This window comes from Cheilinus undulatus, linkage group 1 (genome assembly GCF_018320785.1).
Source record: "Cheilinus undulatus linkage group 1, ASM1832078v1, whole genome shotgun sequence".
NCBI classification, from domain to species: domain Eukaryota; kingdom Metazoa; phylum Chordata; class Actinopteri; order Labriformes; family Labridae; genus Cheilinus; species Cheilinus undulatus.
In genome coordinates, this window is record NC_054865.1 from 6,581,122 (window position 1) to 6,642,069 (window position 60,948).

At 39.2% G+C, this 60,948-nt stretch overlaps 1 protein-coding gene across 1 annotated transcript; it reads right to left on the reverse strand.

The window, feature by feature from the left end:
* Positions 1-56,178: 56,178 nt before the first annotated feature.
* On the reverse strand, positions 56,179-57,108 carry LOC121513531 (forkhead box protein B1-like). Its single transcript, XM_041793339.1, has one exon. It carries the CDS (start codon positions 57,106-57,108, stop codon positions 56,179-56,181), a length of 930 nt encoding a protein of 309 aa, XP_041649273.1.
* Between the last annotated feature and the right edge of the window lie 3,840 nt (positions 57,109-60,948).

A 60,948-nucleotide genomic window follows, 5' to 3' on the forward strand; every position in this document is an offset into this window, starting at 1 on the left:
CTAGCTCGCCCAATAGACTATAAAGTCCGTGTTCATGCTGTCTCCAGGATTTTCTCCACAGTCTTCTCTTTTTTTTTTTTGTTCATGATTTTTCCGTTTAAAATAGTCCCAAGAACACCATCCTTCCCTCTTCTTGTATGTCCTCTTCCATGTTGCGTGCTGTGTTTTCGGGTTGTTGCTATGTTTCTTCCTCGTCGTTTTTGTTAGATCATGTGTGATCACGCGAAATTTCTGGCTTGGAGGATGAGATTCTAAATCGGTGGTGGGACAGAATCATGATGTGTGTGGTGTGCCGTGTTTAGATTATCGGAGCACACCACACACAGTACGATTCAAACTGTTCAGTGCCTAAATTTTTATCTTCATGTGTGGGGTATCTAACAGATAAAAAATCTCTTAAGATTTAGAAAATCCTTATGTGTGTACCCCGCTTTAAGCGGCCTGTTGAAAACTCCTGAAGGCACAAAGTATAGAAAGCTTTTGTCAAGTCATCACGACTGGCTTAAGCTAGTCCTTGATTCTTTCTTGTCACTGTAAAGTTGCTGTAATGTGCTTGTCTTGCTTTGTCGAAGGATCTTATCTGGAATCTGGAAAGTGTTGTCTAGCAACTACAGGCAAGTCAATATACTGTATAGGCCATTGAGGTGAGCATGACCAAACACAGCATGCTGCTACAGTGATGCACAAGAAGGCCAAGGGTGCCAGCAATACTGGTGCATTTTTTGTGATATTAAAATAAAACAGAAAATGGCAAAAATTGCAACCAAACACACCTGATGCAGGTGAGCTCAGAGCTGATTAAAAGAAAAAGTTTAGGTGTGGAAAGTGACCCAACATACAAGGACTTTTCTCTAGTATGTGAAAGGACCGAAGATTCACTGAAACTATTAAGAACAGAAGGGAATAAAAGATTTGAGGTTCTGTCCAAGTTCTGTGGCTTACATGTCAATATGAATAAAGGCAACACTTCACTTTCTGATGTAGGGGTCAACCTTCATATTAGAAGTTAAAAATAATACAATCTAGGAAATTTTTCTCTGCATTTTAACACAGTGGGGCTAATTTTGAAGGGTTAAGGTGGGAGTGGTGACTTTTAACTCAGGGCATTCTCTACCTCTGCATCTATCACTTAGATGAGTGATCACACTGCTCCATTATTGCTATAAGACACCTTACTTTGCCAAAGAAGTTCAATGTAAGGGGGCAGTCTGTCTTGAGTATGAGAAGTAGTGGTGAGAGCATTGATCCTTAAGTATTGATATATCGAGACTTACAATGTACTCTTTTGGTACTGATCACTCTAACAAAGTATCAACACCAAATGAGTACTTTAAAATATGTCTTGCTTCTACTTCTTCCTGAGTGCTTTCCTGTCTCTCTCCTCCAGACTGTGGCTGTTTTCGAATTGGTCACTGCATACTCCTGCCAAACGCAGTATGCAGTATGTATTGCACACTGCTTACTGCGTTCGATAGAAGTATGCAGTATGACTGCCAGTCGGACGTTATTGTGTAGTATGCTTGACCAGTTTAGCTGGTTTCCGGTATACAAGAGTACGTCATACCCTGGTCAATTGCAAACGACGCTACAGTGTTTTCCATACATTTACGTACAGAAAAAATCTGGGAATTGTTTTTATTTGATTTTTCAGGATTTCTATAGCCATTGTTTTTAGCTTGGCATGTATAGTGCAGTGAAAGGACATGCTTGATAGCACTTTTCCGGTCGTTACGAGCCTTAACGGCAAAACAAAAACAACAGTGACCTTAATACAACTTATTTTGCTATAGTACATGTTATAAAAGTAAATAAAAGGTAATGGCACTTTTTGTAACTGTCAGCCGCTGCGGTGAAAGTTTCACCACTCTCCGCCATTACGAACTCTGACCCGGCGCTTTGCATTGTGGGCAGCAGTAGGCGAAACAGACTGGACCAATGCATCCTGGAAGTTTTCCCAGATCAGTACGTCATCCGGGTATTTTTGGCATACTGCAACTTTTGCATTTGTTCGCATACTGCATACTGCATACTACATTTTGGGCAAATCAGTACGCACTGCTAGTATAGTAGAATTCGAAAACGGCCTGTGTTGACTTCACTGCTTGCCTGGGTCACATGACTTTGGAGACCAGTCAGACATGTATGCCCTACTGTACCATGTGACTTTGGGGACCAATCATACACAAGTAACAAATCTCAGCGGCTCCACTCGTGTATAAACTCGGCCATCTTTTTACTCAGTGTGGCCTACAAGCCAATTTCCAAATAATAACAAAAAAGTACTCTGAGGCTACGTGCCACAGAATATTTGAGGATCAAATTGTAGAAACATAAAAATATTAATATTTTTATTCTCAAATTTATTCTATTTGAATTAAAACATAGAAAAATGGGGCATTTTTCACTGTCTAGATATTTGAATTTTATTTTTAATTGTGCTCCAAGTTTTTATTTTCATCTATTTAACTTTAATCTGCTCGCAAAAACATTTTCATTTAATTGAAGTTTTTTAATTCATTTAAATTCGAATTTAATTTATTAAGTTGAATTTAATGGATGTAAATACATTTTTGAATGACCTGGATATATCATTTTATTTGCCTGGGATGTGTACCTTTTAAAAGACTGATAGTCAAAATTTTATTCTTTCTTCAAAGGTAACAGTATCAGTAAAATTACATTAAAAAGTATTGGTAACTTATTGAATTTTTAAAAATTGGTATCGCCCATCCCTTATGAGAAATGCTTGATGTTTGAGTAAAAAACATTTCAATACCTCAAATGTATTTTTTTCAGAGTTATATAAACTCAGTAAAAGTGTTATTTCAATAATTTTGATGTGCACAGTGGTGGAATAAATGGTTCAGTATTAAAATAGTTTACACTTTACATTTAAAAATGTGTAGAGTTAACACTCAAAAGAGTGAAGACATTAAACATTTTTATAGTGTTAGATTTAACAGTGTTAATTTAGCTCTGGTGCACAACCAAGAACAGCTCAACAGGCCCAGAACTTTGCAAGGAAATTTAGAGAAGGTTCAGTGACATATTACTGACAACTTAACATGAAAAAAAAGTTGAATTGGATTCCTTTAAAACAACTGCTGTTCTTGGTTAGCCACTGGTGGAAACAGATTCTTCCTACTTCACCATAAGGTCTGCCCCTTGTATCAACAGCAGAGCCCGCAGGAATGATTATTGTAGCTTTTATTTACTGTGCAGGTAAACATTCTGAGGAAATGCAGCAACCACCAAAGTTAAGGAGTAAAATATAAAATAATGAGAGAACTGTCAATTTAACTGCAACAATCTGACATTTATTAGACAGGCCAACACTCCTTCGGTCACTCTCCTCCTGTGACGCTCCCACTCATTCTGATCTGTCATCAAAGGACTGAACTGATAAAACTGAATTAATAAGCCAATAATGAGGCTGTAATAAAAGCACTCTTAATAATAATGTGCTACCAAGGGCACAGGAGAAGTAAATAAAAGATGTCCGTCAGTAGTTGATTGGTCTGGTGTCTGGTAAAGTAAATAATGCACTGTCAGATTTATCACTTTATAATCCTCACGTACAGCATGGATCTGGAGACAGTGAAACATTTATCGAAAAGGCTCTAAACTAAAAATGGGTCAGGAAAAACACAGCTGTCTTCTGCCAAATGTCGAAAGTTTTAATGAGCCAAGAAACAGTCCCATGTTTGACTTGTTATCTCGAGCATATGGCGGCGGGAAGGCGTGGCCCCGCAGTCCCCCAATACTAACGTCCCCCAGTCCCGCAGCCCCCCGGGGTGTCAGTTTTGAGAGCTCTGCCACTACAAAGACAGCAGGACTGCCAGTCACATGTGAACCACTCTGTTAAACTGGGATCAAGTCCACGCATGTAAACAAGGGAAGCTGCCAACATGGAGGACGGAGAGAGACTTCAGATCTTTACAATACAACGTTGATGTCAGAGGATGACCATGATTTTTTACCAGCGTCTCAAACAAAGGAGGGCAAAACTTTTCTCCTGACAACAGCATTGGGAAACATCAAGATTTAGTCCTACCGTAAAGAAAACAGCCTACAGTGAGGTTATCATGACAACAATTTTAATACGATGCCAGTAAAAACCACAACTACAACTGTTATGATACTACAGCAACAAAGCTAGATGTCATAGACATACAATTATGGGTATTTTTTGGTTTTTAATTAATGCAATAAGAGCAAACAATCAAGCATATATATATATATATTTTTTTTTTTTACAATTACTTGAAATTTTTTATCAAAATATATCGAAGTGTGCAAAGTTTTGTGACTTTACCTCATAGTTTCCATAACCTATTGCAGGACTTCCTCAGACTCATACATAACCACTTTAGGAAAGCCACTGGACTACTGAGACACTCAAGACAGCTAAACACTGTCAAAAAGCCAAAACATTCTCCAAGACATCCAAGACAGAGTTTCTGCTAGACATATTTGTCACCGACCAAAGTCACCAGCAATCCTCAAGAATTCACAGCTAACGGACATTTGCTTTAGATAGCTATATGTGACCAATAACCTGCATTTAACAGAAATAAAACATACAACATAAACACTGTGATACACAAGATTTGGAGTAGCACTATGTACATCTATGTTTAACACATAAACAACAGCACTTCTGTTTAGCTCTGTTTACGCTAAGTTAGTGTTAAGTTAGCCCGTGTTAGCTGCTACTGTAAATTTGCAGCTCACAACAGCCAAATACCAATACCTCCACTGAAAACACCAACAAATCATCAAAATCAATAACTAGCCAGTGTTAGACACCACATTAAAACTCTGCATTACAATGGAAATTTGAGTCTTTTCTACCAGAAATTGTCCCATATTAGTCCTCATATTCTGATGATCTCAACTGTAACCTCAGCTAAAAGAGTAAAATCCTATCATTGTGGTTTCTTTGGAGTAGTCCCAAAGAAAGACAAAAGTGTCCACTATGTATAGTTTAGACCACTGGTTTTCAAAGTGTGAGGCGGGCCCCCTGGCGGGTGCCCAAGGACCTCAGGGGAGGCACGGAACCATAAACCAGAAGGTGATTTGCCACAGTAACTTCTGCTGTCTGTGGGTCAAAATGGACAGATACACATTTACTACAGAAACTGTACTGTAGAGTCGACTATTAAAGTTTGAATTTTCCTGCGTTAGTCCTGATGATGCTCAGCCACAGCGTTTGATTTGCAAAGATGAACAAACTGAGGACAGCATAAGGCTATGTAAACTCTACGGCATACAGAGATAAAGCACTAAGTCTAGTGACCATAACCAATGGAAGTTTTTGATAGGTAGAAAAGGAATTTTGGATACTGAAGGTAACAGGCATTTAGTGCCATAAAACCAAATCAAATCCAAATAAAACCATGATAATACTTATGAATGGTTCATGCAAAAGTCTCTTGATAAGAAAAGAACTGTGTGGGCCAATTTTCTTTAGATTTGAATAATAAAAACTTATAATTTTGATGTTAATTTTTGACATCTAAGTATCACTTTTTGTTTGTGTCAGTCCTGGGAGTCGTCAGCTCATCTACGATACAAATAAGGGGGGCTTATAGGAACATAGTTTGGGAACCACTGTCCTAGAGGATGTGTTCTCTTCATCATTATACATTGCCTTGTTTTGAGCCTGACTCTTTACTTTGTTCTTGCAAGAGGAGACCCATCTTGCCACAGATTTTTAAGAGTTACTGCAACTCTGTCATACTGTAAAATCTTTTACACTTTTAAAGTGTAGTTTAACTATGTGGACCAATACAGACACTTAGAATATTAAATTAATACTGAGTTTAACTGTCAATTTTGCTATTGTAAGTATTTTACTTTACTAAGGGTTAGGGTTTACAGAAGTGGGGCTTTAGCTAAACAACATGGTTTGAGATCTATTCTCTTGTTGTTATTGCCAATAAGGTAAGAATATATTTTACTGTACAACTCCACAGGAGCTACTCAGAACTTAATGTGAACTTTAAATTAAATGCTTTAAGTTCTACTTGACTGGATTTTCAAACCAGTTCTTTTGCTTCTACTTCAGTAAATATTCACCAGGGTAACTGTATTATTACTTGAGTACAACAGTCGTCTATTTTTCCAGCTCTGGCCTTTCTGTATGACATAATTCTGTGTTGAATACAGTTCCATTTCTTCAGAGGTTTGGTCACAGGTGGATTTACCCACTCAGCAAAGTCCACTACAACTCTCTGCTTGGCCCAGGCCCATCTTTGTCCCAGCTGCTGCATCGATGTTAATGCTGCTCAACTATCTACAGTTCCCGTTGTTGCAGATTTCTTATTTTCTTCATCAATGATTGACTCAAAATTCTTCCATACTGCAAAATTCTCTGCGTAGTTTTCAGTACCTCTGAAGTTCCTCAAAGATAAGCTTTGTGCTAATGTAGATAAACAACCCCAGCACCGAACAGGAAATGGGTTAGAAAAATGACTTTGAGTTAAAATTCAATATTGCCTTGTGTCTTGTTTGAGCTGAAAAGAGTGTCTTAGCTTTGAGAGTACAGCTGTGCTTTTGCAGCTGTTTGGATTTTTTATTTTGTAAGTATGTACTCAGTAAGAGTCCTTTTACAATCCCCTTTAATCTTTTAATGTCTTACATTTTAAATCATATTTTAGCCATTCAAACACTTTTGAAAGGTGCATGCTAAGTCAATTTAGGAAATAAAAACTGAGTCCATTCCTTTAAAGTTGGCACTCAGAACCCACTGTAGCACTGCATGGCTTAATCTCCACATTCTCCACAGACATCATGACAACAGTTAAATACTCAGACACATGCTTCTCATGCAAACACTCTGCAAACAACAGGCTGTGGCTGTTAGCAGTCATATTTGTGCAAATCTAGTAAAGTTATCATAATGTCCAGTAATGCACACTTAAGATGAAACCCAGATCTCAAGGTACATCCTATTTGTATCCATGCAAACAGCCTCTTGGGCACATCCAACAGTATGTTTGATTGAGGCATAATTGCACAGTTGCGGTAATAACATGGTAAAACAAATTCAGCACACCTAGACTCTTTTTAAAATTTATTTTTGGGCTTTTTATGCCTTTATTGACTGAGGAGAACAGTGGACAGAGTAGGGATAAGAGAGCTGGGGAGGGACATGTGGGAGGGTGCCACAGGCTGGATTCAAACCCAGGCGGGCCGCGTACATGGGATGCGCCTTAAACCACTAGGCCATCTGCACCCCAGAACACCTAGACTTGACACCAGTATGCCTCAGCAAACCATTTGGAAACCAGTGACCTAAAGGTGTTTATGGAATTCCATTAGAACATGAAGGCACCCAATTCCTCCACAAAGACCCAGAAAACCTGGCTAGAGACCTGAAGACCCTGCCACAACACCCTTCACCCCACATAATCACTATATCCTTTATTTTTGAAGCTCCAAAATAGTCAGAAATTAACATTTCTGCTGTATAAAAACTGCATATTTTATGTGGGATGTTAGAAGCTAAAGTTTTACATTATTTTTTACAAAGTTTTGTTTCCCATCAGAATCTGCTGTATAAAAGCGTATCTGCTCATTCTCCACAGGAGCATCAACAAGACAGAACAAAACTGAGAGATGTAAATGGAAGATTAAACAGACGGTCTATAATCTAGCCACTGTGGAGAGAAACAATGCAGCTGACTCCCCAGAGACCGCCGCCTAATCCCACCAAACGCTTAAACTCCCCATTAAATATTTAATGAGCACAAAGAGGGAACCAACTGTGTAAAGTGAATTAAGCAGACACTGAAGCAGGCTCACACACCGCTGCAGTGTCCACGCTCCTGAAAAGATGCTGCTGATGATGGGGAGGAGAGGGGTGGGGCGTCCCAGGAGACGACCAGGAGCATTAAGAAGTGGTATATGGTTGGAAACAAAATGAGTCACACAAATATTGATGTAGTTTTTGTCTTTTTACCACTGAAATTGTTTTTAAAGGACAGTCATGAGAATAGTGTCACTATTCTCGGCAGTGGACAAAGTTCCCCCTCCTCTGTGTGGCCAGGGAAGGAAAGCTAAATTTAGTTTGACTTATTCGCCAATGCCACCTACGGGAATTATTTAGAGAGAGAAAAACTTTAATTCAAAACAAGAAAAGGTCACACAGACCAGAAACACTTGAACAGGGACATGGTCCAAAAATAAATATTTTTATTTTACAATATTACTAAAACACGACAGAGCTTAGATAAACCACTAACATGCAAAACCATTACAAGTCCCTAATGGCTTGCTTAGTTAGCCACTAATATAAACACAAGCAGCAGAGCTATACTTGGTTTTAGGGAGGGCTGTGGTCAAATTCTTAGACATAAATTTACTATCATGCAGCAAACTCTGCATTGTTCACCCTTGGGATGAGCTGTTTGCATTGACGCTGGTTAACCCACCAGCCACAACACTGGATATACTGAAGACAGAAGTATGGAGAATGACAAGAGGATGAAGAGGAGGAGAAACACTTGCAGAGCAGAGTGGGGCTAAGACAACAGAAAAAGAGCCTTAAACCATCTTTCTGCTCTCTTGTTATGGGCTACAGGAAACACAATGGACAAAATGAGGCCTCTAGCAAACAAGATGGGAGAGCAAACAGGAGTCAGAGGGAGAATCCTGATCCCTGAGTGCAGTGTTGCGATGTTCCTCACCACAACATGACCATCCCCAGCAGACACTGAACTGTTAGTAACTACCCAGGGAGATCTCACGTGTCATCCTTGTGGCTATTTAAGTTGTTCCATCATACACATCTCTGCTATGGACCTCTATGAAAAGGCAGCCTGAGACCCCAAAGAAGATAATCAGAGGAGGCCTACGGTGCATTCAGCAAGTATTCAAACCCGCTTCACTTTTTTAGTTTATGTTATGCTGCAGCCTGATGCTGTAGTTGAAAAAAAAAAAAACATTTTTATTCTCATGGATCTACTCTCAGTGCCCCACAATGACAGACCTGGGGAGAGCTAGAAAAAATCTCTGCTACACTGAAGAAAACACAGCGGCCTCCATGATTCTCAAATGAAGTTTGGCACAACCAGGACTCTTCCAATACTGGTTGACTGAACAATCTGGGAAGAAGGGCCTGAGAGTGGACCAAGAGCCCAATGGTCACTTTGACAGAGATCCTGTGTGGAGATGGGATAGTCCCAGAAGGACAACCATCACTGCAGCCCTTCACTGATCTGGGCTTCATGGCAGAGAGGCTGAATGGAAGCATCTTCTCAGTGCAAAACACACAAAGGCCCAAATGGCTTTCATTTGATGTTTTTGCAAACTCCAAGTCAGCTTTCATGGGTTTTGCAAGGTTGTCCCTTTGGAACCCTGTCCCATCTCCATACAGGATCTCTGGAGCTCAGCAAGTGTGACCGTTGGATTCTGAGTTATCTCTCTTACTAAGGCCCTCCTTCAGGTTCACACAACAATGAAAAGTTTCTGTAGCACAGTGTGTGGAGTTTAATTGTGGAACAGACTGAGTGTTGACTTCAAACATAATTCTGTTTTTAAGGAGATACAAAGAAATGATTCTCGTGAGGGACCATGATGAGTAATCTTCACCAGATGTTTGCTGGCCATGTGCATTATCATGTTGCATCTTATATCTGTAGATACAGTTGGTATGTATGAACATAAATGCATTTCTTGTATATTTTTATCTGTTATTTTCACAAGTAATCTACTGTAGGAAGTACTGTATGTGGGACAATAGTTTCAAAATTTTTAATCTGAAATTCAGAAAAATCTTGATTTCAGTGAGAAAGTAGTTGATAGAAATTAAGTGGAAATTAAAGAGATATGATTAAATGAGTTAATACTTCTTCCTTTTGCTCATGTACACTGAGACGCCTAAATGTTTGCTTCTCTTGTTCTATGTTTTTTCTTTAAGAGGGTTTATGTTTTTTTACATGCTTGAACAGTCATTTGCTCTGTTTGACACCCAGCTCTAGGAAGAGTCCTGAGAGCAAAACAACTCAGCCCTATTGAGCAGTTGCACCGCATGCTGAAAATAATGTGCATACCTGCTATAAGTTCTATGTTTTAATTTCTGTACTGTGTTTAAGAACAACTGAGGATAAATTTCCCTCCAGGGTTAATGAAGTATTTCTGATTCTGGCTGTGATTCTGAACTATGTCAATGATTGTCTCAACTATGCTAACAGTAATTGAAGTAATTTTTTCAGCATGGCTTCTCTGCTCTTTCTGCACAGATCCTCTGCCACCTTTAACATCCTTAAAGTAAAGAGGTTTTGGTGTGGTGATTATCTTGTTGTCTGCCTCACTCATCCTTTATCCTGTGTTTTATGTTTCTATTTCCATCATTGTCTTGAAGCTAACTACCTTAAACTACATATTCTTTGCAGCATGAGATGGTGCATTGCCATGCATGAAGATAATTTAGCTACGGAAGGTATGGTTCTTCTTTTTGTACAATGGAAGAAAGTGGTCAGTCAGAAACTATATTCTTTGCCGAGGTCATTTTCACACCTTCAGGGACCCTAAAGGGGCCTACCAGCTCTCTCCTCATGATTCCGGCCCAAAACATGACCCCACCCCCTCCTTGCAGACTTGGCAGCCTTGTTGGGACATTGTGGCAATCCACCAACCATCCACTACTCCTTCATCTGGACCATCCAGGGTTGCATGGCACTTATCAGTAAACAAGACTGTTTGAAGCTTGGCTTCAGGGGTGGCTGAATAGTAGGTTTATGCACGACTGCAAGCCTCTGGAGGATCCTACACCTTGAGATTCGTGGGTTTTCAGAGACACCAGCAGCTTCAAATACCTGTTTGCTGCTTTGTAATGGCATTTTAGCAGCTGCTCTCTTAATCTGATGAATTTGACTGGCAGAAACCTTCCTCATTAAGCCTTTATCTGCACGAACCCATCTGTCCTCTGTATCAGCCACAAATTTCTTCACAGTGAATAGAAATCCTGAAAGCTTTTCTGAAAAATCTATTGTTTTTATTCCCTGTCAAAAGCATTGCACTATTAGAGGCTTCTCAGCAGCAGAGAGATCCTTTCCATTCCCCATATTGCTGAAGCCTGTGGCCCCCTTAATAATGTGTAATGTCCTTAAGTAGCTTTCCTTTAATTGGGCTCACCTGGCAAACTAATTATCACAGGTGTCTGAGATTGATTTCAGTGATCCAAAGAGCCCTGAGACACAATACATCCATCAGTTTAATTGAAAAACAAAAAATTGAACTTTTATGACACTAAAATCCAGTTTGCATAATAATTTGGAATGAGGTGTAGATGGTTAGGTTAGGGCTGGATTGTGATATGCCCACTGGTCCAACTCATGTTTAAAAAACACAATCTGCTTCTGATGACTCAAACTCTGTAAAAACTGAATTTTATGAATGATAAAGAATCAGCAGCAGCCCAAATGAAGAGCAACCTCTCTGTCCCGCGGAGGTGGAGCAGAGGCAGGGGCTGACATGTTTTGATGTTACAGCACTTACCTCTGTACGGGCTGCTTTAAATCCTCTGTGGCTTCACATGGTCCATCTTACTTTGAGGCGTTCAGCGGCGACGCGTGCTTCCCCGTGTCACACGCTGCATGCTTTATAGCCGACAGTAAAACATTTTAGTGCCACAGAAATTGGGCTGTTATTAAAATAGCGGGCTCGTATCTGTCATAAGGAGACGTGCGGTTATCTTTTTGTGACGCCGAGACATATTTTATCATAATCTGCCGAGGCCGAGCGGGGCCTTGTACACATCATTGGCTTTTCCTGCTCGGTTAGATTGTGAAGGTCAGAGTTCCTGCAGCCTTTTATGGCTGTTTAACTTTAAAGACTGATTGTGAGGCTACAGCCGAGCCGATTTATTTTCAGCGCCGTCAGTCAGTCGGCCACCAACCGAAGCGCGACAGAGTGTCATGTCTGGGAGAAGAAGGGGAAGTCAAAGGAGAAAAAAAAAACAGATTTTAATAAGATTTCACTGGAATCAGTCAGTCAATCCTCAACAAGCCACCTGCATCATCAGTGATTCAGGCTGTGGTTAACCTCACATCTTCCTCCTTATTCTCTTTTAGTAGCAACTGATCAAGCAGACAAACAACAAGACATGAAGAGTAGAGTACTGATATTTTTTTCATCAAACAATGATAGCTTAACTTTAAGGCAAAGTTTCTTCAGCTCCTGTCCTGTATTTTCACCACCTTGGTCTCTTTCTTGTTGTTGAAACATGATCTCTGATCTTAACTGAGCCAAGTGAGGCCTGCAGGTCTTTAGATGTTGTCCTGGGTTCTTTTGTGACTTCCTGGATGAGTCATCAATGCGCTCTTAATAATAAGTCTCATCCAGTGGCACAAACCACAGGTCATTGGTGGGTAAAGGGGAAATATGGAGTGAAATAAAGAACATTTTTGAGGTGGAAAAAACCTGCAAAATTTTATAGGACATAGGGGTGTAACAGTTTTGAAGTCATGGTTAGTTACGCTTTCGATATGGTAATTAAAGTGAATAAATAACAGAACTTATTGTATTTTAAAATTGTATAAAATTGTATTAAAATAAATAGGCTAAATAAATTTCATTTCTATCATTAATATACTACAATCTCCTTCCAATAGTCTTCAATTAATACAAATATCAATAAATACGTTTTTGAACTACTAGGTTATTTAGATTGATATATTGACATATTTATACCCATTCTTTAAACACTAAAATTTCCCAGTCAACTTGAACGCATCATCATTCAACCAGAAGTTAGCATGTTAATGTATGCTAATTAGCGTCTATCCTGCTGATTTCAAGATGGACTTCAGCACTGGATTACTTTTTAACCAGTTGAACCTGCTGCAAAATTTGGGAGAACTTCTTACAACCCATCTTGGCTGATAAAGAGTTTAGAGCCGTGTGAAATCTGAGGATAATTTTACCTATGACACAGCTGCAGACATGATGGAGTCCTCTCTCCCCCTCCTCCAAGGCTGACAGTTGAAGGTACATTTTGAATAAATTTAATTCACAAAACCAGAGCACCATTGTTATGATAAAAAGATCTTAAATCATTGGAAATTCATAACCGGCTGGTGAGACATTTTGTTGTTCCTCCTTGTTACAGTGACGTTCTTGTTTGAGTGGAGCCTTTTCAAATGCTTTGATCCACTGAACAACATGCTGTCAGCAACACACCTGCTGAATAATGTCAGCGCTACTGTTGTTGTCTTTGAGAACTGTTGTATTTTACCTGGAAACAAAGTGTTCCTAAACAGGAAACTTTTATCTGGGAGTATTCAGGCTGTTGCTGTCATTTGCTGTGGTTGTGTGGTTGCCAGGACAGTGTGACTGTGAGTTGTTCTCTGGTTTTCCGTCTGTGTATGAGCTTTGTTCCACATGTATCCGTTCGGTACACGTCTGCACCGTACCGGGAGGCCTGTACCGAATGGATACAATACGAACACACAACCTTTACACCCCTAGACATCACACATCTTATCTAGAAAACATAAACCCTTTAATTTTCAAATGCATATGCCCATGTCATTAGGCTAAAAAGTGAAGAATAATTTGAAGTGAGCACCAGATCAACCTCAGAAACACAAAGTAACTTGCTTATACTCTCATGTTGAACTCATTGGTATTGTGTGATTTACTGAATGGACTCGTAGTTCTCCTGTGATCTTGTGATCTCTCATCTTCAGCTGGTCAGGGCTTCAGAAATGGATCCAGAGGGCAAAGTCGTGGGCTGTTAGTTGGAGCAAACAACAGCATGCACACAACGGGCTTCAGGAAATGTAACTCAGATTCCAATGCACATGAGTGGATGTATGGTGGATAAAAATATTAACGGTCAAAATGTCCAGCTGAAAATATGTCAATTACCAGATAAGTAAATACTGAGTATTATATACATATATATATATATATATATATATATATATTATTGTGAAGATATGTTGCAAGAATCCTTTATTATAAACTCAAAGTAAACGTACCATACCTACAGTACTTTCTGTGCAGTGATGGGGTTGCTTATCAACTCAGGCAGCAAGTTGGCTACATGGCTAATTAAGATGTGAATATTAATGAGATCGACACAGATGACATCAAACCAAGTCTGTCTCTGACGGAGTTTAGAGCTACTGAAACTATGTGAGGAAATCTTTACCAGAACACTCTTGAAAAACAGATTTTTAATCTCATTGTGTTTTTGCTGGTTAAATAAAGGTTCAATAAAAATCGGCAGTATCAAAGGATTTTGAGTTAGTCATCACTTTAAGAAATTAAGAAACTGAAACAAAGGGAACTTTAGACATCTTAGTGGCATAAACACCAATGCAGAAGCTGGGAGAGAAAGGCCCACGTGGTGCAGAGTTGTAGTGGACTTTGATGAGTGGGTAAATCTACCTGTGACAAGTTCTCTGATAATGTGAATCTGAAATATAAAAACTGCAATTTTCAACAAACATATAATAAGCAAAAAAGACAGCAGTTATTTGATGCCGCTTTTGAGCTGAGTTCATTATCCCCGCCAGAGACAAAAAAGTAAGAAGCCTGAAGACTTATTTTACCTTCATTTAGCTAGCTGTGTAGTAGGATATCTGCAGGTCTTTTGTGATATCGATCATATCCACACCAGGAGGTAAAAACAATTTTTCATCAGGGGCAGGTATCATACTAAATGTATCTAGAAATTTTCTGAAGATTCCTGTATTCACTTCCTGCCCCTCATCTGACTTTTGTGCATCATTGTGATAATGTGACTGCAAACAAGCTACTGTGACATGCATAAAAAAATGTCATTACGGCAGGCCAATGGAATTAACACACAAAAACACTGTCACAAGAATGAATGTTTCAACAACCTACTTAGTTTTTAGTATTCACAGGAATAACTTTAAAGGCTGAGAAGTAAATTTAAAAAACCTGCAGACCTTTGCTGTTTCTGGCATTTAGAAAAGGTCAGCAATAACAGACACAGAAACAGATATGAGAGCTCTGCAGGTCTGACCCTGAACACAGAAAGAGGACATTTTCATTGTGTGATAACACTCGACAGCTTTTACTCTCATGCTTGAAATTTGTTTGGAAGTCCTTGAGGGTTAAAAAGAAAAAAACTGGTGCAGAGAAAAGACCTGTGGCTGCAAACACTCTCACCCTCCAAAAAAGCCAAGAAGAAGAATTACCCAGGCATGGGGGACATGGAGTGTGAGCGTGTGTGGTCCCTTCAGTCGCCAGGCGATGTGGTGGGGAAGCTGTCAGCCGGCTGGACGGCGGCTGAATCCCGGCGAGCGGAGCGGGAGGAGGAGGAGGGGCGAGGCATTCTTCAGCACTGACACTCCCATTGAGTCCCGGGGCAGCCGTGAAATAAAAGCTGCGAGGAGGCTGAAAGACAGAAAAAGACGGCTCCGGTAGTTTATTTTGTGGAAACAAAACGTGAGTCCCACTTGTGGAAGAAAGTGATTGAACCGAGCTTTGTGTCCAGCTGAATGGATGTGAGCAAATACGGCTGGAAGTGCACTGTTAGTTTTACCGATTTCAACTCTGAAAAGTGTGGGGGGAAAAATTCACTGTAGACCATTAGAGAGCCTAGAGGCCGATGAGACAATTTCCCAACAATTAACATTTCCTTACCGACACTAAAGGCCCATTGAAATGCTGGAGACAGTACCTTAACAGTCATTAAACTTCTTTAATGAAAGAGGATCATATTCAGTCCTCTTCCTACATCCACATTCACATAAACATGAGCTATACTCTCTTTGCCTTCAGCTCCCCTCCTGTAGTTAAGCTGAAACCATGCCAGCTAACTTTAACCAAAACTTTAAAGACTTTATTGATCTTTACAAGTGGATCAGATCTGATCGCTAAAACTCTCCAAGATCTAAGATGAGATACACTCTTTAGGATGCAAAATCAAACCCAAAACCCAAACCCTTTTTAAATCATTTTTTGCAGTGATGGGAGGTTTACTGGTATCGGAAGCGTTACTGTTATCATTTCTGACATTATTTAGATTTTTGCAGCCAATTTCACTCTCACAGATCGTTCACCTGAGCCATATAATTCAGAAATGAAAACACATTATTTGCCTGTACAACGTATTTCTAGTTTTAGATTTTTGAAATATTATTCCAAAGCAAAGTCTTGCAGTTACATTCACGAAATAGTCACGCTGCAAACATCGCCAGCATTTTCACAATAAAATACCAATAAAAAACCAGAGACTTTCATACAAGTTTCCTTCAATTTTTCAAAAGTTGATTGAGGTTCACTTAAAACACAAATTTGAAATTTTATCTAAGGAAAAGCCCCTTGAGAAGAATCATCTCATTTTCAAGGGGGTCCCATACAAGAATTATACAAGACAGGAACATTGCAAGTCAACCAGTAAAAAAGAGACATTACAAAACATTCAGAGACACATTACAATACAGACAATATAGAACATTACAGAAAACATTGCAACACAGACATACAGAAAAAGCTCTCCTAACCTAACCATTCCCTCACCCAACATACAGGCTAAACAGCAGCTAATAAATAAAACAGAGAAAACGGTCTGAGGGCGAATCTGGGATTCAGTTATACTGCACATAGATACATTGCAGAAGTATTTACACGAATGGTGATTCACTTTAACCACATTAGCTTTAGCTTAAACTAGCTACATTAGCTACATAATTTATGTTACTAATTAAGCCATAAAGTTTGCTTTAGCAACGTAAGCTTGAGCAAATATATCTAAAGCTAATGCATCAATGTAGTTAAGATAGATATGTAGCTTCTTTCCTAGCTTAGCTTTAGCTATATGGCTACATTATCTATGTAACTGTTATCTATAGCTAAGTTAGCTTTACCAACGTATGCTTTTGCCAATGTAGCTACCACTAACTTAGCTACACAGATAATGTAGATGCACAGCTTTTGTAGCTGCTCTCAGCAAAAAGTAGCTGCGTTAGCTACGTAGCTCAGCAATCTGCATAGTTTATGCAGCTAACGGAGCCTTGTGAGCTGTGCCTGCTGCACAGGAATTCAGTGTTTTGTTATCAGGTTTGGCAGGTCAGGTTTTTGACGTTAAACTTTTCGTAACCCTTACCGTACCATTTTAGAAGCAGCTACAATTTATGGACAATAGTATTTGGCCACATGGCTGACTGTGGTAGGGGAGATTGGGGTTTCAAATCCCAGTCAGAGCTAGAGTGTTCATTGTGGGCCCTTGGGCAAGGTCCCCAACGCCAGGAACACCTGTCCCAGATGCAGTCACTTTAGAGAAAAGCATCTGCTAAATGACATTATAACTTTATAACATGATTGAAGTGTTTTAATCAGACCTGTTGTCATGTGTATAAAATCAGACACCTAGCCACGCAGTCTCCAAACATTTCTAATACCAAATGGGTCACTCTGAAGAGCTCAGTGACTTCAAGCGTGGTACTGTGATAGATGCCACCTTTGCAATAGTGAGATGGGTGAGTCTGGGTTTGGTGGATATGGGAGAACATTGCCATCCTGACTGCATTGTATCAACTGTGATTTTTGGTGGAGGAGGGATAATTTGGCAGTGTTTCAGGGTTTGGACTAGGCCTCTTATATCCAGTGAAGGCCAATCTTAATGCTTCAGTATACCAAGACATTTTGGACAATGCAGTGCTTCCAAATTTGTGGCAGTTATAGGAAGGCCCTTTTCTGTTCCAACATGACTGTGCCCCAGCGCACAAAGCAAGAACTATACAGACATGGTTTGATGAGTTCTATGTCGAAGAACTGGAATCCTGGCCTCAATCCCAAGGAGCACCTTTGGAATGAACTAGAACAGAGACTGTGAGGCAGGACTTCTCATCCATACCATTGTCCCTCCTCCAACAAACTTCAGAGTTGGCAGAATGCAGTCAGACAGGAAACGTTCTCCCAGCATCCTCCAAACCCAGACTCAACAATCTGACTGATAAACAGAGAATGTTGATTTATCACTCAATGAAATGTTGAAAACCAAGATGGTCAGTGCAAAAACATTCCTCCATTTAAGATTGAATCTAAACTCTGAGGCCCCGTCCACACAGAAACGAAAACAATATATTGACATTTTGTTTTGAAAAAGTTTTCTGTAAAGACTGGATTGTTTCAGGAAATGTCCGCACAAGCACAGAACCACTGAAATGGCTGAAAATGCTCTAGTGCATATGCCAAGCCTGTATGTGGCGCTGTATTGCTGCCATGGAAACGCACCAAAAGAGAGAAGAAGATCACAGAAAACTGACACAAACTTTCTTCTAGTTGCCCTTCTGGTTGTTCTCCGTGTTGGATTTAAGAACATATGGTGTGTGCATTTCTTAGTGGTGGTAAAGGAGTATCAGATTTTGCTGTAAAAGCCGTAACAAGCTCAGTAGCTTCTGCAGCACGAACACAACCCTATAAACCGCCATTGTTGGTTTGGCCGGACTTGCGCAGTTGTCTTAAGAGAGCTACGCTATGTGTGACGTAATCGTTTCAAGAAATATACGGTTGGCCATCCACACGGAGATGAAACAGTAGTCATTTATGGATTTTCGCACTCTGGGACCTGTTTTCAAAAAGTATTGTTTACAGTCACCCAAAACGTCATTTCCGTGTAGATAAAACATCGATACAACGAAAAATTTGCGTATACTCCTGAATTCGTCCCCGTGTGGACAGGGCCTGAATAGTACAGGGAAATGATTGCAGGATGTATGTTTAGAGTAGTTTGGTACAAACTGACAGCAAGACAGAAACGTTCAAATTTTGTGGTTCTTGACCAGATTCCTAAAGTGTTTTTTTCAAGCCCATGAACTCTGATTTTTTATCAAAAGGAGCTATATGGTAGGTGTTTGGGTAGATTGTCACCTTTGTCTCTTGTTCCTCCATGTTGCATATAAATACAAAGACAAATCCTGATGAAAAACAGAACATTTCATACAAGCTTCCTTCCATTTTTTACGAGTTGACTGACTTTATACTGGAAACACAAATGTCAGCTTAATCCTAGATGACTCTTTTGGTTTTATGTGTTATGTGAACCTGTCTGCTAAAAGTGCACAGACCAAACAGACCCTAAGGTGTAATAAGCCTGGGGTCATCATTCATCCATCAGTGTCAACAATATGTAACAGAGCAGGTTAGAGATGTTCAAGTGTTTAAACCTCTTTTTTCTCTCACATGTACAAAGACAGTGTCATTAAAGAGCTACAAACACCATTCGAATGCAAACTGAGACAATTTAAAGAGTCTCACAAGTGCATTAAAAAGAATCAGTTGTGAATTAGCACTTAAGTGAAACACAATAGCTTCTGTTTTCTCCCCCCTGCTCTGCCTTTCACCCCTCAGGAGCAGAAACCACCAGAGGAGTCCTTTCACTTGTTCTTTTCTCCCTCCCCTCATCGTGTCATTCAGGCTCAGCAGAGTGAAAGGAGGCTGAATTGGGCCTAATCTTCTCCTTGTACGTGTGAATGGGAATGTGTGCGGCCTCGGATCGTCCTCTCAGCCTGATAAAAAGGCTGCAGGTGCAGGACAGTGGGTCATAAAAGGAAGACAAAAACATAGTAAAGAAAGAAAGAGAGGAAAGAGGCCCAGACTTTGATGGTGCGTGCTTATTCCTGGATACCGATCTGTGGCCACTGGACCAAATTTACAACCGCCCAAACCCACCGTCACCACCCACCATCACCACACACAGACCCTGAACCTGCAAGGCTCTGAGCACCAGGTGGGCGGTTCATTGACTTAACGTCTGCCAGAGTACTAGACTAGATATCGTCTCAGGATTTAGAGAAGGAATCTTAATAAAATCTTAATTTTTGTAAATACTGGGCACATTAATGCTTGGTTGTGTGAAACAAAGCTGTTTTATTTGCCTTTGGGTTCAGACTGAGCCAGTGCCGAAGTTTGGTTGCATTTTTAGTTGGACTCATCCCTCTTCTATACATCTGTATGATGTAATGCATGCTCCAAGTATTTTTGTACTTATTCTTAGAGGGTTAGCTGAGTAACTCAAAAATTTCCTTTGTGAAAGAAATAGGTCTGTAAAATGTTGGTTTACAGTAAGACAGGAAACTCTGGATGGGGAGTGATGCAGGCTGCAGGGGTCAAAAAGCCGCTATCCTTGATTAGAAATGTCCTGAAGAAATGTTGATAAATCCACTCCTGACAGCAGCAGCTCCCATCTTCATGGGCTCACAGTTTCCACACTTACACCTCCAGATAACGCAGGATCTCTCCTGCTAACCATTCTCCAATTAAGTTTTTTTCCTCCCCCTTTTTCCCGCTCTTTCTTCAACTGTATCAGTTATTCCTTGGTGTACTTTGTGTGATCATCGCGCTTTATTTCCAGCTAGAATTTGAAATATTACACTCATGCACAAAGTACCAGATTTTTGATAATTATAATGAAAAAGGTCTTGAAAACCAAGATTATTTGATGACAAATTAGATTCTAATAAACGTCATATAAGTAAGTTAGTGTTGATCTGTTTGATCCTAAAGTGACATGGCTGACGTGCCTAGGCTGCTAACATCTTTACCTGAGGGTGTGTCCGTGTTGTTAAAATCATCCAGGCTTCAGAACACTTAAAACAAGATCATTTTATTAATCTTCCAAGACGATGGTGTAAACAATGTCCATAACATAGAAAACAACAGCATAACCCTCCATCTCAAAGTGAAATTCAACCTGCGCTTTTGTTGTCAAAAACCGTTTGCCCTTGCAGTATGACACACCTTACCTTGACGTATGATCTGTAGTATTTATAACTGAACTGCAGTCATGCAGTGACACCCCTGGTAAAACAGAAAACATCACTTGAAATACCACAAACTTTGGCTCTTAAGGCCTTAGCAAATTGAGTCTGTTGTTTTCAGATACATTTTCCAAAAAAAGTCCCATACTTGAACCTTTCACACTGAATCTGTTACATTTTATTTGTATTCACTGCGAAATCTTGTAGAGTGTTGCTAATTATTTCAATGAAAATAAGCAGTGAGGATGAGCCGGTGGTTCTGTCACTCTAAAATCAGACTTGATCCATCCATCCTGACGGAGAGATTCATACGGCACCAGCTCTAGCATCACAGCTGTGCAAAGGAGAGATGGAGAGCAACTTTTCATCCAGTCTTTTGGCCCTTTTCCCCTACACAGTTCCAGCCCTACTCTACTCGACTCGGCTCTACTTGGTTTGGGTACCTTTTCCTCCAGCCCTACACTGTAAAAAATGTCCGTAGAAAATACGGCAAAAGACTGTCAAATAGCAACAGTAAAAGACCGTAAAACAAATAAACATATATTACTGTATAAAATACACAGAATTGCTGTAAATCAAGCAACGGTATGAAACATAAATTTTTACAATTAAAGTACGTAATAATTACAAAATTGTACCGTTTAAACGAAAGAAGATTGTGAAAATAAAGGAAAAATACTGTAATCTTCAAGACGGGCAATTACTCTAAATATTACAGTAGTATTTTTTTAAAATTACAGACTTTTCTCTCATGTACATTTAAATTCACAGTAAAAATCTGTGAAAAAAATTGCAATCACATACCGTAATTTTAGCAGGGACAAGAGGTTAAAAATACTGCATGATCAGGAAAGTTCTGTAGAAAATACAGTAAAAACCTGTCAACCTGCAAAACCTGTGAACAAGCACCAATTTGTTGTTATGTTCACATTTGTTTCTCAGTGCTACACCACATGATGCTGCCTTGTGAAATAAACGGACAGTTACAGTTAATATGAAAACCTTATTGAAACCAAGAATGGTACCAAAAATCATTTTGTTTGTTCTTAATTTGATGGATGAAAGTGGTCAATTATTTTAGTTTAACTGATTTATTGGAAAAGAATGATGTTAATTGCTCTCACAAAGAATGCCATTGCATTTGTAAAGCCATTCCACTTCCTTTAATGCATCTAACACAAAATACATTGATGTACTTTAATGTTTCAGTCAATCTTTCAGAACTGGAATTGGATGACACATATTACCGATAGGAAATATAACAAGGTAATTGGAAAGAACTACTTTATATATACATAAAGAGAGAGAGAGAGATACATACTGTATATATAATATGTATATAATACAGTTGAATATATAGTATATACATTATATAAATACAATAGTTATTTTTACTGGTTAAACAACTTAAACATGAATGCAAATAGAATGACAAGAAACCCTCCATAATCAGTTTTAAAAATGAATGGGAACTGTACATATAGTCTATCAAATTGATTTCTAAGGGGAAAAAAAAATCTTAAAAAAAAAAACAATATGAAACCATGGTTTAGTTTCTGAAATTTTAATTTACTTCTCATACCTTATGTAATTTAATCTAAACTTCTCTTTACCTGTATGTGGGGTTATTTGTGTCTAGTAAATACGTTTTGTTTCATGTGCCAATGCTGTATTAACTATTGGAATCTGTTCAATAAAGTTGTATCAATATAAAAAATAAATATATAAAAATAATTTTGAAAAACTGTTTCCCGTCGCCATTCAACCCTGTCTACACAGGAACGTTTTCTATTCTGTCTGTACTAGAACAGCGATTTGGGTGTTTAAAAATGGAACAATTTGGAAACGAGCTACAGAGTGAACAGTTTTCAGTCACCTCCCTCCACGTACACTAACAGTGCTGCTTTCTCGAAATGCGTTTGCGCACTGTGGTTGCAGTCAATTGCCATGCGCGAATACGGTTTCGCGCAGGCGCGGGGAAAGAAGGACCTTATACGCATGCGTGTGTGGTTCGTTGGAAAATCAAACCGCCGACGGCTGCCTGGTAAACTACAGCGTTTTCGTGTCTTCTGTGGTCTCGTGTGCGCGGAAATATTTCATAAAGTTGCTGTCTGCTCGTAGAACGAGCTGCAAACGAAGATGGAATACAAAGCAGGACATCGGCGTGTATTAATTCGACGTCACCCGGAGCATCAGCCTACGAGCTATTGGTAAGGTATGTAGAACTTCTTTTGTCGTAGTGTCAAATATTTCTTGAGTTCTTTTCATTCAGTAACACCACGTGTTTATAGGTAGAAGTTAAATGGGTCAGGAGGCATTTTGTTTCAGTTCTAGACCAGCCAACATTGCTGTTTGATTTGTATTTTTTGCTGTCATTTTAGCGTGGAGAACGTTTAACACTTGCTGTGTTGGGGACCATAAGTGAACCCCAAGCTCAGAGCGAACTACGCCCACTTCAGACTTTTGAAAAATGCAAAAAAAATGGGCGGTTGGATACTGGGAACACTGGGAAGAGGGAAAGAAAAAGGACGGAGTTTTCCAGATGAGGTGGGAGTGACCGTGAGGACCGTGATGTCCCCTAGCCAAAAAGTGAGAGTCCCGCCGCAGCACTGATGCTTCAGAGCGACCTAAGGTGAAGGATTTTTTCCCCTTCAGAGTCACATTCATATCTGTGTTAAGAGTCATATTCATATCTATGTTCAGAGTCATATCCATATCTGTGTTCAGAGTCACATTCATATCTGTGTTCAGAGTTCCCTGAGGTAGGCTTTCCAGCTTATTCCTACCCCTCCATGAATATGGGCGCAACTTCCGCTCCGTTCTATCTAAATGGGACTTTGCATAGAAACCAGATGCTAAACGTGACTATTAAAGCAATTTTAATACCAAACTACATAAACTTAGACTGCTTCACCTCAGACGGGATAATATTATTATTATTTCTCTAGCCTCTACTGGAGAGTTCAAATTGATGACATTACTTTAGATAACCTACAAGGGCATATTTAGCTAACTTTAGTAGCTTTATATCGGTATAAAAAGATACATTTCTAGTTTGTGGAGTTGCTGAAATTCTCATTTTACAAACTAATCCCTCTTAAATATGGGAATTATATTTATAAAATTATCCATGACTCAAGTTGCCAGCTCTTCAGTTTGGTAAATGTCAAGTTTTGTATTAAGAATTAATGATAAATTAATACTAAAAGAATCACATCCCCGATGCATTTAGACAGTGGACAGCATGTTGTGAGAGACATATTTAACTTTGTCATAATATTAGTACCATGAACATAGCAGCAGGTACTGAGCATTACAGAAAATATGATTAAAACATTTCAGCTCATTGATTTAACAAAATGAAGCAGTATTTATTACAGCAAATATTTATTTATTTCAGAACAACCACTGTTGACACTAAATCACTTTAGTAAGCCTTTGGAAGAATCATGTTTTGCTATTATTGTTACTGTACTGGAAGTTCCACTTCCATTCATAGCTACAGTAGACCCCCAGGAATAATGTGGTATCCACCTTATTTACTTATCTACAGCTTATAATACAAACAGTGTGAACATGTGATAACAAAAATATAAATATTTACAAATTCCAGAAGAATTCCTATTGAAACAACTGTCGTTCTTTGTTAGCGTCTATAGTTAGCTGCTGTACTAGAATACATGTATTTAATGTAGCCTACTTCCGTTTTGGCACCGGAAGTTTCGCCCATATTCACATTTGCAGTAGCGGCCCCAGGAATAAGGGGATAGTGTGGTGGTGGACTGTGGTGGTCCTGGGCACTACCTGTTGGCTCCAGCACCTCCTAAATGCACAATGGGGATATGTGCACATCAGTGTCATGGCACTAAAGATTTAATAGCTCACTTGATTTTTGCAGGATGCCACAAAGCTCAAGATTCAGAGAGGACAGTTGGAGGGCTGCTCAGAGGACATAAAGGGTATGGTGTTTCCCCTTCTCTCCTGTTTCGACAAAAAAGAAGACAACCTCTTTTGCCTTGTTGAAACATTCTTGCCAGATGGGGTACCAGTGGAAAGCCTGCCCCATGTATTGTTTTTGTAGTAAGTGGATCTCAGAAACACTTTAAAGACTCATTTGGATGGTAATGGATGATTTGCTTGTAATTCTTTTCTACTTTTATCATCCTCCCAGGAGCCTCTTGCTAGGCTTCAAGGCAGCTCATGCTATGCATTGACCAGCATTGGGATCCACTCAGGAGTTCCTACAGAGGTAATAATTTTTCCTCTTTAGAGGTAGTTATATGGTATAGTGTAATGCTGGCAAAATGTTTTATTTCCTTCCAGCCATGTGCATCATGTGATACAATATCAGTTATTTTTATAACCGTGTTATTGTCACCTGTAACAACTGCTATCCTGAGGAAGACGGTTCAGGACAATAAGAGCCAAAACTAACAGACTGAAAAACAGCACATATCCCAGAGCAGTTGCAATAATAAACTAGAAAAACACTCAGAGAGCGCAGACCTCCGCCATTAGCCCTATCTCCCAATAGTGAAGAGTCCTTTAAAAATTCCTAGATCCAGACGATGATCTGGATCAGTCCCAAAATCAAATCAGTTCTTCCTTTTGCCATTTCTGACATTCCTGGAAATTTCATCAGAATCTATCCATAACTTTTTGGGTTATGTTGCCAACAAACAAACCCTGCCGATCACATAACCTCCTTGGCAGAGGTAATAATAATTGCACTGAATGGAACTGTGCAAAATTTCGTTGTACTTGTGTACAATGACAATAAAGATTCTGGTTCAGATTTTTAGGTTTGATAGTATCCAAATTTTCAAATTTAAAAAACAAAAAAAAATAGATGTGCAGCATTTTTTTCTAAACCAAAACTGTTGTGAGCAGAAAAAGCGCAAGGGCAAGCAAGATGACATACAGAGCTGTGGGATCAACACACACTCTAAGTGGAGAGGGTAGCACCAGTCACAGCTTAGTGTTGATTTTAGAAGAACATATAAACACAGCAACACCCGTCTGATAACTGCTTGACAGCTGGATCACTCTACATGTATGTCTGCATTTTGTGTCTGCTGTAGCTTCTGCCACAAAACACAAGGGATGTGAGAAGACATTCAGCTCACGGGACAAGAAGAGATTGGGTCCCCTCCTTTTTTGAGTGAATTCAAAAATTGGATAGTACTTTGCAATCAGTGCATACATAAGTGTTCAAAACTTCTAAGTTGACATGATTTGGTGCTTTACCTTGTCTTTCTATTTTTCCTTACTCTTTTTTAAGGTCCTGTTTCTTCTGCTAGTGGTGACTAGGACTCCATTACTTTATACTGTCTCCGGTATTCCACTCTTCTAAAAAGACGCCAGTTATCAAGGAAAAATAATGGTAAGCCTTGCACAGCATTTGTACATACCTCAATAAATTCTTTAGATTAATCTTTCTTTAAGCAACATGAAGCCATTTTATGTTTATTTTATGTAGTTTACACCAAGCACTGCATTAATCTGGTCATGTAGAAATACCCAGAATACTGCCATGCCACTGCTTTGTCCAGCTTGTTCTCAGTGTTCTGATGATCACACCATATGGGGCCAATACAGTTTTCTGTGTGAGTCATATGTTTTCATTATGATTGATTTAAAATTCAGCGCCCATCATCTTTGTTACAGCAAAATCCTTTTGTACCCCAAAGCATTTAGGTAAGTGTACCCATTAGGCCCACCAAAATCTAAGTTCACGTATTTTTCATAGATACTAAGATGGTTTATAAACATGATCATTTGTTAGAATGAAGGATTAATCCCTCATTTGAAGGTATATTTATTTACTTATGCATATTTTAGAGAACAAATTAAAGAAATGTTATGAATAAAGTCAAAAGTCTGGCATGGGCTTAATTGGTACCTAAGTACCATTTAAGCCCACGTGTGTTCCAAATAAGCCCACAACCACGTTTATTGACAGAAATTTAAAAATCATTACATTTTTCAAGTAGTAAACATATATTAATTCAGTAACATGTTATACATGTTAAACACAATTTATTTTTGAACTTGGATTTAATGTTTGGCTTGTAACAATGGACCACCACAAACATGACTAAGTAGGCCTAAACCTAATTTTCATTGGCTTCAGTATTTAACATTTCATTGAACATTTTATTTAATATTGACAAAATTTGATTCAATATTGACAAAATAAAGAAAATGTGTTTGTTTTTAAAAGTATTAAATGACATTACAGTGAGTCAACAATATCTTATTGAACTTGGATTTAATGTTTGGCTGTAACAATGATGATTTTAGGACAGTTGCTGTAATTCCTCTTTTTTTGTTGGCATTTTTCTCACTATAAACAATTTATTATGAAAAATTAACTGACATAACAATTCTTCTGGTCAGTGTGTGATCTGTGATGTACTCGTGTTAATGAAGTTAGTATAACAACATCCAACATGATTACAGCGAAAAGCTATCAAACCTCAAAATTTCATTTTTTTCTATTGAAACACATAAGATGGGCTTAAATGGAACACACTGGGCTTAAATGGTACTACAGTGACTACCAGGAAATGAAGATAATATGTTCTCACCAAAATTAAACAAATGTTTAAAGAAATGCCTGTAGCCTAAATATGCTGCAAAACTTGCCATCACAGTTATTCCTCTTCTGCCAAACTTTCTGAATTATCAAGGAATTCTTGTTCAAAGTTTTATGTAAGATTTATGTAAAATGAATCAGAAAACACTTAGTTTGTGTACTTATCATTTTTAATCATTAAGCAGTGTATCTATCAGTAGGGCTACATGTATTGACTAGTGATTAGCTTGCTAGCTAGCATGACTCATCTTTTCACATAAAACTAAATAGTAAGAAATTACAAAAAACTACCTGTTTATACACAAAAAAACAAATCAATAATCTCTCAAATTACATAATATGAATGTACTTAACAAGTCAGTGGCTGAAAATGGTTGAAAAGAGGTTCTTTCTGAGGGTCCCAAAACACCAAAGTTTTGAGGCGACTTTATCTGAGCCTTCTTGAGACTGCACAAATGTAGGCGGGCCTTTTCAATATCTACAAATGTGATTGGTGTCAAACAAAAACTGAAATATAATTAACAAATTGTGTGATTGGACAAAATAATGTATACCATAAGCCACGCCCCTCTTTTTTTTTTTTAAATTGACTTCAAAGTCGCAAGTGGGCTTAAATGGTGCCTGGGCTTAATGGGTAGGCTTACCCTAATACAATACAATAATAACTTTATTCATCCTCAAGGGAAATTATATAGAAATTATATATAAAATTATATATTATATTTACATGTAAAAGCAAATTCTATATTTATTTGGGTGGTCTTACAAGTAAATATATAAATAAAGAGCATAGTTTGCAAATATTTATCTTGTGGTTCAACTACCTAAAATCACAATATAACCCTTATGAATGGTTCATACCAAGGTCTTTTGCTAACACTTGTGGTTTGGGCTATTGTGTGTAGCTTTAAACCAGTGTTAATTTAAATCTAAAACTATGACTAAAAATGTTCATCGACAGCTTTGTTTTCCATGACAAAAACTAGACGAACAAAAATAGATCTGTGATGACTAAAACTGACAAAAACTAAGTTTAGTTTTTGACTAGAATGTAATGTAGTTTTCGTTGGACATTCAAAATCCATGATATCTCTCCACTGTGGGTAATTCTGTCAAAAAACAATGCAGCTGTAGCTCTTCTGTCTCTCAGCTATAGAAAGCAGGGACCCCAGGTTTGGCAGGGTGCAGAGAACATTCCACTATGACTTGGTACCAGATTTAAGCAAGACAATAAATGCTTGGACTAAAAGTAAAACCTAAAATGTGAGGACTTTTTATGGACTAAAACTAAATGGACAGAAATGACTAAAATGTGACTGAAACTAAAATTCATTTCACTTAAAGACTAAAACTAAGACTAAAATTAAAAATATATGCCAAAATTAAAACTTCTTTAAACAATGAAATCAATTCAAATTTATGTTTAGTTTTTACAGCAATAGCTATGTCACTTTTTTTTGTGGTTCCGTATCTTCTTGGATATGTGAAGGAGGGGGGAGCTCAGTGGATACAAGCCTGGGCACCACAGCTCTAAACTATAAAGGAAAAGCAAATTGCAATTAATATGTCATAACTGTCTCATTATAATCAATAACGGAAAAAGTAATTGGCTGTTGTTAGGTGATTGCTGACTTAATAGCTGGCACTTGTGGGTACATTTGCGTTTCTTCACCATATTCTATTATAGAAATGATCTGTATGTACTGTACACACTGTTTATTTTATTCTGTTGTGCTGATTGTAAGCATGGCTTATTAGAGCCTAGTTTTCTCAAATTTACATCTGTGTAGGCATTAAACTGAAGCACTGAATCACTCTAACTTTGTTTTGTATATGTACTTCCTGCAGAGAGGATGGAGCCAGTCCAAAGTAGAACACCTGATGAACTGTGCTCGAGTCTTCAAGAAGATGAAGTTTCTTGGCCATGTGAAGCTTCCCAAGTGGAAGGCCTTCTTCAGTCAAGACTGGACTCATTACTCTTGAATCATTTAGGGGCAAGTGACTTTGTTTCATCTTCATGCATTACACCAAGGACTACCTGTCATACATATGGACACAAGCTTTTTTTCCAAGATCTAAACTGCTTTGTGAGTATACAGACAAGTTATCAGATGTGTTGAAAGGTTTTTTATTGCAAACATATAACTGCAGAGTTTCTTATTGTTTATCAGAGAGCTTGAATCTTTTGTTAAAAGTAGGAGTATTAGGGCACTACTGCAAAAATCTAGCAAATTAACTGAAATTTCACATGTTTGTACTGTATTTTTTACAGTAAATTTCTGGCAACCACAGCTGCTGGTAATTTACCGTAAAATTTAAAGTAAGGCAGTATTAAGCTATTACTGTAAAATCTGCAAACATCAGCTGTAATTTCTCATGTTTTGTCCTGTATTTTTTACAGTAAATTTCTGGTAACCACAGCTGCCAGTAATTTACTGTAAAATTTAAAGTTGGGAAGTATTTTGCTACTACCGTAAAATCTGCAAATATCAGCTGTAATTTCTCATGTTTTGTACTGTATTTTTTACGGTAAATTTCTGGTAACCACAGCTGCCAGTAATTTACTGTAAAATTTAAGTAGTTATAATAAAATACCGTTTAACTTTATACGGGTCTACTGTTTTTATTACTGAGATAGATTGTATTTAGGTTTACAGGATTTCTGGTGTTTTTACAGTAATTTACCGTAAACAGGTTTGTTTCATTATCGTTATTTTTACAGCCAATCCCTGTAGAAAATGTTGTAATAGAGCTGTAACTTCTACATCAAATTACAGTAAGTTGTACAGCAAATTACCGTAAATATGGTTACAGTATAACTGTTATTTTTACAGCAAATCCTTGTATAAACGGTTACAATATTGTATTTTTTTAACAGAAATTTACAGTTAAAAAAAAAACAGGTTTGAACTGTAATATTTACAGTTGTAGAATGAAAACACCGTTTTTTCTCATACATTCTCACCGTAATTTTTACAGTAAATCTCTGGTAACCACAGCTGCCAGCGTTTTACCGTAAATTTAACGGAATTTTTTTTACAGTGTAGTACCTGTTGTTCCCCGTGTCGGGGGTCGTGCTCATGACTTTTCGGTGACGACATTCTCTGACCAATCAGTGGCCGGCAGTCGGTCGATGTCACCTTTTAGTATCGGCTCAGCTCGCTTGGAACCAGAGCAGAGCAGGTACTAAAACATAGTATCTGGTACGAGGTACTGTGCCTGTGGAAATGCAACACAAACCGAGTAGAGTCGAGTCAAGTCAAGTTGAGTAGGGCTAAGATGGACCGGTGGAACAGGGCCATAAGTTTGGTGGCTGTGAGGAAAAAGTTGTAGTCTTATCTGTTATATTTCCATAGATGATATTCACATCACACATGAGCAAATCACAGTGTTTAAAGTGAGGTTTCAGTGCAGGCTTTGGCTGTCTGTTATGTGCTCTTGCATTGCAAATGATGACAAAACAGAGTTTTTCTGGGTTTAAAATCAAATGCTTCACAATTGTTTGATAGTGCATACGTTTGAGCCAACATTGTTTTGTGGCCCATTTTTACAAAAACACTAGCTAAATTCAGAGGAGAATCTGTACCCATCTGTTACACTGTATAGCCTAGCTTCATGGCCAGTACAACCATTGAGTCCTTCTTAAAGGGGTAATGCTAACTGAAATCACTTTGAGGCTAATGCCATGACTACTGCTAGGAACCTCATACAGCTCAACTTAAAAAATACAGAAATATCTCTTTAAGCACCTGCATATTCCAGGGCAAACATTTTTTATCTTACCGACTTTAAGATGATGAATTTTAATAACATTTTTTATTTCAAAGATTTCAACCTTAAATTTATGCCAAAGCATTCTAATTTGAATTTCTCACCATTAAAGTGACATTTTTAATATAGTGTCAGTAATCTCTCATTGACTTAGATGGTTGTACCATCTGACATTTTGGGGGTTTTAGATAATGGCTAGTAGGTGTCGTAGTATCAGTTGATATATGTAATGAACTGATTATTTTTTTCAAGAAAAAATAATACATTCAGACACAAAAACATGAATTTTATTGACCCATATATTGGTAAGAGGAAAAGTGAAAGTCTCTGATGGATCTTCAAAAACATTTTTTCAGCCTTATTCCTCTGACACCTTTGGCCTGATTAAGAGAAACTCCATCAGACAGCCTCTGACTGATCTCTCACCTGCGAGTTAACTTCGACTTGTTGACCTGCACTTCTCTCAGGGTGTTAACATCACTGCTGCAGAAACAAACATCAAAGCTGACGTGAGCAGAGATCATAAGTCAAAGTCAACAAAAATGTCCCTGATTGCTGCTGTCATGAACAGACTGACTGATGGGTCTCACCGACACCTGATTGGACCACAGTTCCATCAGTGTTCTGTTTCAAGGTGTCGAATCAGAAGATGAACTTTCTTCAGACTCAAGTTGACTTAAAAGAGCTTCACAAGAACTGGAAAGTTAAGTGCCAGCAGCTAAAGAGATGATATTAATCACTGCCAGTGAGAAGATCAGAAACTCTGAGACACTGAGTCTGGATCACTCTTCTCCTGAATACCAACAATCATCAGATTAGACTGTCTGCTTTTGGTTTGAAAAAAAAATCCTTCTTCTCAGTTTCTGATATTTTATCCTGCTGGCACTGACTTGTTTGGCCTTTGGTAATCTGCACATTGGGTGGACCCACTGATGAATGTCTGAATCTTTAGGTCGCTTTTAGTTTGTTTGCTGCCTCTCATAGCCTCTTCAGGGTACATTAAGTCCTGAATGTTATCAGCTGTAAGTGGGAGGAAAAACAATCTGTAAAACCAGACAAACTGTTATCCACAGCTCCAGGTCTGTATCATTCAGCTGTCTTGTTTCTTGACCACACAAAGAAAATGAAAACGACTAAATGGGATCGAGGTTTTCCCCTCATCCAGTCCCTGCGTTAGGCTAAACTCTGTCTCTGAGTCTCTGCTGAGCCTCGTCTCAGAGTTTCCCTTCGGCGCTGTCAGGCAGATCACCAAGAACACAATCTGTCGCCGTGCAGACCGGCTGCCAGCGTCTGAATAAATCATCCGTCTCAGCTAGAGGTGAATCTGTTTGATTTCATGTGTGACCCAAATAACAAGGCTTTCCCCTGTGAGCCTGCATGCATGCATGCATGTGTGGGTCTTTGCGCTGCTTTCAACGTGTCTGTTGTGCTTTTTACACTTTATCTACAAGTTTTTTTCTAACTTTTTTTCCCTGTTGTAGAATGTGATAATAAATGAATAGCGAAATAGAAAAGCTCAAATATTTGCTTTCAATGTTTGGTTTAAATTTTGTAAAATTTGTGAGAACAGAATTCTTTTTGTTTCTGGAAACGATTTCCAAACAAAATTCTTCATTAACAGGAAAAAAAAATAAAAAAAACTATGAAAGACATATGGGTGTGACTCCTCTCCCCAATTCTCTAGCCTTTAAGAAAAAGGAGTGTCTTGTTTTTGTTGATTTTTTCTTAAATTTATTTCAAATGTTTGCAGCCAAATTGAGCTGTTAGGTAACATTACTTAAATAGTTTCAGCTACGAACCAACTCCAGAGCCTTTAACTGATAACTGGAACTGTCTAGCTAACCTTAACCCATTACTGTGAGGAGATAAGCTTCAATGTGAGCCGTATCGTTTTAATGTGCTATATGAGTCCAAAAGCCAGTTTACTCAATTTTAGTTGTTGCCCTCCGGGACACCAAGGGTTAAAGCAGCCAAAGAGACCAGCGTTTAACACGACAGCATGAAATTTACCTGCTGAAATGAACTACAAACTTCCTAAAATTTATCTTAGGTGACAAAAGTAGTACAACCACAGAGCCGTCAGGGATTTAGAAGGTTTGAAAATACCCTACCTTCACAGTCACAGGGTTTAAGCCTCTTAATTTAGTAGATACATAGCTCCCCCTTTTAGATAATACTACTACTACTACTACTACTACTACTACTAATAATAATAATAATAATAATAAACCAAAGAGACAAGTTTGCATGTTATGACTTCATTTTAATGAAAAAAAAAAAAAACTCAGCTCGTTTTATAGATGACCCCAGGGAAAAGCACTACACTACCCACAATCCTAAAGTGTCACTCATCTCTGATCTGCCGAACCTACTGTTTTCACCACAGAGGACTAGAATGGGGGAATTTACCCTCAAACCCCAGTTGCTAAAAAGTGAGTGGCCTTTGTTGAGCTCTGTGGCGAACATACATCAACCTCCTACAGATCAACCAATAGAAGAACGTCATTTCAGAAGCCTGATTCATTTCTACTGTGTTCTACTGTTTCGCCACCTTCAAGGGTTATTCCCCCTACACTGTCACAACGACAATTCATGGGATGTGTACAATAATTAAGGTTGAAGCAAAAAGTAACATCCGAAGTAACTAGTTACTTTTCTAAGTAACTAGTTACTTTTACAATGCAGTAACTCAGCTATTTAATTACTTTTGCTTGCAGTAACTCGTAACTTTTTCAGTAACTTGCCCATGATTTGAGAAGAATGAGGCATCTCAGTCAGATTAGAGTCCAGACCTTGACCACTGGTTTCCCCTGATGAAGACCTACATGGTCTAAGCATGTTGGCTTTTGAATGATTTGGCCAACATAATAAATGCTTTTTTTAAGTATTTTCTTCCTAGTTTTTTTTTTCCTTAATTTTTCATGATTGGAGTGCCTGGTTTCCTCTTTCTATATACTGGACATTATTCCCCCCGTTCTCCAATAGGTCATTTCCACCGAGCGGTCTGGTTCAGTTTGGTACGAAACAGCACCGAACTGAACTGTTTCCAAAAAACGACCCGTACTGTCCCAATTTTTGGCGCCCCTCTGTAGGGGTACCAACAGAGCCGGCCCAAGGCATAAGTGACTTAAGCAGCTGCTTAGGGCCACGTCACAACCAGGGGCCCCCCAAGAGCAAGGAAGTGAATGTTCACAAGCAGTTCAGTAGCAAACTATAGTGAGATCAGCCAGGATATGAAGGGGAATGAGGTGCTGGGAGTAAAAGTCAGGAAGAAACAGTGCCCCACCTCAGATTGAATTGTATATGTTGATGTTTTACATCGGGGATTTGAAAAACACTGTTTTAGGTGGTTTCTCAAGTCTGTTCATTAAAATGAATGTAACCTAATGTTCTTGAACGCACCACACAACAGTCAAACAGCGTTTCTGCACCTTAGAAGTACAGGCATGCTAAACACTTACTAGAGTCCCGATAAACTTGTGGTTTTCTTAAGTTTGGGGGTTCCCCAGTCAAACTTTGCTTTGGGCCCCAAGTAAGCTTGGGTCAATCAAATCTTACCTATCATTCTCAAAAAGGAGGAGCTACACACACAACAATAGGGGGTTGCACTGACGTCACGTCAGTCTGCAACACAGCTGCTTGGCTCTGGGCTGCAAAACATGGAAGTCTGCCCTGTGAGGAGCAGGCAAAAACAGGAGAACAACAGACTAATATCTGCTTAAATCAGGGATATTTGGACTCGACAGAGATCCAAACGGTTTCCTAGTCTGTGGATATTGATATCTCGCCACAAATCAGGTTTCCTGACATTTATCTGGGCCAGGTTTTAAGAACACAAAGCAGAGATTGAGGGCTTACATCAGCCTGGTCTATCCACAATGGCTGTGTAACTAAATTAATGCTGAAGTTTTGTGAATATGAAGGCTTAGATCAGTTGATTTCTTGTACTGTAACTAGTTATTCATCTGCCTCTTACTTTAGGTAACTTCTGAAAACACTGCTCTGTGGTTGTTGAACATGTTTAATAAAACTTGCACCCTATTTTAAAACGAGATCATTGCACCTAGGATTTCTGACTCTAGTCTGATTTCAACACCAGCTAAACTTTTACTTTATTTTTAATGTGGTGAATTCTCACAGTACAGCTCTAAACTTTAATATTTTGTTGAATAAACTGTTCTAGACTAGATATGTTCACATACTAACGTACCGTTACGACTCAAAACGTTTCTATAAACGTATTCCATCAGCTGTGGAAATGAACTGACAGCAGTTAACATGGTTAAGATGTAGTTGTTTTTTAAAAAGCACTTTGAGCTGAAATAAAGGTGTTTACAGCTTATTCCCTACAGAATTCTATCCCTCGTCCTTTCTACAACTCTGCAGCTAGACAAGCAGACTCGCGCTGCATGTGACTTCACATGCATGCCTTTACAGGCTGCCCAGCAAGTGAGGGCACGGGTGTCTGTGGAAACGCAAACTATTTGGGGGTTTAGCGCACCAAACTATACCAAACCGTACTGAATCAAACCGGACCCCCTGATGAAAACACGGCTCAAGAGCACCCAAGTTGGTTTTACAATTCTCCCACTTAAGTGAAACTGAGCAACCCATCATCCCCCTTTGTCTCTTGGCTAAGGAAAACTTTACACAACAATTTCACCAAAGAAAACTAACTCTGAATGTGTTGTTCTGTATAACTTTTCTCCTCAGTGCTACACAAACAAACATGGCTCTATGTTCTGCTGCTTCTTCTTAGATTTGAGTTTTCCGTCCACCAGCGGCACATCCGTATTGACCCTCATTGTTTAACAGTTTGTTTATTATGATGCTTATTAGCCGTGTTGGACGCAGGCTGCTGGCACAGCGGCAGGTTCCTCCCCCACATGTCTGACAATTAGTCGTGGGAGGAGGGGGGAGAAGCTGCTGAGCACAGCACTGCCTGGGAACAGGAGCGGGGAGGGATGGGGGATTTTTATTGCCAATGAATTAGTGTCGTTTTCTTTTCACACGCCCACTAACTAACCCCCCTCCACACCTCACCCCCTCAGCTCTAAGTGGTTTGTGGCAGGCTGCTCCACCCTCCCATAACGCACCTGTGCATGATGAGGAGGAGGAAGAAGAGGGAGGGAGTCGCTCCCTGCAGCCGTCAGGTGGGTTCAACACCATAAACTGTCCTGGTGAACTACTGAACTCACAGACTGTAAAAATTCAGTTCAACCTGTAATAACAGAGGAAAAGTAGGATGGATTTTATGACAACAAATGTTTTAATAAAGTCTCAGCCCCAAAAGAACTATATGATCAAGAGAGGTTAGGGTGGACGATAGCAAAGATATTTATGATCAGAGCCCAGAGAGGAAGTCAGAGGCTAGGACATGTTTATCAAAGCTTACTGACCAGTTTCCAAGGAGTAAAGCATTATCAGCTGTATCCTTAGTGGAATACAGTCCCAATACATAAAGTTTTTGCTCTGCTTATCAGAGACCACACCAATTCACCAATTCAATTCTTTCAAATGACAGAACTAATCACAAGGAGAGACTGAAAAAGGTGGGATATCGCTGGGTTCATGTTCACAGCACAAAGCATCGTAAGCCTCCTGGGTATTTTACAGCATGCATGGACAGCTCCAAAGTCTGGATACTCTCTTTTTTTGATGTTTAATTGTTTTTTTTTTTTGACAGAAGCAGATCTACAGCTGGAGCAGGAACCACACCATCGCTGTACCCACTAAAACATATATGATAGACCTTAGATTGGATCTATAAAATTACAGCCCTGACTTACTTGAACCTATGCATGTTCTCATGGGGAGAGAGTGGGGAAAGACTTGCACCAAACAAAGGCTGAGATCGGGACTTGAAGCTGCAACCACTGATGGCTGCAGCCCCTGTATGAAGGTACCTGCTCCACCAACTGAGCTAAACTTGTGCCAAACCCAATAATATTTTAATAAATTGGCTGTTATTATTGAATTTTAAATCTGGCATGGGGCTCAAGCATTAGATCTGACCCCCAAATTCCACATACTCCGTCTGCTCAATGAACCACTCGCACACTGAAAAGCAAATTGCTCCCTTCCTTGTCAGTGTAACCAATAATTCATGCTCCAGACTGTCTCCAGCATGTCTCAGACATGCCACTCCACTTTGTCCTGTTTAAGATACACACCAGGTCTGATTTTAGAGCTGGTCCATATAAAAAATGGACCAATCCATGCAGAGCACAAAAACACAATGCACAGACTCCTGATAGTTAATCGTCACTTTATCAACATGATGTCTCATCCTGTGACACAAGTTACAGGTCGGTCACTAAAGTGCCACATGAAACCCCACACCCTCTGTAGAAAAACGTTAACCTTCCTACCATCCTGAGGTACTCACCAAATGTATAAGCACAAATTTTTGGAATAATATCAAAATAAATGGCAAGTCCACCCCAAAAACATGAAATTATCTGTCGCCTACAAACTTCTTATGGAAACTCGAATCTCCAAATGATCAGGGCTGTACTGAGCTCCAGCAATGCTTTCATTGAGCAAGATTGCTTGCCATCAGTCAGAGCTCAGCGCTGCACATCAGGAGCACAGCATAGTCTGAGTATGTGGAATTTAGGGATAACCTCAGTGAAAAATTATATGCAATGATAAACAATGGCCCTTTGTAATGATCTAGTTTCTGCATTAATTGGTCATCAACAGTGTTAATTTTTTCAACTAAAACTATGATTAAAACTATGACTGAAACTATTTGTCGACAGCCTTTTTTTCCATGACAAAAACTAGACTAAGACTAGCTAAGATAGATCGTGATGACTAAAACTGACAAAAAGTAAGTTTAGTTTTCGTCAAAATGACTAAAACTAGACTAAAATGTTATATAGTTTTTGTTGGACATTCAAAATCCATGGTATTTCTCTACTGGTGGTAAATCTGTCCAAAATCAATGCAGCTGTATCTCTTCTGTTTCTGTTCTGCAGAAAGCAGGGACCCTCGGTTTAGCAGAATGCGTAGAACACTGTGCCATGATTTGGTACCTGATTTAGGCAAGAAAATAAATGCTTGGACTAAAAGTAAAGACTAAAACATGAGGACTTTTTATGGACTAAAACTAGACTAAAATGTCTTGAGTTTTCGTCAACTAAAACTAGACTAAAACTTAAAATGGTAGAAATTACTAAAATGGGACTAAAACTAAAAGACATTTCATCTATAGACTAAGACTTACGGAAGAGTATAAGGGCCACTGAAAAAAAAAATTTGAGACGAATTTTTTTTTTCACTTGTAAGAAAAAAGTCAGAATTCTGACTTTAATCTCAGAATTGTGACTTTTTTCTCAGAATTCTGACTTTAATCTCAGAATTGTGACTTTTTCCTCAGAATTCTGACTTTAATCTCAGAATTCTGACTTTTTTCTCAGAATTCTGACTTTAATCTCAGAATTCTGACTTTTTTTCTCACAAGTGAAAAAAAAATTTTCGTCTCAATTTTTTTTTTTCAGTGGCCACAATACTCTTCCGTCAAGACTAAAACTAAAAATAACTGTCAAAATTAACACTGATCATCAAATATGATCTGATCTGATCTGCATCTATGTCACAAGTTGTGCCTAATACCACACAATTAATTCTAATTTTTAAAGTTTTTATTACATTAAACATTCACAGTACTGCAGGATAAAGGAAGTGAACCCTGAATAACCTCAACCAAGCATCTCCGGTAGCAGCTGATCAGACCTGCACAACGTTCAGGAGGAATTTTGGACCATTCTTCCTCACAGAACTGCTTCAGCTCACCCACATTCATCGGTTCTCTTGAGGTCTTTCCACAGCATCTCTGTTGGATTCAGGTCTAGGCTCTGACTTGGGCAGAAAACTAATTTAGATAATTTCACAGGGTTCACATACTTTTCCTTGCCACAGTACCATCTCGTCCTGAAATGTGAACTTTCAGAACTTCCAGTTGTTTGTTTTAACTGGTTTCATTACAGATTCTTGGTCTTATTCAACCGTTTTATAGAGGCAGGTAGGTACTTTGTTGTCATATTTCTGCACGAAAACATTTTTTTATGTTCGGTAAGGGAACATTTCTGCTTGAATTTGAAGATAGTGATAGCAGTGTTCACTGGTTTGAAATAAGCTGTAATTTCCACATAGTTGTTACTTTCTGTTGTGATCCAAGCCAATCCTTTAAAGTCAAACATGGAGAACTTGAAGCAGAAGGATATTAATTTAGCATAATCAGTATAATGTTGCAGAAATATCAGCCTATTTTGGCTGTAAATCAGTCTCTGTAATAATATCTCTAAACCTTAACATGTTCTCTTCTCTGACCTCTTGCTCAAACAAACTACTGTGTAGTTGATCATGGTTGCATTTAAGTAAACGTATTAGTTGCTGCCATTAAAATAGCTCTGCTTTCCCATCAGCTGTGAGTGTTAAATGTGCCTGCAGGTCTTCATGCAGCAGGTTGCAGTGGTTGTTTGGCTCCTCTTGTATTTGGAGAATGTGTCAGGTGATAACAGACCCTGTCAGCTTTAATGACCTCTGTGTACTTTTGCCTGCAGCTTTGTTTTTATTCTGCGTGCAACGACTTTAATTTACGGCCCATTCAGGAATCTTATCTGCAGCGGCCGACCGTAAAGTAACACCTAACAAGGACACTTCAAAGCTGCCGTGAGAGGCAGAGGTGCCAAAAACCAGCCCAGCGCTTTAAGGGAAAAGATGTGCAGATTGATGAGGTGTCGTAGATTATTGTCAGGAGGAAAAAAAAAACATTTACTAAGAGAAAAGGATTGAACTAGATGTTCCTCCAGATGGGGGAAAGGCCACTTCAGCCCTGAGGGGGTTTGGAGCACTTTTCACAGGAAAAGTAGCTTCCACATTGGGACAGTGAGGGGTCACTCAACACCCCAGGACACTGCAGGACCATCAGCAGATCAACAGGTAACTCAGAGATTAGAGAGGAAAGATAGTGGGCATCATCAGCCACTAATCTGGAAAGAAACAAGTAGATCAGGAAACATGAGGGTCCTTCTCTAGGAGACAAAAGGGAGGTGGTTTCTCAAGTGATGCATTTAACATATATGGTTAAAACTGAATCATGTAAGTCTATAGGTCTGATAAAGTTTATTGAGGAGCAGGATTTAAAAAAAAAAACTTAACAGGTTTGAATTTCTCATTGAAAGCCAAATCGGACTCAGCTTTCTTACATGAATAGATCAACCAGGGCGGCTTTAAATATTATTTTATCTAACTCAGGAATCATTTTTGACCCAAAGCTATCCTCTCAGTTCAACTTAAAAGGCCATCCATTTATTTATTGATTTATGCTGAATTTTGATGTATGCTAATGGCCTGGTCATCCTGTGACTACAGTGCTGACTTACAGCTTCTTCTCAGAATCTGCACTAGTTATGGTGTCCTTTTGGACAAAGGATGTGTGGTTTCCTGTAAAATTAAGTGGTTTTCCACCCCAAATGTTAACCTCTATTGGTCGATGGCAGCACAGTAGCTCTGTGACCCCCTGACCTCCTGTTGACCTGTTGCTCATGCCCCAGGATGAGACCTTATTTCCATATAGCAATGATTCACTATCAGAGTCAGAGCATTGTGTTGTATTGTGAAGTTTTCTGGATTCTCTGCACGTTTTTCCAGCTCTTCAGATAGATCTGCTGTACATGAGTTGGCACGTTTGGTAACATACTGTGTGCTGCATGTGACTTGGAATGGCGTGGTGCACACTGGGAAACAGGGCCCCTCTGAAGGTCGCTGTATAATTCAGACTCTGGTAATAATGATGATAGGGCCTGGAGAAGGCCTCAGTTTCAGTCCTGGAGGTTCATGGGTTATTGACAATATCAGTGCTTGTGTGCTGGATCAGTAACAGTGGTTACTGGTTCTGATGGTCAAGTTATTTGTTTATGCCAATTTAACCCCGTTCATCACTGTTTTGCCATTTTGCCAAATTTGTTTCCAAATTAATCCCACTTTTGCAACTTTTAGACAATTTTTGCTACTTCTAAATCTTTTAACTACTTGAGCTGCCCATTTTGCACCTTTTTGCCACTTTTTACTAAATTTTGCCATTTTCCAAGCACTTTTTATCATTTTTACTGCCAATTCTTCCCACTTTTAATACATTTTTGAAAATTTCAACCCCTTTTTTGCCACTCTTTAATCACACATTTTTACCACCAATATTTGCCACTTTGAGCAAATCTTTGCCACTTTTAATACATTTTTTGTCAATTCCAACCCTTCCTTAACCCCTATTTGCTGTTTTATCCCTTTTTTGGTCCCTTTTAACTAGGGCTGTCAAAATTAATGCGTTATTGCGGATTAATCCATCGTCATGATTAATCAGATTAAAAATTTTAATGCAATTAACCCATCTACTGTGTAGAATGACCCCTGAGTGATCCCTGAAACGTCTCTGGCAACACAATTTCGGCAGTTTGTCCAAGTATGGTTCTTGTTGAGCATGCGCAAATGGGCTGTTGATCCAGTAGTGACCAACCAACTCGATATGGAAGATGCTAAACAGCACGTTCGTCCTCTTGATGGTAAATTTCAGTACAAAAAAAAAAAAAACTTATGCACTTTACTAAGCTTATGCAGCGCTGTTGTTGTTGTTTTTTTATGCACTTTTTGATATGCTTTTGTCATGTTGCCAAATTTAAAAGGGAGACTATGAATAAAAGTGAATATTTTTCATCAAATTGATCTGTATTGTTTCAGAATTTGACATTACCAGCTGCTTACTGGGTGCCAAACTTGTCTGGCCCGGCTACATTTCTTGATTTAAAAATTTGACCCAGTTGAATTTGTAGTTGAATAGCCCTGGTATATATTCCCTTCTTTTTTGAGTCTGTTTGCTTATGTAAAATGAAACACGATTAATATAGATTAAAAATGAATGATACTTAATCATGATTAATCCAAATTAATCCACAGCAACCCTGTGATTAATCTGATTAAAAATTTTAATCATTTGACAGCACTACTTTTTAACCCATTTTTGCCGTCGTCTGGAACTTGGCTGACTGCCCTCGGTCTGCACTTGGTTTATCCATTTATTATCCATTCTCCCAGCTAGCAGCTTAGCCAGCCACCATAATGTTTGTTAGTATCCCAGAATGCATGGTGACAGGTTGTGACAACCAGTGGAAGGCTCTTTCGTCATGTCATGCCTTGCCAAACAGCACATGTGCACACACTTAGAAACTGGAGAAGAGAGGCTGAATGACTGATAATAGAGAAAGAGACACAGAGAGGCCATGATGTGTCCCTCAGAGTCACTGCGGACAGGAATAGCTTTGAATAACTCAAATTCCCTAAAGGAGTGTATAATATATGAAAATCTTTGTGTTTTTATTTCTTTTCAGTTGTTCCTTTTGTCTTTATTGTCTCATCACTTTTTCAAAATCCAAGTGACATTACTGCAGCACACATTCTTAAAGGCCAGCTTGTTCTGAAAAATAGACTTTAAGAGTTTGACGGTGCACCACAGGGTTGATGTTTTACAAGCTTTAAGGACAAAAATTACAGGCAAGACACATTGGTTAAAAAATAGTATAGAGCCCAGAGGGTTAATGATAACAACATAGAAAATTAGAAAGACAAAATTATAATATTTAAATATTTATCATTTAAAGGCTGAAAAATAATTGTCTGCTGCCTGGGGAGCACACGTGGACTTGACAAAGTCAAGGTTCAGGACAGAGTAGCTAAAGAGATGTATTGTTTCACTTCTTCTAGTGTGTTGATTAAAACATTTCTTATTTATTTCTGATTTTTGGTCTTCTGTCTCTTTAACCTCCTGCAGAGCTTCTCCTCCTCATGTCTTATTTAAAGAAATACAAAAGTCATTTTCTTTCACAGCATTTCATCATCTAATAAATTCATTCATCAGTGCAAATAATCCATGTTGGTGCAACGCTGGTGAGGGTGGAACACTGTGCACCGGCGTGTTATCATCATGGCCACCATCATCATCATTTTCCTCCTTTTCTCCTCCTCCTCCTCCTCCTCCTCGGTCTGATCTCTCCTCGCTGAATCTGTTTGTTAATTAGTGTTTTGTTAGAGATTCCCTGACACCTCGCTGTCACGCCTCGACCTGAAGTCACTAATTAACGAACACAAACTGCAGCTCAGGCCTGATGATTAATTACATCTTCAACTCTGCTGTCTCACGTCCAGCTGATATTTAACTGGAAACGTTGTTTGTGGTATTTTACACCTGAAGATGATCCAGTCCAGATTTATTTGACTGAAACTACAAAAACAACATCAGTGTGTGTTGATGCCAACCATGCTAAAAGCTTTGTGTCTCCATGCAGAAACATTAGCATTGAAGAAAGTCACTTTGGAGCATTAAGGCAGCTTTGCTCTGTTTTTGTTCCATCAAACAACAATATCAAACAGATGTGTGATGGAAAAGGTGCTCTCAAGGGTGTTTTTTCTGTTGACTGCAGTTGTGTGCAGGTCCATTTATTATTTCTTCTCATAACATTTAACCAACAGAAGCAGACGGCCAATTATAATCCTTTTTTGTGCAGAAGAGGTGTCAAATGCTGTGCCAAATTTTGCAAAGGCTAAAGCACTCTGAATTAACAGAGGAAGTTTATAGCCAGTGTTGAGGTACTTGCTATCTCTTACAGATTGAGGCTTTGTTGAGCCAGCTTACTTAAAGAAAGCCTGGGTATGTTAAACTTGCTAGCCTATGTGTGGGTATATAGATGTAGAATAAAGGAGCAAACCCCAAACCACATGAACATTTCAGGTGTAAACTAAACAGTCTTGTAAGAAAACAGAACATTCAGCACATTAAAAAAGTCCTTTGAGGAACTCAATGAAAGCATGTCAGCATTAGTCAGTGACAACGCTCATACATCCCCCAGATATCCATCCATCCATCCATTTTCTACACCGCTTATCCAGTTGGGGGTCGTTGGGGTCTGGAGCCAATCCCAGCTGGTCGCCAGTCAATCACAGGGCTGACATATAGAAACAGACGACCAGGCATGCTCACATTTACACCTAGGGCAAATTTAGAGTGATCAGTTAACCTAACAAGAATGTATTGGGTGGTCGGAGGAAGCCAGAGTACCTGGAGAGAACCCACGCATGGACGGGGGAGCATTGAAACTCTGCACAGAAAGGCCCTGACCGTGAAGTGAACCAGGAACCTTATGCTGTGAGGCTACAGTGCTAACCCCTGCAGATGCAGCCCATTCCTGCTGATTTCACAAGCATTAAAACTAAGACAGGAAGCATGACTACCCATATCCTGCCCTTGGCATCATCTACATAAGGTGTGCGTGAGTATTTAAGTAATTGTCAAGTGCCTTCTGCATGTAGGTGTGCATCAAATATTAGCCTAACTGTAGCCCCCTGCAACCCCTAATGTGTTGCAGGGGCTAGAGCCTATCCTAGGCAAGAGGCGGGGTACACCCTGGACTGGTTGTCAGTCAATCCAACGGCTGACATACAGAGGCAGACAACCAGGCACACTCACACCAATTTGGAGTCACCAGTTAACCTAACGAGCATGTCTTTGGTGATGGGAGAAAGCCGGAGCACCCATGCATGCATGGGGAGAGCATGCATACTCTGCACAGAAAGGCCCTGACTGGGAAGTGAACCAGTAACCTTCATGCTGTGAGGCAACAGCGCTAACCCCACTGCTGCCACTGTGTAGACCTAGGTCTAGATCATATTCCTCACAAACTTAATGCTTGTTAGTCCAGCTTCATCTTGTGTCCATATACTGTTATGACAAAAAGCATTTCTAAACATATTCCATCAGCTGACGATCTATACTGACTAGAGTGAACATCATTCAGATGTAGTTATGAAAAAGGCCATAATCGTTCCTAATCATACTGGACCACCTGGTGGAAATGTGGCTTATCCAAGGTTTGGTAATGTCCTGTAGTTGCAGTTCTGTGGATTTTTACCTGAAAATAAATGCTTAAAAAATGTTTTCCTTCTCTCGCTGTGACTGCTTCAGGAGAAACACAGAATGGCCTTGTACTGCTCTTAGCCTGAGGACTTCAAATTGCTGAGGCTGTCCCTGGGTGTGAGACATTTTTTTACTGAAGTCGCCTCAATGGAGAAAAAATCCAGATCAAAGATGGACCTTGAAAATAAATGAAGATTGTCAGTCTCACAGCTGCACCTGAGACTGGAGAAGATCTGTAGGAAAAACAAGCACAAACCAGGCTTTGATTTTTTTTTTTCTCTGGACACGAAGAAGCAACAAACCCGTGAAGATCTTCATCAATTTATTTTATTCATTTTCAGAAAGCCAGGTATAAATAAACAGTTCAAAGTAATGGTTGTTGCATCTTAAAACATTTGGAAGTTTTATGCATTATCACTATAATAACTATTAATCCATTAAAGTAGAAAATATTTGGGATAAATTAAAAGTATATAGGGATTTGAAGTGTATGATAGGAGGGGAGGAGGTGGCTTTCAAATGTTTTCAAAACAGAAGAAATCAGGACGTCATGTTTGGTTTGGGTAAAAAGTCAGCAGGTGAAAGTAAAACAGCTGATTAACAGCTGATAAGTTGTTGATTTCCTCCCCTCAGGCCTCTTCTGGTCACATCAGATTCTGAACAGAGCTTCAGAGCATTCAACATTATTTTCTGCACTTTCTTCAACCTCCACTTGTTGATCTTCCTCCTCTGTCTACTCCTGTATCACCTCCTCTTCCTCGTTCTCCTTCTGTTTAACCTCCTCCTCTGCCAGCTTGTTCTCGAAACCCCTCGGTGTATCTCACAGCTCAACACTTGATTCCTTCTGCTTCAGTAAATATTTGAATGCACGATTGTTCCTTCTTCTTCACTGAGCAGGAATGTCAATAACAGCAGGCGGGAGTTTTCCTGTTTAAATGTCATTTGTTTTACTTGTGTGGTCACAAAGCTCAGGAGGGAGGGAGGCGTTGGGTTGGGGGCGTCCAGAAAGTGACATTTTTACGGTAACAGTCTCCGTCTCTCGGCAACACACTCAAAGACCTATACACACTGACGGCACACAATTGTGTTTGGCACCGGGGAAGTGTTAACTGGCTAATCCCTTACGGCCGCCCAGACGCTGCCTGCTGCTAATTCAGCGCTCTCCACAAACTGGCCAGTGTTTACACACCAGACCTCCGTCACTGTGGACGCATTAAAAAAACGCTCTTCACACAAGCTTTTCTCTCCGCAGAGGGCTGTCTGTCGTCTTTCAGCGTTTAGAGAAACTGTGGTGGAGAGTTGATTAAACTGACAGACAGAAAAGTGATGCTGAGACGAATGTTGAGCTCAGAGAGGCTGCAGCTCAAACAAACAACACGGTCGCTGCATAAAAATCTAAGTGGAGATTCTGTGACTTTAAAGTTAAATTAAAAAAAAAACATGTCTCACTGAATTTAGCTAATGTGAGGCGCAAGCTCAACTTTAGGGTGAAACTGATTTTCACAAAACCATGTGCAATCTTTCTCTTTCATGCACATGACCGGTTTTTATGTGCAATTGTTTTCAACATCTAACCTTCATTAACTGGTGGAATTTTAAGTTTTTATACCCATGACATACCTGAGCTTAAATAGCTTAGCTTTGCTTCCAACACAATCAAAAACTTTAGTGTATTTATTCCCAGATATTTGTACTCTGGATGAGCCCCCATTTTTAACAAACTGGCAAAAAGTAAGCATCAAAGAAGGGAGTCAAGATATGAAAACAATTTCTAAAACGTAACCCCAATTCCAAAACAGTTGGGATGCTGTGTAAAAATGTGAATAAACACAGAATTTAATGAATTGCATATCTTCTAAACCCATTTTTATTCAAAACAGAACATAAACATCAGATTTTGAAACCATGATAGCAGCAGCACATATCAAAGTAACAGGGGCAGCACTACGAGAAGGCTAAAAAAATACATGGTACAAAGAAAAACCACCTGCAGAGCCATTGTGCAAAAAAAAAAAAAGATAATAGGCAACAAGTCTGTAACATTGCTGGATATAGAAGGAGCATTTTAGAGAGGCAGAGTCTCTCAGAAGAAAAAATGAGCAGCAGTTCACCAATCTGCAAAAAAGTGTCCAAAATTTTTTTGAATAATTCCACAAAAAATGTCCCTTTAACAACATTACCAAGACTTTGAATATCCACCATCTGCAGAACATAATATCAAAAGATTCAGAGAATCTAGAGAAACGTCTGTGAAAAGAGACAAAGCTGAAGACCAGTATTGAATGCTCGAGGTCTTCAGGTCCTCAGGCGGCACTGCATTTAAAACAGGAATGATTCTGTTCTTTAAATCAATGCATGTGCTCAGGAACACTTCCACAAATCATTGTCTGTCAACATAGTTGGCCGTGCTATCCACAAATGCAAGTTAAAGCTGGATCATACAAAGGAGAAGCCAAATACTGATCCAGAAATGCTGCAGTCTTCTCTGGGCCAAAGCATTTACTGTATTTTCTGGACTATAAGTCGCACTTTTTTTCATAGTTTGGCTGGTCCTGCGACTTATAGTCAGGTGCGACTTGTATATCAAAATATATATAATTTAACATGTTTTTAAATGTTAACTCATACTGGCTGAGATGCACAAGGAGTAAACATTACCGTCTACACCCACGAGAGGGCGCTCTAGGCTCGTGACAACTGCTGCTCCTGTACCACTGAAAAAAAACTAATGGAAACGGTAATCGAGCAGCAGAAAGAAAGTTTGGAGTGAGTGAGAAACTTGTGAGGGACTGACAAAAAGCAGAGGTTACTCTTACTGTGATGAAGAAAACAAAGAAAGCTAATCGCAGGCCGAAAGCAAGATGGCCAGAGCTGGAGGAACGAGTCCACAGATGGGTGCTTGAACAACGTGCTGCCGGGAGAGGCTTGTCAATGGTGCAGTTACGTCTCCACGCCCTGGTAGTTGCCAAGGAGACGAATATAAATGACTTTGCAGGCAGGCCTTCTTGGTGTTGCTGCTTCATGCAATGCAACTGCCTCTCTATCAGAGCACGGACAACGGTGTGTCAGTTTCTAAATAAATGCGACTTACAGTCCAGTGCAACTTATATCCTATGTTTTTTTCCTCTTCATGATGCATTTTTTGACTGATGCGACTTATACTGCGGAGCGACTTATGGGCCGGAAAATACAGCAGAATGGACTGAGGCAAAATGGAAAACTGTTCTGTGAACACAAGAATCTAAATTTTAAACTATTTTTGGAAATCATGTGTCATGTCCTGCAGACTAAAGAGGAGAGATACCACCCAGCTTGTTATCAGCGCACATTTCAAAATCCTCTATCTCTGATGGTATGGGGTTGCATTAGTACCTAGAGCGTGGGCAGCTTGCACATCTGGAAAGACACTATCAATGCTGAAAATTAGAGAGGTTTCAGAGCAACATATGCTCCCATCCGGTCCATGTCTCTCTTACATATTTCAGCAGGGCAATGCTAAACCACATACCACATCCATCACAACAGCACGGCTTCAGAGAAGAAGTTTCCAGGTGCTGAAGTGGTCTGCCTGTAGTCCAGACTGTTCACCATTAGGAGAATCATACAATAAAAATTTAGCAAAGAAGACCTTGCTGAGGAGCTAGATTCCTACATCAGACAAGAATGGGACAACATTCCTCAGTGAGAGAGGCTGCACGATGGTAAACAAGGCCTTATCCCTACTTTTTTAGATGTACTGCTGCCATCAAATTCAAAATAAGCTAATAGTTTTCCTGGAATGGCAAAATGTGTCAATCCCAACATTGGATATGCTGTCTCTGTTCTATTGTGAATTAAATATTGGTGTATGAGATTTAACAATCATTGCATTGTGTTTGCATTAAAATTTGCATAGTGTCTCAACTTTTTTTAGAATTGGAGCTGAAGTTATTATTACAATTCAAAGTTTAGATGATTTCAATTATGTAACTCAGATGAGAGTAGTGTTGTAGAGTGCAATGAAACCAAACCAGCTGGGAGGGAGAGCGGAGAGAGATGAGGTTCCTACAGCACCACTGTGACCTTATCTCGCTCCTTAAATAGAGAATAATCTCCATTCACTGTCAGAGCAGAAGCTTGACCCACCAATCAGCAACAGGTGTTGGCACAGTGGCTCAAGCGCATAGACAGGAAGAGAGCGCAGCCAATCAGAACAAGATTATGGAATCAATCATGATGCCAAACTGGTAATGCTAATGCAAGAATGGTTAAAGGTGGATTTGCATTTCTGGGAAACTATGAGATGGATTATGATGTTCATTCTGACAGAAAAATGCCTCAAAATGAAGAACCTGCCTGAAGTTGCTGTCATCATGCCACAACTTACACATACAGGCTGCCACGCCCCAAAGCAGATCCTACTTTATCAACTATTTGACTCCGAATGCGACCATAATTCACAACATGACTACCTGCTGCAGTTAAGAGATTTAGTTTTAATGTCAGAGGATTTACTGAGTCACTGTCAGTGAAAGTTTTTACTTGTAGGGGATTTCCAGCCTTTTGAAGGATTTATATGCAAAACCTGTTTCTACACGTAGAAAAACTCTCCAGCAGCTTCATGTATCAGTTAATGGTGTCCTCCAAACATAGGGTCTTGTCTGATCGCCAAAAAGTACCATTTTGGTCTCATCAGACCAAAGAACTTTTTTCTACTTGGCCATGGAGTCTCCTACATGCCTTTTGATGAACTCTAGTCCAGATTTAATGTGAGTTTTCTTATTTTCGTTGTATGCAGAGTCTCTCCCATCTCAGCTGCTGAAGCTTGGAACTCCTTCAGAGTAGTCATAGGTGTCTTGGTGGCCTCTCTCACTAGTCTCCTTCTTGTGCGGTCTCTCAGTTTGTAAAGACAGCCTGATCTAGTCAGATTTACACATGTGCCATATTCCTTTGATTTCTTGATGACGAATTTAAACTAAACTCCAGATGATGTTCACTGCCTTGGCAAAGTTTTTTTTATCCATCCCCTGACTTTTTATTTTAACCTTTTCTCTGAGTTGCTTGTTGTGTTTTTTTGTCTCCATGGTGTAATGGTAGCCAGGAATACTGATTAACCAGAGACTGGACCTTCCAGACACAGGTGTCTTTGTACTAGTCACTAAAGACACATTCACAGCACTCAGGTGATCCCTGTTTAACTGATTCTTAGACAACAAGTAACAATTGGCTGGACCTCTGTTGAATTAAGTCTGTCACTTTAAAGAGGGTGAATATTTATGCAGTTATTTATTTTACATTACATATTTTTATTCTGCTGATATTACTCAGTAGAAATCTGTTTTCACATAAACATAATAGAGGATCTGGTTTGGGTTGGTAGGACAGCTTTGAAAAAGAAATGATCTTTGCAGAGGAACAGTGAGGAAATTCTCCCATGTCAAAGACACTAGTGCTGCCTCTGAGTAGCTGCTTCACCTGCATAGAGAGGGACTGACTAGTGTTGACATGGCAGGCTCTTTATAGCACATCAGTGTTTTTGTGTTTTTGAGAGCACGTGTGTCACAACCTGCTCCGAGGCAGCAGTAATCGCTCTGAAACCATTATTTCTTGATAAGAAACTAAGGAGCTATCAGCTCTGTAGCGTCATTCAGAGGATTTATTTATCACATTTGACAGCTTCTTTATTTCAGACATGTGTCTGATGTGTAAGTAAATTCATGATCTGCCACCACCAGCACTTAAACAATCAACATGCACTATAAAGTCAGCGCTTCATAATGATTTCAGTTAATATGTGCAAATCTCATTTTGACAACTTCAGTGCAGACAAAGGGGGAGGGGGAAGACCCCAGACCCTAGGTTGGAAACCAGTGCTCTAGTTTGTGGTGACAACTGAAGGCAGAGAACAACACAGCTGCTGCTGTGCAACATTTAAGCTGTTTAACTCCCAGGTGAGAGTGGAGCATGCTCAGAAGACCTGGTCTAGTCTGAGAATGCTGTGGAAAAAAAAAACACTTCCATGTTTCTTAGTTTTTGCATACTTGTCACACTTAAATGTTTTAGCTCATCCCACAGTTTTAATACTAGACAAAGATGCAGTTTTTGAATTACTTCATTTATTAGGGAAAAAGCAATCTTAACCTACCTGGCCAAATATAAAAATGTCATTGCCCCCAAACCTAAAAGCTGTTGTTCCAGTCTTGATGGCAAAAACTGCACGTAAGCATTTTCAATGACTGGCAGTGAGTCTTACACATCACTGCGGGGGAATGTTTGCCCAAACAGTCTGTTTAAGGCCGTACCACAGCATCTCAACCAGATTTCAGTCTGGAATTTGACTTTGCCACTCCAAAACCTTCATTTAACTTTTTTAAACCATACAGATGGACCTGCTGGTGTGTTTCGGGTCATTGTCCAGCTGTATGACCCAGGTAAGCTTGAGCTTTAGGTCATGACTCAATGGCTGAACATTCTCCTTCGGGATTTTCTGGTAGACAGCAGACTTCATGGTTCTGTTAAGGCCCTGAAGCAGCAAAGCAGCCCCAGACCAGGTGTAACAAGACGCACACCTTCCAAAATCCTCACGGTGTTCTGGGTTCTTCTCTGACCTCCTGGATGAGTTGTCGATGTGCTATTGGAGTCAATTTGATTGGCTGGCCACTCCTGGGAAGGTTCACCAATGTTTAAAGTTTTCTCCATTTGTGGGTAATGGCTCTCACTGTGGTTTTCTAGGGTCCAAAGCCTTAGAAATGTCTTTGTAACCTTTTCCAGACTGATAGATGTCAGTGACTTTGTTTCTCATCTATTCTTAAACAATCTTCAGACGGCGCTATGATGTGTTGCTCTTTAGATCTTTTAGCTTGTTTCAGGTTCTGTGGTTATTCACAGTTAAATTATGATTTAGGGAGAAATTACCTTTTCACACAGGGTCACATAGGGTTTGGATGGTTTTTTCTCTTAATAAATGAAATCATTTAAAAACTGCATTTTGTATTTAACAGAGCCATCTTTGTCTAATTCTAAAATTATTCTCATGAAATATTTAAGTGTGAAGAATATGCAAAAAAATCTGGGTGGAATTTTTCTTTCTTCATTCTTTCCTTACATGCAGTGTCCCTCTTTAATCTGAGAGACTGACACAAAAAAGTACATAAAGACTTCCGCATTTTGTGATTTATGTCATAAATGACATTTATGGGGCGAGTTTTATTGACACAAATATAATTACAATTTTGTTTAGTTTTTATTTCTAATTTTCTCTTGTCTTCATGTTTTAAGATCATCCCCTGGTCACCCCAAAGGGGGGCGAGACCCTGACTTAGAAAGCCTCTGATCTTAAAAGATGGATTCCTGAAGCAGAAGTAAGCGGCCTCTTTGAGCTGGTGAACTCTGACACCTTTATAAGATTATTGCTCCTCTAAAATGGCATTAAAACACCGCCAGCTGTCAGATAAACGGAGTGAAATTTACACTTGATGTCCATAAAACCAAGAAGACAGGACTGTGTCAAATCCAAACCCACCTGTAAACATGTGGATGTGTGCACACGCTGAATAAAAAAGCCTCCTCACCACCGTTTTGTGTATTTTTCCCAGGAAGGTCATTTTAATGGACGTGGATGAGCAGACAGAGCGCAGGGAATAAAAAGCCCACCGTTCATCTTCATGCTTTTTTTGCTTTCAGCCCAAAAAAACGAACAAACACTGAAAACTTTTTTTCAGACAGGAGGAGCATGCAGCAGTACAAATACACAGACAGCAGGTCATTTTACAGCTCTGTAAGAAGACAAAGACTTTACCAACACGGCTGTCAGAATAAAAAACATCTAGATTTCAGTTTTTCAAAAAGTGCATCAGAGACAGTCGATCCTTGCATCGGTGGACAAATATCTCCAGTGGTTTTCTTTTTAAACAGAAGCTCTGACATAAATATATGATTTCAAGTTCATCTTCTTGTCGCTGTGATTGTTCACATGGAGTAGAAATAAAAAGAAATAAAAATATTAAAAAACAGGGGAAATAAGACGGAGTATTTGGTAAGAAACAGAATAAAAGAGGGGAGATTTCATCTGTTATATTGCATTTAAATTTAGATTTTTTTACGGTTGTTTTAAAAGATATTTTTTCTGCATTTCTTACATTTTTTCTTTTTCTTCATAATGAAAGCTTCACCATGCTTCAATTTTTAGAAATGCAAAATAAAATAAAAAAAATCTCCCCCCTTCTCTCTAATTTGCTCCTCTATCTGGGACACACTCTTTCCAGAAAAAGAAAAAATCTCTGATTATTTGGTTCAGTGTTTGTGAATGTTGTGATCTGCTGAGGAAAATCCTACAAGTGTGAAAAATGCACTTCCTCTTCAGTTGAACTTTTTTGTTTTCTGAGCATGAAAAGAAACAGCAGAGAGGCCCGAGAGCCGAAATGTTAAAGAGTCATTAATCTGAGAGTTTTCTTTCACTTTGAGAAGAAAAGACTTCAAACACACAAAAGAGCCCGATCATTCGTCACCTCACGACCGGCAGCAGCGAGTCAGTCTGCTGAGGAGGGACGATAACAAACCAGAGTCTTTAACTCCAAACTCATTCACGCTGGATTTAAGAACCAGCCCACCGTCAGCAGATCCAGCACTCATTTAGTTCAGTCTCTGCAAACTCTGACTGCATTTAATCCTGATAAGTTTGACGTTTTTCAGTCCAGTCTGTACTTCTGTTTAAACCAGCTGTTTCAGAACAAGGTCAGCAAATAATCTTCATCCAGATTTTTTAGTACACTTTTTTTCTTTCAGTGTCAGTGACCTCATTCTTAGACAAATCAAGTCTGTCTTCAAGAAAAATAACAAACATTTTAATTTCAGTCAGGGCTGGACTGGTAATCTGTAATCTGGCATACAGGCCTTTTTCCCCGTGGGCTCACACTGTGGGGTCGGTATGATTCTGTTAACTTTTCTTTTCAATAACTCTAACTTCTCACAAGCTCCTATTACACTATACTAAGACCATTGTTATAGTACAACATTACTGATTAACATGAAGAGGGTCGGTGAAAACAGAGTGAACATGCCATTTCATTTATCTGTGGCGTTTATGTCTCAGCTTTTTAGCAGTCGAAGGAAACCTCAAACCCTACCCAGGGGTAAAGGTCCGGTTATGCCAGGGCCAGATTTTGTTCCCAGTCCAGCTCTGATCCCAGTGAATCCTCAGGTATCCTGTCAATGTTTGGCCTATTACAGACAAAAATGTCCACTCCAAAAACACCCTTAAAACCCTTTTTTACATAAATATTTCACAAACTTTCCTGGGGGTTCAACCTTTTAAAAAACTTCAGTCATGATGAAAACTAAATGTCAGAACATTTTGGGGATTTTAACACTTTAAATGCCAGTTTGGTCACGTGATGTCACTGTTGTTTTAATTTTAAAAAAGTGATTTTTAATTTTTCTATAGAATACAGAGCAATGGGGATTTTTTATTTCAAATATTTTTTATGATATGCCAAAGACAGACAACATTAATGATCTATTAAATACTCTCAGAGTCAGATTTAACACATTAAAGCCTGAAAACACAAACTATAGCCAGAAAATTCTCATTTTTGGAACTGAAATGTTTATTTCACTTTCTACTGAAATCCAAATTTCCATAAAATCAAACAAATATATTTGTTGTATCTCATTTGATACATCAGGTGTTTTTGGTGACTGATAATCCACCTGAGAGCATTTTGATCATTTATCAAATTGTATTCAGATTTTTTTTCAGTAATTTATTGATCATATTGATTAGATAGAGGTATCATAAAAGTATGTATCAAATATGATCCAACAGGCTTTAAGGGGTTAAAACTGTTTTTTTTTTTCTTTCTTTTTAAAAAAAAATAAATATTTCCTGACCTTTTTTGGGGTTAAACCTTTTTAAAAAACTTCATTCATGATGAAAACTAAATGTCAAAACATTTTGGGGGTTTAAGTGATTTATGGTCATATTGATTAGATAGAGGTATCATAAAAGTGTGTATCAAATATGACACAACAGGCTTTAAGGGGTTAAAATTCACCACTTTTAAATAAGAACAAAAACTGCCATAAAAACAATTTTAAAAATATGACTTCTTTTTCCTGTCAAATATTTCAGTCCTGATCAAATATGACTTAGTTTAGCATGAATGTGAGGCGGAGTGGACATTTCTGTTTGTTATGGTCTTGAAGGTTTGTGTTTGGCATTTTTGTGCATTTTAGTCCAATTAGGACAAAACAGAATTTTCAAAACTGTTGGAGAAAAAAAAAAAACCCTCATGCAAATCAAATCATGTCTGATGCAAAAGCACAGGCAACATGATCACAAAAAGAACCAGTACCAAAACATCCATGACACCGGAGGGTCTGAGCTCTGTAACATCTGAACTGATTTTTTTTTTTTCTCTTTTCTTTTCCTTTAAAATCTTTCCAACACATTTTAGCTGAGCTGAGTTTTATTTGTCTGTTCTGTTTTTTTGTCCCAGTGTTAAATGTTGAAGCTCATGTTTGGATGTTTTGGCTTCAGCGCATTTCTTTCAGGCCTTCTGGTTTTAATTCCAGATTGAAATGCAGCCTAGGACGCACAGCCTGCGTGTTCATAAGCGCGTAAAAACAGAACAATTATCATCCAATAATAAAAACCATCATCGCTGAAGTTCGACACCAACCTGCTGTTTCTTTTCATGACTTGTGGTGATTTTTTTTTGTCCCCCTACAAATGAAAAAATTAAAAAAATAACCTAAAAATAACCTTCTCATCACAGAGATGTAGGGGAGAGTTTTAGAGAGAGGCATGAAAGAAGAAAATAAGAGGAGGAAGATTTTTAAAGCGCTTCGACAAAAAAAAATAAAGTGAAAATGAGTTGAAATGTTGGGACAAAGTTGAAATGTTTCTAAAATCCGGAAATGTTTTTCAGTTAGGCCTATTTTTCTTATTTTTCTTCATATTTTTGCTTTTTGTTGAACTCCTAAAAGTCTTCTTCCTCTTATTTAGTCTGTCTCTCGTGCCTGATCCTGATCCTGATCCTGATCCTGATGCTCTCTCTGCTTTGGAGCTTTGATTTTCTCAGTGAAAGTTTGTAGAAAAGGAGCAGCTCCCGTCAGTGCACCGTCACCGCGGGCTGCAGCGCGGAGGCCGTGGAGGAGAGCGCCTCCCCGGGCGCTGCCGGGCTGCTCTGCGGGGACGTGGGGCTCAGAGACTGGGGAGAGTTCGCGAGGAAAGCCGGGATGTGGGTGGGCAGCCCCGGCAGGCCCGCCATGGAGGTGGGGGTGGGTTTGATGGGCACGGGGATGGCGGGCAGAGTCTGTCCGCTGTGACACAGAGATTTAAGCGGCATGCCGTAGGCCGAGTAGTCGCTGGTTGCCATGGAGATGGGCGCCGCGGTGTCCATCATCCCGGAGCCGTACATGTGCGGCCAGGCCGGGCTCAGCTGGTTGTGGAGCGGGTACCCGGCGGTGGAGAAGGCCGCCAGCCCGCCGGGCATCTTGTACTCTCTGGCGATGATGTTCTCGATGGCGAAGGGGTGTTTGAATCCGGACGGCTGGGACACGGAGCTCAGGTTGTATCCGCCCGGCATCTGCGGGAGGTGCGCGGCGGCGTGCAGCGCGCTGAGCCGCAGCTTGGCCTGCTGCTGCAGGTAGTGAGCGGCGTCCTGAGGCTTGCTGGGCGCCAGAGGGTCCGCGGCCTGCATGCTGCCCACCTTAAAGCGCTTCCTGCGCCGGAGAAAACTCCCGTTCTCGAACATGTCTCCACAGCTGGGGTGCAGCGCCCAGAAGCTGCCCTTCCCGGGCTGGTCGGGTCTGCGGGGGATTTTAATGAAGCAGTCGTTGAAGGAGAGGTTGTGGCGCAGAGAGTTCTGCCACCTCTGCGTGTTCTCCCGGTAGTACGGGAACCGGTCCATGATGAACTTATAGATCTCACTGAGAGGGAGCATCTTCTCCGGGCAGCTCTGGATGGCCATGGCCGTCAGGGAGATGTACGAGTACGGAGGCTTCTGGTCGCTGTACGTGTTCCTCCCCGGGCGAGGCATTCTGCTGCTGAACCGGGCTGAACCGGACCGGGGTGAGGTCAGTCTCAGTCCACAGAAAACACTGGCTTGTTCCAAACTTTGTCCAACCGCTTCCAACTCTTTAAAACACCTTTACGCACGGACAGAAACTTGCCTGGAGTTTGGCACGCATGCTCCCGTCTGTGACGCGCTCTGGAGCTCAAACTCCGCCGGGAAGTTGAAGAAAAGTTCGAGAGGCAGCGGCTGGTGTCTCCTCTCCTCTCCTGGCAGCTGCAGCGCGGTGTGCGTCCTCCTCCTGGCCGCTGCTGAGCTGCGCTAAGCTGCTGCCTCCTCCATGTCTCTGTCCCGCTCTGTCTGTCCCGTGCGCAGGCGGTGACAGCAGCAGAAAAGAGCCCTGCAGAGGAGCTTCATTAATGGGCCACTTCTTCACTATCACATGATCACGGGAGGAGGAGAGGGAGGGAGGGGGCTCGTGGGGGAAAGGGGGCACAGTGTGGTTTCATTTACACCTATTTACATGGACGCACTGAGACGACACGAGACACAGTCATGAGGCGGCAGAGAGAGCCGAGCAGAGCCGAGCATGGAGCCGGATGGTGGGGATGTTTGTGACGGAGCAGCGCTGCGCCGTGTGGAGGTATGTTTGGACACAGTTTACGCACGGCGTGTTTGTGCGTGGATCAGTGTGTGGGACTGTTTGGGTGGAGGAGGGGGGGTGTTTGGTGCCCCCCAACAATTTGCATTGACAAATAGATCCGCTGAGAGCTGCTGTTTGAGCGCCTTTAATGCCAGTTTGCTTTGTTTCTGGTTTATGTCGTTTTTAACAGCTGCTGCGCTGCGACGGAACAAACGAGCGTCACGACGAGACAGATTGATTTTATTTGACACAATCTTAATTCTTTAGCACTTTTAGGAATCATTATTTTACGCATTATTTTTCAAATATAGAATTTATTTTAAAGAGCACATTTTTCACCAAAAGAAATGTTAATTTGGTGCAGTTAATCACGCCTTTTTTTTTTTTTAACATACCGTCGTTTACGTTTAAATAGAAATGCTTTTAAACTTAATGGCACTGGATTGAAGAATCTTTGGTTTATTTTTATTTGATTAAAAGACAAAAATCACATTCAGCATCAATAAAAATGTCTCTTTTACTTTGCGCACAAAGATGGAAACCATCCAGGTGCTCCAGTTGTTTCATTGGTCATTATTTATGGCATCTCAGGCCTGTTTATCGTTTCTGTAGCCTATTTATTTATTAACTTTCTGTTAAATTATTTCATCTATTACAAACACATCTTTAATATTTAATTATCTCTTTTAAACTCAAACGATTTTTAAAGTTTCTTTAGTGGAGAGACGCACGCTGTTGGAGCAAACATTATTATTATTTTAGCTGATTTAGTCTTTTTTTAATTTCTTCTGATAAATTTTAGACATTAAATCCAACACATGATGAATCTCTGTAAACTAAAGACATTACCAACTATTTAAGGACGGTCTTCTTGTGCGTAAAGGGGGAATGGCACACACTTTTGCGTAAACATGGATCAAAACCATTGTGTTTTCCTGCTAGTATTGATGTGATATTGACAGAACATTAAATCACTATTTAACCCTTTAAACTCAATCGCAGCAGGAGCCGGATTCTAAACTTGGGTCTAACCTGAGGGCCTATCAGGATATTCAACCATGAAAAGCCAACCTTATTTCACCAGAAATGAATTATGGGGTAGAAAACTTGGCACTGATGGTAAATGATTTTGAAAGGTTAAAAACTCAAATCTGAGATAAAAAGTCAGACTTATGAGTTTTAAAGGTAAAACATGACAAACACTGTTTTTAAAAGGCAAAATATGAGATAAATATTGAAACAATGAATTTTAAAAGTCAAAAATGGAGATTAAATTCAAATCCTGATTTTTAACAGTCAAAATATGAGGTAAACATCAAAATGATGAGTTTCAAATGTCAAAATATGAATTAAAATCAAAAATGATGCATTTTTAAGGTATAAAAAGAGATAAAACTTAAATTTAGGATTTGAAAAAGGTCAAAAGTGAGATAAAAGTCAAAATCTTGATTTTACAAGGTAAAAAAAGTAAATAAAATTTAAAAATCATGAGTTTTTAAGGTAAAAAATGAGATAAAAGTCAAAGTTAGGAGTTTTAAAAGGTCAAAACATTATTAAAATTATTTTTACTGTCTACTTTTTCTAATTTTTATGACTCAACAAGGATGAAATAAATCATCAAGGTTAAGTTTACATTTTTTGAAAATATCATGATTTGGTGGACCGGGTATAACTGCACCATGGGCCGGATTTGGCCCCCGGGCCTTGAGTTTGACACCGTGCTTTAAGGCCTGTTGTGTCATACTTGATACATACTTTTATGATACCTCTATCTAATCAATATGTCAAATAAATTACTAGAAATAATTCTGAATAGGATCTGATAAGTGATCAAAATGCCCTCAGATGGATTATCAGTTACCAAAAACACCTAATTTACCAAATGAGATACAAAAAATATATAAAGTGTAATTTTATGGGAATTTGGATTTTTTTTTATTATTTCAGTGGAAAGTGAAATAAACATTTCAGTCCCACAAATGAGAATTTTCTGGCTATAATTTGTGTTTTCAGGCTTTAAAGGGTTGAGGCTGTAATGTCAACATTTTCAAAGGATATAATTTGCTTTCTAAAAGTGCTTTAAGGCATTTAACTGAACACAATGTTTGCAGGTTAGGTCAGGTTACTTTCAAAGGATGAAATGGACACTCTGGATTTTACAACGTTTTTTGCAGCTAGCAGCAAGCAAAAGGCAAACAGAAAAATCATTCAACATGTTCATGGTTGATTTTGGATCTTCTCATATTTAGGGGTTGGGAGAAAATCAGTGGGCCGTACAGAGGAAGCACAGAGGCTCATGGTCCCATTTTCCTTCTATTAAATTGTTAAAATGACCAAGGATTTTGTTGTCACGTCCTTCTGAGCCCTCTTTGGGTGGATAGAACCACAGAACGACAGCCTGATTACTAAAATAAGAAGAAACCATAAACATGTTTTATGATTTTAGTTGTTTTAGAACATAACTTTCTGATTTTCATGCAAATTTGGAGCCTTTTTTCAGCTTTGATTCATCAGGTGAGAAAATAAAACCTTTTAAGTACAACTGTCCAATTACCCTGAATTTATGGCATTATTATTATTATTATTATTATTATTATTATTATTATTATTATTATTATTCAGCCTTAAACACAATACATTTTAGTGACCTTTCACTTCTATCAGGTATTTATTTTTGTCATCAAAGAAATAATATAAAATAAAAACTGTAGCATAAGAATAAAGACCACCGTGGCTACGTTCCCTCCGCAGTAAAAAGTGACCCAAATCTGTTTTTACTGCTCATATGTGGCTCATATCTATTTTTTTTTCTATGACAGTGCAAACAGCACCAGTCACACTGAATCTCATCTTTTCATGTCAAAAATAAAGCCACTTTCATCGTGGTTCTAAATCAGATCTGTATCTGGTCTTTGTGAATTTGACCTCAGTCTGAACAGACAAACATAAAAATCAGATCTGAGCTAAAGATCAGAATAGAGCATGAAGGCCTGCAGTGTGAGCGTAGCCAGTGAGTCTTTTAATGATGCTGATATTCATAATTACTCCAATAAATGATCTAATGAAGTGGAGAGCTCACCTCATTATAAAACCAGTTCATTTTACATCACAATCAATAATCAAATTAACAAATGCTGAAGAGGGATTATTTTTTCCAGAAATAAAATATAACATGTAAACAACTCTTTATTTTTAGCCCATTGAAGTAAAACTTTCAAATCTTT

What these genes read in the sequence shown, in the direction of transcription:
- LOC121513531 (XM_041793339.1), bottom strand. Translation starts at nt 57,108, where the DNA reads ATGCCTCGCCCGGGGAGGAACACGTACAGCGACCAGAAGCCTCCGTAC.